The sequence below is a fragment of the Cololabis saira genome, chromosome 14, assembly GCF_033807715.1.
Source record: "Cololabis saira isolate AMF1-May2022 chromosome 14, fColSai1.1, whole genome shotgun sequence".
NCBI classification, from domain to species: domain Eukaryota; kingdom Metazoa; phylum Chordata; class Actinopteri; order Beloniformes; family Belonidae; genus Cololabis; species Cololabis saira.
The window spans coordinates 36,235,944-36,308,032 of record NC_084600.1 but is presented as its reverse complement, the minus strand read 5'-3'; the positions used below and the strand labels follow the sequence as shown (position 1 = coordinate 36,308,032).

At 40.0% G+C, this 72,089-nt stretch overlaps 1 protein-coding gene across 1 annotated transcript; it reads left to right on the top strand.

The window, feature by feature from the left end:
• Positions 1-19,030: 19,030 nt before the first annotated feature.
• Positions 19,031-41,820, top strand: fgfr4 (fibroblast growth factor receptor 4). Its single transcript, XM_061740565.1, has 21 exons — positions 19,031-19,718; positions 21,788-21,987; positions 25,736-25,923; positions 26,011-26,161; positions 26,951-27,001; positions 27,685-27,954; positions 28,832-28,921; positions 29,035-29,201; positions 29,298-29,421; positions 31,515-31,705; positions 31,827-31,965; positions 33,052-33,245; positions 33,358-33,503; positions 33,806-33,927; positions 34,024-34,134; positions 35,335-35,525; positions 37,038-37,160; positions 37,647-37,717; positions 37,839-37,976; positions 39,666-39,771; positions 40,739-41,820. Exons 2-21 carry the CDS (start codon positions 21,924-21,926, stop codon positions 40,913-40,915), a joined length of 2,814 nt encoding a protein of 937 aa, XP_061596549.1. The 5' UTR covers positions 19,031-19,718; positions 21,788-21,923; the 3' UTR covers positions 40,916-41,820.
• Positions 41,821-72,089: the final 30,269 nt, after the last annotated feature.

The window sequence follows — 72,089 nt, the reverse complement described above, 5'->3', positions numbered from 1 at the left end:
TGCTGATGCACCGGTGTTGCACATTCAAAATTACACGTAGCGACGCTGAACACTAACCTTTTCACTTATTTTCTCGTTCGTTGTTCTTCTTATTCCTCGCTCTTCTTATTTCTTCCTTTTCACTTACATCCTCTTCGTCTTCTTCTTCTCCAATCACATAAAAACACCGGTGCATCAGCAAAAATAGTCCCCTGTAATTCACTTCCGGCGTTTCTTTATATTTGCTGCGTGTCTTTTATTTGCAGCGGCGTTTGTTTTTATTTGCAGCGTTTCTTTTATTTGCAAAGCGTTTCTTTTATTTGCAGCTGCGTTTCTTTTTATTTTCTTCAGTTTTCTTTTTATTTGCAGCGTTTCTTTCTGTTATAACTTTGCAGCGGGTCTCGGCCACCGTACACCAGGAATAAAACAGTCCATGCACTTCAACACTATCACTATCCAGTTCTTTTAACACAACAATCCCTCTGTTATGCCACTGATCAATATTTAAACTCAATATTTTAAACCACCAGAAGTCTGGGGTACTTGACAACTTACATAAAGCCCCCACGTGTGGAGACTTCATGCACATATTCCAATCTGTGCATGACAGCTATATATATATATATATATATATATATATATATATATATATATATATATATATATATATATATATATATATATATATAAATGAATTGATGGGTATAAGGGATGTTTATTACCGTATAGAGTTAACAGCAGCTGAGAAAAAAAAGCTAGGGGAAGATGTATGAGTCTCAGTTAAGCGAGTCTGAGAGGAAGAGCTAGAGCACAGATCCGGTTCCACCGTCTCTCCTTCTGTTTATTGAACTGTAATCATGAATAATACGCCCCACATGTAACACGTTTCCGGATTTCCTCCAGAATTCAGCAGCTGGGAGTCTGCGTTCACTCAGGCCTCGGTGCCGAAGTTAACCAAACACGTGCCTGCACGAACATCCTGCATATATCTCACAGTGTGTTTGGATGACACTAATCCCTCTGTTGCCTGGCAAATCCTTGGAGCAATACACACAAGCATTAATTACATGATAATTTGACACTTAATAGCAAGTAAGTGTTTACAAGTGAACGCTCTGACGATGTAGTTCACCCATGACGCAATCCTGCAGACTCGTCTGCCAATACTGAGGAGAATGAGGAGAAGGGAAGTTAAGTTGTGCAATTGGTAATTATTTTTCAAGTTTAATTTTTGGGTTCTGAACAAAAAACTAAGTATTGTTTTTTGTCTATTTTTTGCTGCTGTTCCCCTGTATTATGTTGCATTTTCTTCCTGTTTTAGTTTGAAAGTATTATTGTGTATTTAGATCATATTTGGCCACCTTTTCTTCTCATCTCTCTTGTTCACACCCGCGTCTCGGCAACAACGCAACTAAACATAAACATATTCTATTCCTTGTCATGTTTTTGTGCTCTGTTTCCCTGAAGTAGATGCTTTTTGTTTCTTTCTTGGATAACCCAGCCTTTTTACGGACTTTCATTTGCTCTTCCTGCCTCTACGTTTCCTACATCTGCAGCACCTCCGCCATAAAAACACCTATTAATCTGCTTTAGGAAAATATTAATAAAACAGGAGAGAATTCCCACACTCTGATTGTGTCCACATCTATAATCGTGTTTGTAATCCCAGTCCGAGAATGATACCATACGGCAAAGATTTGGGCTTTTACACAAGACAAAAAGCCTAAAGAGCCTAGAACACTCATGAAGGCCGTGATTCTCTATTCTAGTCCTTGCGGTCTCTGCTCGGCTTGTTTTAGACATTTCTCTGCTACGGCACACCTGATTTGAATGAATTGGCCTCAGTAAAGGTTGAAGTCTAGCTGATGGGTTTATTTAAACCAGATGTGTTGGAGCGGGGAAACACCTTAAACCTTCAAGACAGAGTATCCCCGGAAAAGTAAAGAATCGTTGCTTCATATGCAAGATCTTTCTGTTCAGTTCCACTGCAAATATGAAAGAAGAGATTGGTGCGGCTTTAAACTGTAACGAGAGAAGCCTGGAGACCAAATTCGAATCAATCGTCCTTTTCACACAACATCCCCATTATATTAGCCTGATAAAGATGCTCTATTTCAGGCAGTGTTGCTGAGCTCTGCTCGTGGTCAGGCTGACCCAACCAAGGCCACTCAGTGCCGAGTCAGCGCGGTTATCACACAGAAACCATGGATCCGTCCATTTGGCTCATTGACAACATCCGCCGCCAACTTTGAAGAAGATCAACTTTGATCCCACATTCTGCCTCCATGACAATCCATGTACACCAAAGACCATACACTGTAAAACCTAACAGTGCATCTTAATAACAGAAGTAAGTTGAAATAACTTAAACTTTGGAAAAAGTTGTGGTCACTCATTGCCATCAGTTAAGATAACTCAAAATTGAATTAAATAAATGTTTGAAGCTGGTATAAGATGTCTGTGTTTGTATTGTGGTAAAGCAACTTAAAGTTGAGTTATTTAAAGGAGCTTGAGGCAGGATTGAGGCAGGATTTATGAAAAAGATTTGTATACATTTTAAGTTTTCTAGTAATAATGTCAGATGAAGCGTTCCAAACCCAAAAGAATGAGCCCTCTAGTGTATCTCTCCTTTGCCTTGAACAGGCTGTGTGCTGCAAAATGTGCTGCAATTCGGTCCCGAATTTCCCGCGCTGTCCTGCGGATGTGACGTCACATGACGCTGCATGCACGTTCTCCCCGTTCTCCCGTGCCGGCTTCACTGTTGGCTGCAGTACCCCCAACGGCCGTCGTGGTGAAGGGTGGCGCTAGAGAGTCTCATTTCTTAAAAGGAGCCTCATGCTCCTTTAAGTTATGGCAACTAAAATGGTTTAAGGCAATCGGTTTGAATGAATGAATGAATTGAGGAGCTAGAAGTTGTGACCACTAGAATGTGATCATTTAATTTAGAGGAATAAAACTGAGTAACTTGAACTTAAGTGCTAACATTTATGTAAAGAAGATTCAATTAAGTTAGTCTGGCTTGATGCAAATTAATACAATCAAAACTTTTTAAATAAGTCTGAAGGAAATACTACATATGAGTGTATAATACGTATTAGTTTTAAGTTCAGTTTACTGAATGAAATGGTACTATCAAATTTATTGAACCAAGTTACCTTAACAATAAATATTTAAGTTACTTGAACCTCAATGGAATATTTTTTACACTTGAATTGTTTGAGTTAATAAACTTAAAGGAGCATGAGGCAGGATTGAGGCAGAATTTATGAAAAAAATTTGTAAACATTTTAATTTTTCTAGTAATAATGTCAGATGAAGCGTTCCAAACCCAAAAGAATGAGCCCTCTAGTGTATCTCTCCTTTGCCTTGAACAGGCTGTGTGCTGCAAAATGTGCTGCAATTCGGGCCCAAATTTCCCGCGCTGGGCTGCGGATGTGACGTCACATGACGCTGCATGCGCGTTCTCCCCGTTCTCCCGTGCCGGCTTCACTGTTGGCTGCAGTACCCCCGACGGCCGTCGTGGTGAAGGATGGCGCTAGAGAGTCTCATTTCTTAAAGGAGCCTCAAGCGTATACTTAAAATGTATACGGATTTTTTTCATAAATCTTGCCACAATCTGGCCTCAAGCTCCTTTAAGTGCTAACATTTATGTAAAGAAGATTCAATTAAGTTAGTCTGGCTTGATGCAAATTAATACAATCAACACTTTAAATAAGTCTGAAGGAAATACTACATATGAGTATATAATACGTATTAGTTTTAAGTTCAGTTTACTGAATGAAATGGTACTATCAAATTTATTGAACCAAGTTACCTTAACAATAAATATTTAAGTTACTTGAACCTCAATGGAATATTTTTGTTTGAGTTAATAAACTTAAATGGTTTTAGGCAATCAGTTTGCTCAAACAGTTTGAGTTCAACTAACTTATCAGGTTTTACTGTGTAAAAATTAGGAAAGCATTTTCAAAGCAAATAACTAAGACAGTTATCTCAAGAGAAAGTGACTAAATTAAGTGGGATTATTATTATTATTATTATTATTATTATTATTATTATTATTATTATTATTATTATTATTATTATTATTATTATTATTATTATTATTTTGGATAGGCCACACATTGGAGCTAAACTCAAATTTCACTGAAGTCTCTTTTGGAAACTGTTCCTGACAGAGTGCAAAGGAGATAAGGGATAATGTCTAATGGGGGTGTGTAGTACTTAGACGTGTCTGAGTGTGGTCAGTGGTGTCCTGGTGATGCTCTCTGCTGCTCTCACCACCCTCTTCAGGTCCTTCCTGTCCTCCATCCACAGCTAAAGAAGCACACCGGGCAGCAGAAGGTCAAGAAACTCCCCATCCTTGACCACTAGAAGCTGGTACTGAGGGCGGAGCCGTGGTCTCTGTTGGGCTTTCCACACTGAATGTGAGACATGTGTAATACAGGTGAGGTCAGCCTAACCTCTCAACATCCTCCTGGTTTACGGAGACAGCTGAGTGCGCTTTGATTTCCTCAAGTCCACTATAATTTCCTTGGTTTTTGGTGATGTTTGAGTCCAGGCTATCGTGAAAACATTCTTTTGCTGAGTCTCCTAGCCATCAGATCTCAGCCCTACAACCAGTACTCGAGTTGTAAAAAGAAATCAGGGGGGATGGTGGATTTTATCATATGGGGACAGATAATTTGTGCTGATTACAAATAATATAATATATTACAAATAATAGCAGTGACCAAAACAGCTGCAGAAATACTGCAGGAATGACATAGCATCAGTTAAATGCAGCCTTCTGTAAGCTTTAAATATCCACTGGGCTTACATCAAATACATCAAAACACAAAAATAAAAAACAGTTTTCTGAACTTATCAATATGACTCTGTCCTTCACAGGATAAGTAAAATGGATCACTGCAAAAACTCAAAATCTTAACAAGAATATTTGTCTTATTTCTAGTTAAAATGTCTCATTTTAGTAAAAAAAATCTCATTACACTTAAAACAAGACTCATCACTGGAAAAAACAACAATTTTCACCTGTTTCAAGTAGATTTTCACTTGAAATAAGTAAAACAAATCTGCCAGTGGAAAAACATTTTTTTGCTTGTAGATAAATCTTGTCCCACTGGCAGATTTTCCTACTTATTTCAAGTGAAAATGTACTTGAAACAGGTGTAAATTGTCAAATAAGTTATTTTTCTGGTGTTATTTTTCTGGTGATGACTCTAAATGTTGAAATAGCAGTAAAACCACATTCATTGATGAAATGACATAAGGAATGGAAAGGTGGGATGGCAGTTTTACAGGGGGGGATGATTTTGACCGTTTTTATTTCAGGGGGTGTGCCATCCCCTTTCATCCCCCCTCAACTCCAGTACTGCCTACAACAATGTTATCCTCAAATGTGACAGTGGTGTAAGTGGAGTGTGTTGGATATGGAGTTGAGGAAGGGGCTGAGCACACACCCCAGGGGTGTGCCTGTGTTTAGGACCAGTTTAAATGATGTACTGGGTGCCTCCCCATCTGGATGTTCTGTGGTCCCTTACTGAGGAAGTCCAGCTTCCACATACACGGTGATCTCATCAGTTTATGGGGATGATCATGTTAAAAGCTGAGCTGAAGTCAACAAACATCCTGACTGAGATGTTCACTTTATCCAGATGTGTAAAGGCCCTGACACACCAAGCCGACTGTCGGCCGTCGGGCCGTCGATGAGCGTCGGTGCGTCTGTCGGCCTAGTTTTCCCGGTGTGTCCCGCACGTCGCCACAGGTCGGGTGCCCGTCGGCAGCTTTTCAGCCGATTCGACATGTCGAATCGGTGTCGGCGGTCGATCAAACAGCTCACTCTGTGATTGGCTGTTCCCAGAATTTCCCTGAATCAAAAAAAAAAACATGGCAGACATTTCTTATTTTTTAGTGAATAAAATCAATATTTTGAGTTAGTTTCTGCATAAAAATGCGTTTCGATTACATTTCTAGCGAGAAATATATATTTTACTTTCCTAATATTCACTCAGTGAATGTATATAATCACTCGCTTTCCCGTTGTTGCGAAGTCTTTTTCAAACCTTGCCAGAATAAAGGCTGATTTATGGTTCTGCGTTACACCAACGCAGAGCCTACGGCGTAGGTTACGCGGTGGCGCGCGCCGTACGCCGTACCCTACGCCGTACCCTACGCCGTAGGCTCTGCGTCGATTTAACGCAGAGCCATAAATCAGCTCCCAAGTCGGCGGGCAGGCAGAAATTCCAAAATTTTCGGAGCAAATTTCTTAACAGGCGTAGCTACAACTGTTAGATTTCATCTATTAAACCAAATTTATCTTCCTAAATGATTTATTTCAGCCAGCGGTAATTCTCCACAGAGCTGCAGGTTTCTCAACAACGGCAGGTTGACCTGGCAATCTGAGCTGCTGCTGCACCCCCAGACCGGCGGCTCTTCTCCGAAAACATCGCAGCAAATTCAAACGCAGACTGCGCAGAACGTACGTGCTAGTCGGCCGTTGGGTGTCGTCTTTGCGGTGTGTCAAAGTGCTTCTTTTTGAGCCCGACCCAGCCCGACACAGGCGACGCGAGGCGACACAGCAGTCGGCCGACAGCGGGCGACGTCGGGTTGGTGTGTCCTCGGTTTAAGGGCTGTGTGGAGGGCAGTTATTATGGCATCCTCTGTCACTGTATTTGTTCAGCATGTAAAAAAGAGGTTTGTCGTGACCAGCAGGGATGGCAGATTTGATATGACTGAATGAGACCCGCAAAATATTTAGTTTAGGCAGATCACTTCGCTCTTCTTTGGAACAGTAGTGATTGTTGCTGACTTCAGACAGGTAAGAGGTGCAAACTGTAGCAAGAAGAAATTAAAAATGAAGGTAAATATGTCTGTACAGGCACAACCTGAGGTGCAGGCTACTTTTGCATGTGTTTGTGATTGTTGCTCTTCAGCCTTGCGCTGCTGTGGGAAACTCTGAAGTCTTTTTCATGCAACCTATTCAGGGGAGAATTAGTATACATGTTGTACATCTACCTTGTGTTTAAGTTCAGAAGTTGAATATTGTGAAGTAGCGTTGAACTGGCATGTGTAAATAATGAAGTATCCCACTCAAAAAGAAGGGAGAAGCCACTAATAAGGTGGTTCAGGTAGTCTACCTGAATACATCAACAACATTAAAGTGGGGACGCTAACAACCAGGGAGCCCCATTAACATAATAGAAATAGAAATAGAAAGCCTTTATTATCATTATACTGATACAATGAGATTAGGCAGGACACATGCAAAGACTATGTAAAAAAAGACTGTAAACAATAAAATGAGAAACAAGAAACATAAATATATATATACACTATAAAAAAATGAGTGAATGAGAGAATAATAATGCACATGAATGAGTGGAAGAATATTGCACTTTATGGATAGAGAATATTGCACAGTATGAGGTAGTTTACTGGTTTAGAAAGTTAAAAATGTACAACATGATACACTTGAGTCAATTTTTCAAGCATGTTGAGTTTGAAACAAAGTTTTGATGGTGAGTAAATGATGGCATACCTTTTTTTTTTATATATCACCTTTATTTAACCAGATAAAAAACCCATTGAGGTCAAGACCTCTTTTCCAAGGGTGACCTGGCCAAGGAAGGCAGCAGCACACGTCCACACACAAATAACAGCAATCACGTAATAAACATTAAAAATGAGAGTGCAAACTGTTAGCGAATAAAGTGCAATAGTGGTGACTTCAATAATATGTAAAAAACAACAACTTCTCGTTGTCGGTTTTTAAGAAGTGAGCGAAAGGCTTCAAAAGAAACAAGTTCAGGCATTTTCAGTTCATGGTGGAGGGTATTCCACGCAGAGGGTGCAGAGAAACTAAAAGCTTTTTTCCCCGAGTTAGTCCGAACACGAGGAACAGCCAGGTGCAAAGTGTCATTCGACCTTAAAACATAACTAGTTCTCTGGAGAAATAAACATAAATAAACAGGAACCAAGCCAAGAAGAGCCTTATAAATCAGAGTCATCCAGTGTGTAAATCGTCTAACATTCAGAGAAGACAAGCCAGCTTTAGCGTACAATTCAATTACCTCAATACCTGTGTGGTGTAAGAGCACTATGGTCCATCACAAAACACATTCAGACAAATGGAAAATAAAAAAGAAATTATGGTAGGTAACAGGAATGATGGAAAATTAAAGGAACTGCTGGCAGTTTGAGCCCAGGATGAAACTTCTTCTGGTTGATCAGTGGTACTGTACTAGATGCAGTCATCATGTGCAATGAAACTGATGAAATGCTCCTTGAAAGAGGTTTCTGCAGAAGCAAAACCTAAGTGATTACTGGAATGAACACACCAAGAAAACCAGTTGTATGATGCCAATGATCATCAGTGGCAGAGGTTAGGAGAGCCGGGCATTGTTGGATGTGAGCAGAGCTACATCAGGTAACTCTTGTGCTCAGTTTAGATGAGGAATCTGGGATGCAGGAGACAAGAGACGTAAACGGTCAGCTTATCTGATTAAAAACATCTCCGCTTTGAAACGTAGCGACAAAGTAGAAACAAGATGTGCTTCAGGCCCCGTTTACACATAGCCGGGTATTTACAAAAACGGATATTTCCCCCTCTACATTTTGAAAAATTCCATCGTTTACACGAGATCGTTTTCAAAATCTCTTCGTTTACACGGATCCGCATAAATACGCTGTTAACGTCATGCCAGCCAATCAGAATCCTGGAAAAAACATCAACAAATGACACGTGTAATTTCCAGTTAAGGCTGATTTATGGTTCCGCGTTACACCAACGCAGAGCCTACGGCGTAGGGTACGCGGCGACGCACACCGTACGTACCTGCGTACCTTAATTCGACCTGGTACCATAATTCAGGCTTTAATTCCAAGACGGAACGAGAGTCTTTCGTTTGGAGTGACAGAGAAGTGGAGTTACTTTTAAGTGTGACTTTAGAATATAAAACAGGTAAAATACAAGAAAATATTGACGGTGGCCGAACTAATTGTAAACACAGGTCGCACACATGACGCTGGTGACGTTTCTGTTGCATAATGTGACGTTCTGAAGCCTAAATCTCCGTTTTCCTCTGTTTAGACGCAAACGTGAAAATGGAGTTTTTGAAAATCTCCACTTTGGCCGGAGTTTTCAGAAATGATCGTTTTTGGTGACTTTGAGCTCCGTTTTCGTGTAAACGAACGGCCAAAATGCATGAAAACGCCTCCGTTTTTGCTCCGTGTAAACGAGGCCTCAGTGTTCACGGTGTCATCTTGTGCAAATTAATCTTAACATCTTTCTCCAGCCACCTGATTAAATTGCAGCATGCCAAAGTGTACACCAAGATCCATGTTTGCAAATCTTGTTTTTAATGTTCAGACAAATTTTAGAAGTTGTTGGACGAGTGGCCCCAATCAGAGTAAAATCCAACACCCACTCTCCCACAAACACTCGGACCATTCATCCCCATGCTCCCTGTCGGTGCCCGGCCTCTCTCTCCTGTTTGCTGTGTGCGAGGGATCGCAGCAGCATCTTGTAAGGGTCGCATCAGTTCTCCACAAACTTCAGTTTTCTCTCATAACAAACCGCATGTTGTGAGATATCTCTTAAGATAAATATACGAAAAATAAAAAAAAATAAAAAAACCCAGAGGGAATCCTCTGCATCTGCTGGAGGTTATCAGTGCCGGGTCGGTTATTTCAGCCGTGGCATACATCCCACGTACTTCAAAGACGGATGTGTTCAAGCGCACAAACAGGCAGCCAGCCAGCAAAACAAATAATTAACAAAGTCAGTGAGATTAATTAAAGCGGCAGGGTTCAGACAGGGTTCAGCCTTCTGTGTGTGTGAGAGGGGGATGAGCAGGAGAGGAGGCCTCTCCTGGATGTGATTAAGAAACCCAAGAAGAAAGGGAGAGGAGCCGAGCAACAACACTGGCTGTTATTGATATCCATCTTCATGTAAACAGGTGTGTGTGTGTGTGTGTGTGTGTGTGTGTGTGTGTGTGTGTGTGTGTGTGTGTGTGTGTGTGTGTGTGTGTGTGTGTGTGTGTGTGTGTGTGTGTGTGTGTGTGTGTGTGTGTGTGTGTGTGTGTGGTTGCGGGGCAGGAGGAGAAAAGCCTCAGTTAATTAAGTTTCTCCTGAGCTCTAAAATAAGAGTAAACGGTAACAGCTACGCTGCTGGATTTTTGGAGGAAAAAGTAATTTATTATATGATTTTATTCCTGAATCCCGTCGTATTGTTTATTTAGATTCCTGCCATGACAAAACATTGCATCAAGCAGTTTGAAAACCAGTTAAAATTAACTAAACATCACGTGTCCAGAATGTGAAGATTTATTAACTGGCAAATTAAAGCACAACACAAGTGTCTTCTTTGTGTTATTATACGGCGATGTTGGTGAGAAAACAGCCTCCCGGCCTGTGTGGGATTCTCTCCTCATATCCACTCCTGCCACTGAGGCATTTTGTTTTTTTGTGAACAAGTTTCAACTTTTTTGAAGCATCTTGTAATATAAATGGGCATAGGCAAAGCAGCAGCTAGGACAACCGAATAGTTTCAGTGTTTGTTTTGCTGTCTTTGAGGTGTTCTGAGTTTATACTTACGCTTGTATTCTTAAATAGATTTAGTGCTTAAAGCTTCTGCTTATGTTTCCTGCTGAGCCGAAGCTTGACTGCTGCTCCTCGGTGAGTCACATCAGACAGAAGAGCGTCCCCTGGATCAGTAAACGGAACAAAAAGGAGTAAATTCTTTGCAGATAAAGGTATTCTCTGTATATCAGAGGTGTCTTCAGTATTCACATTCATTACTCAGGTAGAAGTATAGATACTACAGTTTAAAAATACTCCTGTAGAAGTTGAAGTATCAACTCAAGATTTTTACTCAAGTAAAAGTATAAAAGTACTGGTTTCAAAACTACTTAAAGTATAAAAGTAAAAGTAATGTAAGGGGGAAAAAAGCCATTAAGGACAAAAGCCATTGAAAATGAATGCATCTTAGTATAATGGAAATATATTAAAGAAGCATATATGTGTACTATTGAGCATTAACATGTGTTTCAGAGAGCAGCAGATATGATGACTAGTTGCCTATAAGTATTGTAATGATGCAAAAAGTCAAACTTCAGAGGCATGTTATCATTTATCCTAACCTTTATTGGAATGTACATCCAAGTTTAGTTGCAGGAATCTGAGGGAACGGATGTAAGAACAAAACTGGACAAGAACATCTGAAACAACCACAACCAAATTCACTCTATCCGGATGGAGCAATTTAACTGGATAGTTTTTTTTTAAGGCCGAAATGAAATAGAGTAACGAGGCTGTTTTTAAAATGTAAGGAGTAAAAAGTACAGATAATTGCGTGAAAATGTAAGGAGTAAAAGTAAAAAGTCGTCTGAAAAATAATTACTCCAGTGAAGTATACTGTAGATAACCAAAATTTCTACTTAAGTAATGTAACAAAGTATTTGTACTTCGTTACTTGACACCTCTGCTGTATACTATATGTACATGTTATACAAAATCCCAACTTTCTTTCCCGGTTTAGACGCTTTTGGATCTCCTTCACGATTCCTTCACCATGTTCTGTGGGTTTGAAGGGAGTTCGGCTGCTCAGCATGTGCTTGAACTGTCAGGACTACTATTTCAGATAGCATGTTTGAAAAGCAGCTCCCTTGCTGTGGGACGCTCCTCCCTGCTCTCTCTGCCCCCCCACCCACCCCCCCATCTCTGCTCTCTTTTTCAGCTCGTGTTTTGGCAGCAGAGCCCCCCTGCATCACAAAGCCTGTACTCTCAGCGTGCCCCATTGTGTTGCGAACATCGCAGGTAATGATTAACGTGAACACACAACAATGGAAGCTCCAGCGCCCAACCGGCGTGGGAGTGGACGGCCTTAAAGTTGGGATGCAAAGACACTGACTTGAACCAAGCCAGGCATTCTTTTTGATTCAAGTTTTACTTTTAAAGTCTTGTGGATTGGAAAGAAATGAAAAAAATAGGCAAAGCCAAACCAGAAGCCAACGTAACAGATCCGCTTATTGATTATGTGACTGATGACTGATTTCGTGGCCTTTTGGATGGAGCAGTCCCTTAATAACAGCCCCAAATAATCATAAATAAGATAATATAACACACATTTAAAATAATAAGTGCTTTTTCTTCTTCTTCTTCATAAAAACCCTTAATTTGCTGCTTATGGTCATTTGCAAATGTTTTCTGAACCGCCCTGTTACCGTCCACATCCGTCGGCTCAGCCTCCAGTTAGTAGGTATAAACAGCTGATTATTGGAGCTAGTCGCTATCATGTCTGGCTTTATGAAGTCAAGGTGGATGAAAACAAACAGAAATGTTGTTGTATAGTACACTGTAAGAAAAGCCCGTAGAAATTACCGTAAAAAACTGTGAAATAGCAACGGTGAAGGACCGTAAATGTTACAGATGAAAATCTTTGTTGACATTGTGTCAGAGTTTGTCTGTCTAACTGGTAATAACTAATTTAATTAAAACATTACTCAAATAATTCTATGATAGTATGTAGATATTTATTTCACAACAAAACGCCGCTATTAATACTACAAAATATATTACACAACACACAATCTTTCAATAAAATAAGCAGAAAAATTCAGTCAAATTACTGTCTTATAATGAGGCTTTTACTGGATGTTTTCCAGTGAAATTTAATGGGATTAGATGTAAAATAAGCAATGGCTGCACGTAAAATGTACAGGAGAAAATAGCTTTAATGAAGGCATAGTCATGCTAATTTGGCTGAAAATGGATGTTGAATTTACCAGTTTTGTACGTAAATTGTATAATGTTATTTTGTAAAGGATTACAGTTTAAACTTGTAAAATTTACAGGTTGTTCTGTAATGTGTTTTACAATCCGGTGTATCTTTTACAGTATTATTCTGGCAACCACAGCTGCCAGTTTTTTTCCGTAAAAACAGCGTTTTTTTTCTTACAGTGTATATTTCCAGATTGTTTCTCATCATTAAACAGAGCAAACTCAGAGCCGAATGATGGAGAATATCATCATTTAAGCCCTTTTAGTCACCTTATATCATTGCACCGTTCTCCTGTTCCTGCGGATGTGGGACATCTGCCATGGGAAATCTTTCTAAAGAAAGCCTGAAAATAATCCTTTTGCTGGATTAATATTCAATAAATGATTGTTATTCTCTGCTGGGTTTTGGTTAATTTTTGAACAGTGGCTTAAAAATTGGTGATACTGTTTAACTGAAGTGCTTAATCCGGACAGTAATAGATGTAAAATTTGGTGCACACTTGTTATCAGGACCGTGTTGGAGAGGAGCCTCATCTAAAGAGCCACAAATCTAAATATAAATGGGACCTGATGTTCCTGTGATGTGTCCCTGCTGTGAATCGGACTAATGAGCGACTGACCACACCTCACACACTCCTGCTGACCTTTGTTCCACCTCACTTTCCCTCCACACACTCACACACACACGCATGTGAGTGCACACACACACACACACACACACACACACACACACACACACACACACACACACACACACACACACACACTCAGCCTCTAACCTCAGGTGATTGTCATTCAGCCCCTCCAGACCCCTCCTCCTCCTCCTACTCTGTTATCATCTGTCAGGCACCAAGCAGCCTGACAGCCCCATTAATATCAGCATTTGCAGCAGGACATCAGTGCTATCTGGACCTGGAGGCACCGGGAGGGATCTGCTCTATCACTGATGCCATCAGATAAAAAAAGTGACAAGAGACTACTAAAAAAGCCATGAGGGCCTGAAGTTGAAATATTTAATTGTTTCAAATTATGAATTTGTCACAAGACAAAAAAGATTATTTTCCTGAATTATATACTTCTCTCATCTAAACAAAGTTTTACTCAAAGCATAAAATCTGGAAGGGCTATAATGTGAGTGTGCAGACTTGGAAGAAAATAGTTCCTCATTTCAGAAACAACTTTCCAGACTGGAACAATGGCGCTTAAGTTTCAATGTGAGAAAATAAAGCTTAAAGATCGGTGATGAATATGACAGTTTTTCCTACTGTCTCGTCCATGTGTGAAAAGGCAGCTGTGGACAATATCAGGACTTGATTGTCTGGAAATGATCTCCTGGTTGTTGCGTCAGTAAGTCTGTTAGGGCTCCAGTGCTAGTTCAGTGCTAAAGCCAGATTTAGCACCAGCTATGGAAGGAGAGCACTGACTCGGTGCCAAGAAAACTGGTGCTACGATGGCCCCGAAACCTTGCCGGGCCAGATGCAAGAATCATACGTCACGGTGTGGGCTGTGATGATTGTAACCAACCAAAACCATGCAACCACCATATTTAAACAACATCTGTCTGTTTAAAACATATATAATACTGGGAACTTCTGCATACATTCTTACTGATTTAACTACACAATGACAAATATTTGTACAGTACAGCGAACATGCGACTCTGAAAAGATTTAGGCCACGTTTATACATAGCCGGGTATTTACAAAAATTGATATTTCCCCCTCTACGTTTTGAAAAATATCCTCGTTTACACGAACCCGGATAAATACGGTGTTAAGGTGCTATGAGCATTCAAACCTGCAGGGGGCAGTGTAACGAGAAGCGTAAAGTCATGCTAGCCAATCAGAATTCTGGAAAAAAACGTCAACAAATGACACGTGTGAAGCCTGAATAATATGGTTCCGCGTTAAATCGACGGCGTAGCCTACGTACGGTGCGGGTCGCCGCGTAACCTACGCCGTAGGGTCTGCGTTGGTGTAACGCGGAACCATAAATCAGCCTCGACTGCCAGTTACTTCCAAAACGGAACGAGAGTCTTTCGTTTGGAGTGACAGAGAAGTGGAGTTACTTTTAAGTTTGACTTTAGAATATAAAACAGGTCAAATACAAGAAAATATTGTAAAATTGTATAACACAGGTCGCACAAATGATGCTGGTGACGTTTCTGTTGCATAATGTGACGTTCTGAAGCCCAAATCTCCGTTTTCCTCTGTTTACAAGCAAACGTGAAAACGGAGTTTTCGAAAATCTCCACTTTTGCCGGAGTTTTCAGAAATGATCGTTTTTGGTGACTTTGAGCTCCGTTTTCGTGTAAACGAACGGCCAAAACGCATGAAAACGCCTCAGTTTTTGCCCCCGGGGCCTTACTTTCATCTTAAACCATAAACGCCACTGATGTTGATGGCGGAAACTTGCATGAAGTCAATTCCAGACTCCAAACAAGATTTTAGTGCCAGGATCATCCTCTCCACATACCAACATTTTCCAAATTCCATTGCTGTCATTCTGAGGGAATTCCTGCTCCTGCTTGTTCTTTGGTGACGTAATAAATGACGTAGGGTCCTGGCTCTCTGGTTCTCTCCAGCCAGTGGAAAAGCAACCTGGTTATTTGTAGAACCTCTTTGGATCTGTCTCTAGCATCAGCACTGACTTCGAGTTGGTGGAAAAACTCCATGTTAGTGGTTTATGGACCAAAAGTGAAGGGACAGTTGGTCTCCTATGGCTCATGCCTTCAATGAGAAATGATACAATATAATACAATATAACCATATAGCAAGACATTTTAGGCTCCGTTTACACGGAGCAAAAACGGTGGCGTTTTCATGCGTTTTGGCCGTTCGTTTACACGAAAACGGAGCTCAAAGTCACCAAAAACGATCATTTCTGAAAACTCCGGCCAAAGTGGAGATTTTCAAAAACTCCGTTTTCACGTTTGCGTCTAAACAGAGGAAAACGGAGATTTAGGCTTCAGAACGTCACATTATGCAACAGAAACGTCACCAGCGTCATGTGTGCGACCTGTGTTTATAATTAGTTTGGCCACCGTCAATATTTTCTTGTATTTTACCTGTTTTATATTCTAAAGTCACACTTAAAAGTAACTCCACTTCTCTGTCACTCCAAACGCAAGACTCTCGTTCCGTCTTGGAAGCCTGAATTATGGTCCCGCGTTAAATCGACGCAGAGCCTACGGCTTAGGGTACGCTGCGATGCGCGCCGTACGGTGTGCGTCGCGGTGTACCCTACGCCGTAAGCTCTGCGTTGGTGTAACGCGGAACCATAAATCAGCCTTAACTGGAAGTTACACGTGTCATTTGTTGATGTTTTTTCCAGGATTCTGATTGGCTGGCATGACGTTAACAGCCTATTTATGCGGATTCATGTAAACGAAGAGATTTTGAAAACGATCTCGTGTAAACGATGGAATTTTTCAAAACGTAGAGGGGGAAATATCCGTTTTTGTAAATACCTGGCTATGTGTAAACGGGGCTTTAGTATCAGTATTTGGCAAATGTTTGGACACTAAATAAATAATCCCCCCAGAAAAACAGCCCAGAGTGTGTCAAGGGGCTTAATTGCAGGAATGTAGTATGCATGTGAAGTACTTGAGGTGCCAACAATTCCACCTCTATCTCATTAACATGACAACAAGGTGCAATAACATCAACACTGTCGTCCCCGCCCCAAAACACAGGTATCTAATAATCTAGCTCTTCAAACACACACAATTGTTGATTGTTTACTAATCCCAATCCAACTTGGAATTAATAATTTGTGGAATCTGATCTCCTTTGCCTTGTGGTTACAGACAAACACCGCTGTGACGCAAACGAGAGCCGGCCCAGCGGTCGACTCCAGCGCCGGCTGGCATTAGCACAGCTCTTATCTGCTTTATGACTTCCACTTGGACTCGTTTATTTGTGTACTTTGACTTTCGCTGTAAAGCTCTGTCTGACCTGGAGTGGCACTGGGAGGTGTCAAAGGTCAAATCTGGAATTCATTTCAGCACATAAACTTCAGCTCACCACACTCATACTTGGGGCCGCTCGAGGAGTTTGACCTGCAAATAAAAGCAAACGGAGTGTGCACCTTCTTCGCCCCGTCTTGTGATCTATCTGGAGCTTTTGCTTTGAATCTGACAGAGTGTTCACATGGGCACGGCTTATAGTTCCGCGTTTCCGTGAGGTAGCTGGCAGCTGACTTGGCTAACGCAGGTATCATCACTGTGGTTGAATGTGGGGTGGGACATTTGCAGATAGTTATTGCCCCCTCGCTCCCTTGGATTTCCAGTATTGCCTCACAATAAAAAATGTCCAGAGGATGGTAAAACAATAATCCAAAACAATTTCTCAGAGGAGGAAATTACTTTAGTGGTGGGGTTTGACTCTGGTGAGAATTTATTTGACCACAGTTCAGATAGTTGCCAACCAGAAGTTGCGACAAATATAAAAAATGAAGTGCTCTTTTGGCGATACTTGGTTCTTCTTAACATTTTGAAATAATGCATGATCAAAAGTACATCACCACCTGAGAGCCACGATCATCTGTGATTGAAGTGAGCACGGCGGTCCACTGAAAAACAAAAGAGATCGATATGCTGCCACAGAATCCTCAATTACTCTGATTTCAGGTTTCCACCAAATTCCAGCCTCCGGCTCACACTCAGAATCTCAAATCATCCCAAAGGAAAAGTGCTGGATAGGTTTGAGCAGATCAATGGATTGTCATCTCGTCACAAAACCTTCACAGACGTCGGTCCTGTATGCACATGTCTCCAAAGCGTTGCCATCAAGTTAAAACCATATTGCCAAAAACATACAAAAAAGTAAAACAGCTTATGACATTATGTGATGTTGCTATTCCATGTATGACATACATGCAGAGTTTACATGAAAAGATCAAATGGCAGGTAATCTTGCTCCTAGTAAAGCTTTGGACTTCTATCCTTTTATCGCCTCAACAATCAAATATGTTCCTACTTACAGTAGTGAAAGCTCCACCAGTGGCCAAATGAGCTAAATCAATAAACTTGGCCAAATCTAGCTGAACAAACTACAAAATGCCAGAGTTGGAAGCTTTAACTTTTTAGTTTAGCCATTTGTTGCAAAAGTGAGATAAGGACAGAGATATATTGTTGTTTCCAATTTAGTAAACTTGCCTGCCCCAACTTCAAAATCCAAAGTTTTCTGCATAAGCAAAGTAAACGATCAGCTAATTTTACTGTTTATAACAATTCCCTATTATTTTATTCATCCATTTTGTCAAACATATAGCTCTGTTTGCTTTGTATCTGTTTGCATGTGCTAAAAGAAGTAAGTGAGCTATAAGCCTTGCAGTAGCAGTACCCATCCTTGGAAAGGTCCATGTTCCAACTTCCAATTTAGCTTGGACGTGAAGTCTTTCCAAGTTCCAAGTTCCGACTTCCGACTTAGATAGAATAAACCACCCCATATGAAAAGAGACTGGGACGTATGTGAGAGAAAGGAAAAGTTAATGAGTGAGCAAGTGTGTCTCTGATGTTATGTTCTCCTTTTATTAGGCTACTATCAGGTGTTTTCTTCCTGCTCCTTTGTGTCCGGATGCAAACACAGATGATTTTTTCTGCCAAATTAAAATATAGCCTATTGGTCATTCACAACTATCTCATGGCATTCTTTTTTTTATTTTTTTTTTAATATAGTTTAATTTCAGGGAGAACTTCAAGCAACCTTTCGACAAGAGCAGAGACTTTGAGGCTCGGTGTTAGACTGATAAAAAACAGGATTTATCTTGGTTCTCTGCTGCAGCTAATGGGATTACCCAGTCTTGTTCTTTCACTGATGCAATTAAAACATGGAGGCGATTCGCGCGCAGGCAATTCACTCACAAAAGCTACTTAATTGAATACGTCCTCCGAGCAATTAACGCGCAATAAATTATCTGACTTCGTCGTAAAGTATGTGGACTCGGTTTATGCTGTTAATTCTCTGGGACATTAACAAATAAACTGAGAGTGTTGTTTTTAAGTTGACACTCTGATTGCAAGAAGTTTTCTCGGGCAGCTGCGGATTTCTTGTGCGCGCCGCGGTGAGGAGGGAGAAGCATGAGGGGCTTGTGTGGCAGCTATAGAGGGGTGTGTGTGTGTGTGTGTGTGTGTGTGTGTGTGTGTGTGTGTGTGTGGATTGGGACAGAGAGAGGGGGGTGTGGGTGTACCCCTCCCCTCTTTGCCCCCCTGAGCTCTCCTCCTCCCGCTCCCCCGGCAGATCTCAGACCATTGTTGTTGTGACTGCCATCCGGAGAGCAACGCCGCGCTTGTATTGGCTCTGGAGCACTAGGGACGCAGTCGCTCGCCCCTCTCACTCTCTTTACAGGCTGAGAGGAAACACACACTGAGAAGGCTGAGCTGAAGCAGCACAGCTCAAATCTAACCGGGAAAAACTCACTCAGCAGTAGTGGAGCGCGAGTAAAAGCGCTGCGTAAAAGACGCACGCATCCAGTTACTCGAGACCGGCGTGACTGAAGAGAGGGACTCTGAACCCGGGACGTGTTTTTCTCACCACAACTGATCTTTTTTCTTTTAACACTTCATGAGCAAAAGAGAACATATTTATACAACTTTTTCTACGATTCAACGAATTCAGTCCCCTCTTCGGCTTGTTTTTTTTCCTCTCCATGGATTTTGCGTTCTGAGCGCTCGGCCGCGCCGGACTTTGCCCCCGGGGATCTCGGCTCCTTCCCCCGGTCACCAGGAGCGCCCGGCAGCTGTCGTTCAGGGTTCTGGGGCTGCGTTTGATGGATTTATAACCTCGATGTCGATTTCAGTCGGATAAAAAAAAAGCTGAAACCTTCTCAAAGACAGTTTTTTTGGAGGGGAAGGACAGAACAGATTCCAAATGAGGATTTCAATATTCCCTCGTTTGGAGCGGGAGAAGGAGTGATTTGCTGCCGGTCATCTTCTTAAAGACAGACTGGGAGGAAAGGTGGGTGAAAATAGACTGGAGCAGCTGGTCAGTCATGGAGAAGCATATTTTGTAAACTATGCATGCCGAAGTGATGGTTAGATTACCAAAATATTGCAGTATAAGAAAAAAAAAATCTAATTTTCTATATATTTTCTATATTTTCGTTTATTTGAAATGCTCTCTACAAAAAATAACAAACAAAAAATGCCGTGTCCCTTAAAACATTGCATCAGAAATGCTCTCTTTCCAATGAATGACTGTACTCATGTGCATTGTCAACCATTTCATTTAAATCACATTTTGTCGTTCCGGTGAGCAGATTTTGAGACATAAACGTGTGTTTATTGTGCAGTCAGAGACAAACAAGTCACTTTTCAGACATTGAACCTTCTACATGAACCATTTGTCAAGAGAAAAAGAAAAAAAAGATCGTGTCATTCAAAGCGGAGTTTGAACTTTGTCAGCTATTTTCAGAATTTTCTTAAAAGGCGCATTAAGAACAAGAGGGACCGATAAAGAGTGTTATGTGGTGCAGTCTGGTGAAAGATTGGGATTTAAAAGTCGTATTGCTTTGTGCTTTAAGTAGATCTCTGATGTTTGATATCCCATTGAACAGATCGAGTGCATTGACTGACGGCAGCGCCGCACACGTGCGAACACTGTACATTATTGTGACATAAATAGAAAGCGCGTTCCCTCGTTTTTTTGGCAGCTCTCTGCTTCACCGCAACGTCCCAGGCCAGGGCAGCCCGAGACTAAAATAAAACGTTTATTAAGGGTGAACTGCGTGACAAAAAAGTCCCAGTGACGCCTTTTCCCCTTGGTTTTTCGAGCTAAGAGGTAGAATAGAGTGGAAGTGTTTTGGCTCCGGCTGGACGCAGCGGAGCGCAGCAGCCACGCAGCGTGCCAGCGGAATTAACAGCAGCAGGAGAAAAAAAAAAAAAAAAAAAAAAGTTTTCCAGTCCTTAATTGAGAGAGAATACGTTTCATTCAAGCTTGTTCTTTAAGAGGTATGCTCTGTGTGTGTGTGTTTGGGGGGGTTACACCGCGCAAGGGTCTGGCGCCTGTGCTCAGTTGGCGCAGCGTGGAACAGAAACATCACTATATTCCTTTAGCTCTCTTACACTGTCACCGTTTACAGTCTGCCTGCAGAATGAGTCTCAGGCCACATTTGTGCACGCAGACCTCAACCCCCTTGCGCATGCCTTTCAACTGAAAATGAGTTCAAACACGCTGGTATTAAAGCTGAAACATTTGTAATTAAATAATCAGCACAGCTAACGCAGCCTGTAATTTGAACAAACAAGTCGTTCTGCTGCCAAAAAGCCATAAACAGATCCTTAATCTCTGCTCCGGGCTCTGGGTTGTGTAAAACTGAACATTATCAGTGAATTAATTTGCTTTTGTCCTTTTTTTCCCCAAGAGTCCACCGCAGTTATTATAGGCGGCCGTTCAATATACTTATTAAAAATCAGCAATTCGACTAAATAATAATTATAATTATAGTTTGCATCAAAGTTTAATTTTTTTCCAAAATTTGTATGAAGTGATTTTTGATTTCAATTCAAATCCGACCAGGGAGAGGATGCTTTATTCGGCTCACAGTGCGTTCTCAGTTTCCGCCAGTCTCTTATTTCGCTGTTTTTGTTTCTGTGTTTATCTGAAAACCCCATCAAGCCGCCGGTCGAACCTGACTCTGCTCCTTCAGATCCTGTAGCTTCCTGGCAGGTTTCAAGTGTTTTCCTAGTAAGGACCCATTATCCCGGGACAGTCTGAGCGCCATCCATTGACAAACAACAGGCAGTAACAGCCCTGCTCCTTATTCATGACGCAGGAGAGCCTGCACAATGTAAGGCAGATGAGGGGGACAGTTAGCAGGACATCTGTTTAAGAATACAGCTGCACAGTCAAGACAGGCTCTGTGTGTCGCTATTTGGCTGAGCAATTGTTTGTGTTTTTTCACGTCTGGTTTAAAACTGAACAGAAAAGTTTGGATCTTTAGTTATACCCCTGCCAGATCCCCTTCAAGAATCAGGTTTCCGATCCTCTGATAACCGCCTGCCTTGTGTTTGTTTGCCTTTTTGCAGGATCCAGATTTGGGAGAGTTTCTGGGTTCCTGAATTTGCCAATGCCAGGGACGGGAGTCTGAGGTCCCACTCCAGGCTCCCAACCTCTAAATTTGCTGTTCAATCATAAAACACACACACAAGACGTATCTAGAAGATGGCCAGGATCTGTGTATTCTGTGTTTTCCTGATCTGTTTGGTGGACCGGGTGAGAACTAGAGGTAAGACTTGTTTTGTGCTGTAAAAGTTCTGAATCATTGAAACTACTGTCACATCTGTGGCTCACACTTCACAAGCTTTCCTCCTGACTTTATATCTTATCTGCTTTTTGCATGAAAGTTTGATCAGAGTGTTTGGTTGGAGGTTTGGTTTGAATATGCTCAGCCTGTGGGATTCTTCCTCTGTCATTGTCAGTATGTTGTGGTTTCGAAAGCGTTTCAAAAATTCTGTACTTGAAAATGTTTTTCTTTTTTTTCTCGACCAGTGAACTTTCCATTCTTGGAAAGGTGAACTGGCCACGGGCTATGAGGGGAACGAAGGCAAAAAAAACAAAATATGATGATAGGCAACGGTGAAGGTTTGGACGCGGTAGTGCAGTCGGAAGCTCCCTGTGAGTCCGCTACCGTGAAGGGCGCTACCTGATCCGTCCGAGGCCCCGGGGCTCGGAAGTGTAAATCTGCCTGGCTGCGTGCCAGCTCTAGAGGGCGGGGAGGGGGAGGCGGGGGCTTCATAAACCAGCACTCCAGTTATAAGCCATTCACTGTACGTGTACAATTCCATCACAGTGTTTCCATTGAGCTGAGTTGTAATCCGTCCGACACAAACAGCATCTTTCAAAAACAAACCCCGTGTGTTGACACTCGCATGTCTTCCACACGGAAAAGCTTTTAGGTCAGATTGAAAAGACTTTAGGATAACAATTTTTGTTGGGATGTGGGTAGATTGAGGTGAAACCAAACAGATGTTTGAGATCACAGGAAGTGGTCTCTTTTACAGAGGGGTCATTGAAACGAACCAGGGCTTGTCGTTCGGACGACAGCATGAAACATAGATGAGACACTGTTCTGGGATTGAGCTGATATCTGCTTACTGCACACACAATTGATCTCTATCAGAGCTTGAACCCGTTCAGGTAAAGGCAGTCGTGGTGTTGGTTTGGGTTTTGAGCTGCAGTTTAATGATCCACGCTCTTATTTGGCTTAGAATCAGGCAGCTTATTGTAACCTTCACACTGCCAAATAAACTGAATCTCAACAACTTTCAACTTATTTGAATACATAAACTTTATCTCTGAATGCTAAGAAAGCTCAAAAAATGTAATGTACTTCTAAATCTTTTGCATTATGTTAGTCGCTGATTTTTATAACAGTATTTGCAGTTATGTTGCCCAGCAACTCCCGCTTGGCCTTCAGCTCATCAAACACAAGCGTTATCACAGAGGAAAGGGAAATAAGCTTTTAGCAGGTCAAGTTCATTGCTACAATACAGCGCTACCGTGCACATATCTACAAACCTCCACAGTCGGCTTGCTGCGCAGCTGCAGACTGAGGCCACGTTTACAGATAGCCGGGTATTTACAAAAACGGATATTTCCCCCTCTACGTTTTGAAAAATTCCACCGTTTACACAAGATCGTTTTCAAAATCTTTTCATTTACACAAACCCGCATAAATGAGCAGCCAAACCTACAGGGGGCAGTGTAACGAGAAGCATAAAGTCATGCTAGCCAATCAGAATCCTGGAAAAAAACGTCAACAAATGACACGTGTGAAGCCTGATTTATGGTTCCGCGTTAAATCGACATAAATCAGCCTTGACTGCCAGTTACTTCCAAGACGGAACGAGAGTCTTTCATTTGGAGTGACGGAGAAGTGGAGTATTTTAAGTGTGACTTTAGAACATAAAACCGGTAAAATACAAGAAAATATTGACGGTGGCCAAATAAATTGTAAACACAGGTGGCACTCATGACGCTGGTGACGTTTCTGTCTCATAATGTGACGTTCTGAAGCCTAAATCTCCGTTTCCCTCCGTTTACAAGCAAACGTGAAAACGGAGTTTTTGAAAATCTCCACTTTGGCCGGAGTTTTCAGAAATGATCATTTTTGGTGACTTTGAGCTCCGTTTTCGTGTAAACGAACGGCCAAAACGCATGAAAACGCCACAGTTTTTGCTCCGTGTAAACGGGGCCTGACTTCATACAAAGTGATTCATTTCATTCATTTCTCATAAGCGTTCATTAACAGGACTGGGTGATTCTAAATCGGCGGAACAACTGAGCAGATAGAGCAGACGGTGCATATCAGTGGGCCATTCTGCTGTAGGTTCCCGTGTCGGGGCATGAAAGCGGCTTCATTGTCCCGTCCGATGGCTCCGCTGCCAGCAAACCGGTCGGTTGGCTGACTGGCCGGGTTGCACCAGCTGAGCGGTTTGTTTGTGTTGTGTTTTGTGTTGTGTTTGCCCCCTCGCCTCTGGGTGACAATTCACACTCCGTCGCAAGTTCAACTCCGGGGCACCGTCTCCATCCCTGCAAGTTCATTAGCAGGTTTGGAGAGTGTGTGCGGTTTGTCTCTGTGATTTACAGCACTTTTCTAGGTTGGCTCCTTTAGGTAAAAAAGGGACGTGTTGTCAGGATTTCTAGCTATTTATATTTTGGACTCAGACTAGTAAACAGGCAATATGTGTCCCTCTTAAAAGTAGCCACCAACATGTTCCTTTTAATTTGTTTTCTTTCATTTGACCAATTGCCACGTCTGATTTTCCACTAACAGGGGTTGTAAGCGTGTATTTGTTCCTGAAAGCATTACCTGCTTGCACTCTGGGTGATTAGAGAAAAAGGCACCACTCCAGTCGGACTGGGGAACAGATTGCCTTTTCACTAAGTGCTCGCAGGAAGCAATCAGACAGAAAATTGCCCTGGAAAATTGCTCGTTCAGTTAGCGGTGAGCAAGGTCCGAGCCAGGTTGCACATATGCTCTGACAAGTTGGTGCACAAACACATAAACGGGTGAGTGACCCACTGAATGGATGGCACTGTGGATGATGGTGACACCATAGTAGCCGGGTTATCAGGGCACTCTATCACCAGATCCTGGTGGCATTAGATGTCAGTGATTGTTTTGGAACATGGTGTGCTTCTGTTGCCAGATCTTTCATTGGTAAACTGAAACCACCAGCACTCGTATGGACAATTTTTGCCTTGTTCACTTTGGTTTATTTGAGACTCTGGTGGTTTGTAACCGTTAATTCACACTATAGACTAGGGCTGGGCGATTTTGGACAAAAATAAAATCCCGATTTTTTTCTCTGAAAACCCGATTTTCGATTTCGATTTCTATTTTTTTGGTAAAACTACAAAAGACAATGGAATAAATTGTTTCAAATATTTTATCTTTATTTTTAAAGAAAAATAGCAAACAAATTTCCCCATTGGGAATGAAGTGCAATTGAAAGATACTGTAAATCCTCCTTGAGTTTAGTAAAGTGACAACATTTACAATTTTCTTGACCAAACAAAGATGACTAGACGAGCTCTGTCTGTAATGCAGCCAGCTGCAAAAAAGGAAAATCGATTTTCCGATTTTCCTTTTTTTAACATCGTCTTGATTAATAAATCCGATTTAGATTTAAAATCGATTAATCGCACAGCCCCTGTGATAGACTGGTGACCTGTCCAGGGTGTAACCCCTGCCTCTCACCTGAAAATGAGCTGGGATAGGCTCCAGCAGACCCCCGTGACCCTGCAAAGGATAAAGCGGGTATAGATAATGGATGGATGGATGGATAATCGCACAGCCCTACTATAGACTAAATTATTATGTTAAAAATCTGCACCACGAAACCTAAAAATCAAACAAACAAAGATGCAAACAGCGCTTTATTGAGCACGCGCTTATTTCATAGCAGGAGGATGAATCTCAAAATAAGTGAAATACTTCATCACAATCAAATTTTTTCTTTTCTCTCCAGATCTTCGAGCGTCCAGGCCTCTGACCGTGCCAGGTTACCCAGAAAACACCACGGGGGTGGTAGGTGGTCAGGTGCAGCTGACGTGTAAAGTCCACAGGCCAGCATTTACCAAGGTGCAGTGGCTGAAGAGAGACATCAGTGTCCCGGGATGGAGCCAGGGTGGAACGCCTCGCATCAAGGCCCTGACGGTGAGAACTGATGTGCAAAACCTCAGAAACACTGCCAAGTAATTGATAGTATTCCGTGTTGTTAAAGTAATCTCTTTTTTTATGCAGCCACTGGAGAGCAGTGGGTCCAAAGTGAAAGTTCTCCATTTGTCCAACGTTACTATGGAGGATGCAGGAGAATACATCTGCATGGCTGAGAGCATCCACGCAGGACAGACGGTTCAGACCATGCAGTCAGCGTGGCTGGACGTCCTCCCTGGTACGGCACATTTATGGGCAGAAATATGTGCCACTAGAAACTGAATTTGAATCATTTATATTTGAATTTGAATTGCTCAACTTTAATAATTGCATTAAAAAACGGAATCTGAATCACATAATTTGAATTTGTATTGTTTAATTTGAATCATTGCATTGAAAAACTGAATCTACATTCAGTTCTCACAATTCAAATTCAGTTCTTGCAATTCAATTTCAATTTTACTGTGCGAGACATCCGGGTCTTCCGGAGGAAGAGCAATCGAGTGCAGATACAAAGTGCAGACATTTTTCTACAAAACGGCAAGATATAAATCTACACTTTTTACACAGAATGGAGAAAACACAATAGGTTTCGAAATATGTAGCTCCCATTGGTTGTTTATATCGTTGAAAGAAAATAGAGGTTATAGTAGGGTACGTGAAAATGAGTTCTTTGTATCTGCACTCGATTGCTCTTCCTCCGGAAGACCCAGATGTCTGGCACAGTAAAATTGAAATTTTATTGCAAGAACTGAATTTTAATTGTGAGAACTGAATGTAGATTCAGTTTTTCAATGCAATGATTCAAATTAAACAATACAAATTCAAATTATGTGATTCAGATTCAGTTTTCTAATGCAATTATTCAAGTTGAGCAATTCAAATTCAAATATAAATTATTCTAATTCAGTTTCTAGTGGCACATATTTCCGCCCATACACATTGATCATAATGTCACTGAGCAATAGTTTACTAGCTCTGAGCCCTGTGTTGCACTCTTCTAAATCACAACCTTTTCTTTCCACAGGTACCATTATTTCCAAAACGGTGGAGTTAACTGCTGCCGAAATCCCCCCAGGTGACTTTATATTTTAGTTAATGTTCAGAATATCAAGATCAACCACAAAAAAAGATTGAGATTGAGCGTGTTTGTCTAAGTCTCATCCATCTGGGTGTCAGTGATGTAAAACACTAGCTCGGGCTAGCTAGTGTTGGTGTGATGTGGATCTGTGTGGCCTGATAAACAGCTGCCTGTTCACTCACTTAGGTCTCCAGTGAACCTTCACCACCCCTCAGATTTACTCTCCTTCCACTGTCACATTGCAACATGTTCATTAGCTTCAGACGGTCTTCTTCCGTGTTTCTTTTCTCCCCCTGGTTGCTGGAAGAAGCCAGAAAAAGGGAGGGAGTTTGCGGTGTTAGCTATATCGCTCTCAGACTCACAATAATCCACGGAGGAACAATAAGATGAAGGGGAGGGCTTGAGTGGAGGAGGGCCGGGTCATTAAGGCCTTTTGGTCTCCATGGTAATTTCATTGTGCTTGCACTTATGTGGGGATGGGAGATAAAGGGGTTCGTGAGGTGAAGGTCATAGTTGAGGGAATAACTATTAGATTTGAGAGGCCTGTCGGTGATTTGTGATTTGTGGTGGTGTTTGTAAAACAACAAAAGAAACACAAAAGAAAACCTCAAAGTGAAAAAATATTCACAGAAAAGTGAGGCCACATTTCATGGCGCTAACTCCGTGTTTGGTTTCAGCAGAGGTTTTTGAGGACCTGAGTGAAGACACCACGGAGCACCTCCTGTTGGAGCCCGGGAACGTCCTGAAGCTGCGGTGCGACATGAACACGCGGCTCAGCGTGGCGGTGAACTGGTACAAGGACGGCGTCAGACTTCTGCCCACACCCCGCATCCAAACGCGCAGCGTCTTTATGGAGATCACGGGCGTGACGTACGAAGATTCAGGCGTTTATGTTTGCGTGGTCCGAGGGAGCAAAGATCCTGTGAGGAACTTCACCATCACTGTGGCAGGTAAGAGATAACGATAAGTCCTCGTGCTGTAAGAGCTGCGTTTTAACTTTAATGGTCGTCAGGGCTAGGGATGGGCGGTATGGAGTAAAAAATTTATCACGATAATTTCTGGCATTTATCCCGATAACGATTAAAAAATACCAATTCAACTCCACCTTTGTAACTATAAATCTATCACCACATTCAGTCTTTGGAGCCCCCAAAACACTGCTCTAAAAGAATACTAAATACTACTAAACTACACCAATTAAATTTAAATAATAAAAACCAATTAAATGAGTTACACCTGTACTGCAAAACTGGAATGAATCAGATCCGCCATGTTTGTTACACAAACACGTATCAACGGGAATTTATCTCTTTCTTTCTTTCTTTCTTTCTTTCTTTCTTTCTTTCTTTCTTTCTTTCTTTCTTTCTTTCTTTCTTTCTTTCTTTCTTTCTTTCTTTCTTTCTTTCTTTCTTTCTTTCTTTCTTTCTTTCAGGCTCATTTCTTTCTTTCTGGCTCATTTCCTTCCTTCCTTCCTTCCTTCCTTCCTTCCTTCCTTCCTTCCTTCCTTCCTTCCTTCCTTCCTTCCTTCCTTCCTTCCTTCCTTCCTTCCTTCCTTCCTTCCTTCCTTCCTTCCTTCCTTCCTTCCTTCCTTCCTTCACGTACGTTGTGCGTGGATTTAACGCAGAACCATAAATCAGCTTTACACAAAAACGTCATTAACGGGAATTTATCGTTTTTACCGCGAGATGACAAATTCTTACTGTGGGGAATTTTTTTGACGGTTTATCGTGAACGGTAAAATATCACCCATTCCTAGTCAGGGCTCACTTTGTTAACATATTACGGACTGAGGGAGCTTAATGTTGTTTTTATGTCTCCTTTTACCAGATACATTAGGGTCTGGGGATGATGACGAAGACAATGGCTTGGAGGACTCGTCAGCTGAGATTGAAAATGATCACGTTTACTTCTCCAGAGGTGTGTACTTTCTTTGTTTTTTGTAGCAGAGAAATTGATGCCACTTACTGTAAACCATGTTTTTCAAGAGCTCTGGCAAAAAGGATTCACCAGTTATTCTTTTGTCTCCGCAGGTCCTTACTGGACGCACACGCAGCGGATGGAGAAGAAGCTTTATGCCGTCCCTGCAGGCAACACGGTGAAGTTCCGCTGCCCCGCGACGGGCAGCCCGATGCCGAGCATCCGCTGGCTCAAAAACGGACGCGAATTTCGAGGGGAGCACCGTATTGGTGGAATCAAGGTCAGGATGGTTGACCTTTGTGATCGCCCGAACTCTTCAGGAGTTGTTTTTCTTTTTCTTCTGTATTTATGTTTTGCTTTTTTGCTTTTTTTCCAGCTAAGACACCAGCACTGGAGTCTGGTGATGGAGAGTGTCGTGCCCTCAGACAGAGGAAACTACACCTGTGTGGTGGAGAATAAATACGGCTCTATCACTCACAGCTACGTTCTCGACGTACTGGGTAAGAAATACATTGGTCTTCTTTATATTTGTTGATTTTGATGCCGCAAAATCAAACAAATTAGCAAACAACAGCTAGACACTAGGGCTGGGGATCGATTCAAATGTCAAGAATCGATTCGATTCCGATTCTTGAGATTCAGAATCGATTATCATGATTTGATTCGATTCCGATATTGATTTGGGTTAGTGTTAGCAGCTAATGATGCTGTAAGGACCAATCAGCTCCCAGAATGCTGATAGAACTGCTCTCAGAAACATAATGGGGCAGAATTACCAAACAGATCCAGGGAGGAAACAGAGACGGATGAAATCAGTTTTAATTTTTCCACATTCCTTTTTAATTTGTTCAATTTTCGGTCTATTTTGGTTTTTAATTTTTGAGAATTAGTTTTTTTTTTAGCATTTTTTGCAAATGTAACTCCAAGACAGTGTATAAAGTAATGAAATATAGACAATTTATGCAATTATAACCTAACACTTTAATGTTTTCATACCTTTAAACATATTTAAAAGGCAAAAACATGGCACCAGTTAATCTCGTGTCCAACAAAACATTCCTTTTTTGGGGATAAACAAAAAAGTAAGTAAAAGTTGTAATGTAATGATGAAAAAAAACAACACATAAATAAATAAAAGAAAAAAAAAAGAAAAAAAAAATCAATCTTTAGACATATGAATCGATTTTTAGGAATTAATATGAGAATCGATTTAGAATTGAGAAATCGATTTTTTCAACACAGGCCTACTAAACACCTCTTTAGCAATTAGTTGTTTAATTAACATCAATAGTGACATGACTTTCTCTGTGCTGTTCTCTGTAAAGTATCTGTCCAGTACTTCTGGCAGCAACAGTCAGCGCTCATAACATTCTTTGTAAAAAAGCATCATGACTTGAAAGAGAAGCGTCCGGTCCCGGCTGGATAACTGGGGTGGGGTGAACAGAAAGTTAAGGGGTTATCTGGCATTGGCCGTGACGGGCAGGACTTGGACGCTCACGCGTCCAAACCATTTTTCTACCTGATTTGTGACAAGATATTGAGCAGGGCTGCGGTTTGTTTGTTCGTTTGTTTGTTTCCATCCCCGCTGATTGGGGGAGAAGACTAACGAGACAACTAACGAGATCAGAGGGCGAGGGCGAGCGCAGATCAAAGAGACCCGTGGAGGAGAGGCATGCTAATGGAACCAATTTTCATCCCAAAACGACATTTTTTGTTCTTGTGCCAGAACGGAAACACGTTAAAGCACACAATGACAGTCGCTGGCTATTTTAAGATCTTTTATTCTGCAAATATCTTTATTGACTGACTTGTAAATCGTTCAATATCTGGATATTTTTCGCTGCTGTTCGCTCTAATTCATGGACTTGTGCACAACCCTTTACAACCAGGTAGGGCTGGGCGGTATGGACCAAGTCATATCTCGATATTTTCTAGCTGAATGGCGATACTCGATATATATCGATATTTTTTTTGTGACATAATTGGGGTTTCCCCCAAAGCATTATAGCATAGCATCTCTGTTAGCTTCATTTTTTTCTGAGGCAAACCCTTAAAAAAACAGTCAGTTTTAATACAAAGCCTCGTGCCAAATGTCACACAGGTACATTTATTAACAGAGGTGTGCACAATATCAAAATGTATAAAACAAATGAAATATAATGTATATGCCTGCATATATAGAATAAAAATGCTTTTTGAATAAAACAAAACAAATATCCCTTTCCTGCATAACAATTACATTAAAATACACTGTGCAATTAATACAATGTAGACAGTAACAGGCAGACTTTTCCACTGAGGTTGACAGTTGTGCAAATAACAAAACATTTGTGCAAATCTCAAATAAAACATTCAAGTCAATTTGTCACAAAATAAGCTATATCAAAATCATAAAAAAATAAAAAAAGCTATATCGATATAAACGATATTGTCTCGTACCATATCTCGTTTGAAAATATATCGGTATATATTAAAATCTCGATATATCGCCCAGCCCTACAACCAGGCTCTGAAAATCAGTTTAGTCTTCATGCCCTCAGTTTTCTGAGCTTTAATGTTCTGTTTTTCTTGCTCTTTTCCCCTGCCGATACAGAGCGCTCCCCCCACAGACCCATCCTGCAGGCCGGTCTGCCGGCCAACACCACCGCAGTGGTGGGAAGCGACGTCCAGTTCCAGTGCAAGGTCTACAGCGACGCCCAGCCTCACGTCCAGTGGCTCAAGCACATCGAGAACAACGGCAGCCGCTACGGTCCCAACGGGTTTCCGTACGTCAAGGTCCTCAAGGTGGGTTAAAACCTGAGCAGGCGTAGGATAAGGACGTGTGATATTAGCTCTCTATGTAAGGCAATCACACCATTTTTTTGTCAATTTACATCTTCCTTTTTGCCTTTTTGGTGTGATGCAGACCGGGAGCCTGAACATGTCGGACGTGGAGGTTCTCTACCTGTCCAACGTCACCATGGAGGATGCAGGAGAGTACACTTGTCTGGCGGGAAATTCCATCGGCTTTGCCCATCAGTCTGCCTGGCTCACTGTGCTTTCAGGTAACAAACACCACCACGCTGCTTCATGACAACATGAGAAAGCCAATTCCCTAGGAGACCATGTATTTGCTCGTTTATAATTTTCTGTTGGGTTTCTACGACAGCAGGAGCAATATGCTTGTTATTATTACCGTCTACGTCTCCTGCTGTTAGCTCCTTTAAAGCCTCCCAAAAGGCCCCCATCAAATCATTGGTCAAAAAAGACAGCGAGCCAACATCTCTTCTTTCTCTTCTACGGCCTGTGTAACCAGTACTCGAGTTGTAAAAAAAAAATCAGGGGGGATGGTGGATTTTATCATATGGGGACAGATAATTTGTGCTGATTACAAATAATATAATATATTACAAATAATAGCACTGACCAAAACACCTGCAGAAATACTGCAGGAATGACATAGCAGCAGTTAAATGCAGCCTTCTGTAAGCTTTAAATATCCACTGGGCTTACATCAAATACATCAAAACACAACAATAAAAAACAGTTTTCTGAACTTATCAATATGATTCTGTCCTTCACAGGATAAGTAAAATGGATCACTGCAAAAACTCAAAATCTTAACAAGAATATTTGTCTTATTTCTAGTTAAAATGTCTCATTTTAGTAGAAAAATCTCATTACACTTAAAACAAGACTAATCACTGGAAAAAACAACCATTTTCACCTGTTTCAAGTATTTTCACTTAAAATAAGTAGAACAATATGCTTGTAATAAGAAGATAAATCCCACTGGCAGTGAAAATTTACTTGAAACAGGTGAAAATTGTCAAATAAGTTATTTTTCTGGTGATATTTTTCTGGTGATGACTCTAAATGTTAAAATAGCAGTAAAACCACATTCATTGATGAAAAGACATAAGGGATGGAAAGGAGGATGGCAGTTTTACAGGGGGGATGATTTGGACCGTTTTTATTTCAGGGGGGATGCCATCCCCCCTCACCCCCCCTCAACTCCAGTACTGTGTGTAACATACAAAATGTGTATATTATATACTTTAGAAAACACTATCTTATATTAGGACACTGTTTTTTCATTTTTTTCACCACCTTTGGATTTAATGTACCTATAAATTCCTATATTCCTGCAGAGGAAGAAGCAGCTGAAGTTGTGGACGCCATGGAAACCAAGTACACCGACATCATCATTTATGCCTGTGGATTCCTGGCGTTGGTCATGGCCATCATCATCGTGGTGCTGTGCCGCATGCAGGTCCACCCCAGGAGAGAGCCGTTCGACGCACTCCCGGTTCAGAAGCTTTCTAAATTCCCTCTCCGCAGACAGGTATAAACCTTTAGCGGTCGGCAGAGGCATGAACTTGCGCTACACGTGTCACAGAAACTTTCCGTGCGTTCCTAAAGGTTTCTGATTAAAATGTTCTCATGTCTTCCTTCAGTACTCCGTGGAGTCCAACTCCTCAGGGAAGTCCAGCGCCTCTCTGATGAGGGTGGCTCGCCTCTCGTCCAGCTGCTCTCCCATGCTGGCCGGAGTAGTGGAGTTTGAGTTACCTTACGACCCAGACTGGGAGTTCCCAAGAGAGAAGTAAGTCCTCCGCAATGTCGGACTTACTTCTGTATTTGAAATGCTGATAAAAGACACTTCACGATGTTTAAGCCCATGCACTTCACATTTTGAGAGCGTCTCAGTTTGGTGCAGCTGTTGGCATCCAGACTCATTAAAGATTGTAGCTCCTGAATTATGTGGAGACCTAAAAATAAAAAGCCTGCAGCCCATTTTTAGGCTCTATCCACCCTATAGTTTAAGAAACCAGAGGTTCAAATTATGGATTTGTACAGTTTTCATTTGGAAATACTTATTTTGGTTTGCTGTTTTTCTCTCTCTAGTCTAACACTGGGCAAACCTTTAGGAGAAGGCTGCTTCGGTCAGGTGGTTAGAGCGGACGCCTACGGCATCAACAAGGACTCTTCAGAGCAGGCCACCACTGTCGCTGTAAAAATGCTCAAAGGTAAGGGACGCGCAGATGGAGGAAAACACTTTCACGTTAGTTTCTCTCCGACGATCAAGACGGCATGTTTTTTAACTCTTTATGTTTTTCTCTCAGATGATGCTACGGACAAAGATCTGGCAGACCTCATCTCTGAGATGGAGCTAATGAAGGTGATGGACAAACACAAAAACATCATCAACTTGCTGGGAGTCTGCACGCAGGACGGTGAGCATCAGCTAACGCAATTTAGCCACCATTTATTTTTTTTTGTCACTTTGTCTTTATTGGATTTTCAGGTTATTACAACTGCACATTTTTACCATATTACAAAAAATATCTGTATATTCACCGTGCAACGAACAAATAAAAATAAAAAGTAGAAAAACATGAACATAAACTTGTGGGTTAGCACATTAATAATATATCCAAAAAAAGAAAAGAGAAAGAAAAAAAAGAGGTCCGCATCCTTATGCTTTCTCTAGATAAAATGTCCACTTTTGCACATCTCTTCTCAAATAGCCCTTCCCTCAAACCCAGGATATGGGTCAGTCTTTCCATCGTCCATATTTCTTTCGTAATATCCAGCCACTGTTTTAGAGTATTCAGGTTTATACAGACTTCTAGTGATGGTTTTCCTAGTAGCTGTAAGGAGTGTCTTAACCAACCAGCGATCCTCTGCCTGCACCACCGTTGCAATGTGACACAAGTAGGGCTGTGCGATTAATCGATTTTAAATCTAAATCGGATTTATTAATCAAGACGATGTTAAAAAAAGGAAAATCGGAAAATCGATTTTCCTTTTTTGCAGCTGGCTGCATTACAGACAGAGCTCGTCTAGTCATCTTTGTTTGGTCAAGAAAATTGTAAATGTTGTCACTTTACTAAACTCAAGGAGGATTTACAGTATCTTTCAATTGCACTTCATTCCCAATAGGGAAATTTGTTTGCTATTTTTCTTTAAAAATAAAGATAAAATATCTGAAACAATTTATTCCATTGTCTTTTGTAGTTTTACCCAAAAAATCGAAATCGAAATCGAAAATCGGGTTTTCAGAGAAAAAAAATCGGGATTTTATTTTTGTCCAAAATCGCCCAGCCCTAGACACAAGTATAAGACAGTACATGTACATGGAATCTCATACCCAAGCATTTTTGTCAAAACTAAATGTACATCTTTCCAGAAAAATGTCACTTTTTCCGCAAAAAAATATGTGCATGGTGTGCATTTAAAGTACCACATTGTCTCCAACAAGGAGAAGATGTTGACGATTTTTTACTTATAAAATACCGAATTAAATTTTTCCAATTAAACTAATTGAAATGGTGACTAAAAAAAAATTTAGTCACCATTTCAATGAGAGTCGTGAAAGATGTTGAGGCCGTGGTAACAGTCGTCCTTCATCCAGGCTGTGTTTCTCCCCACAGGTCCTCTCTACGTGCTGGTGGAGTACGCTTCCAAGGGCAGTCTGAGGGAGTACCTGCGGGCCAGGAGACCTCCGGGCATGGATTACACCTTTGATGTGACCAAGGTGCCTGAGGAGCAGCTCACCTTCAAAGACCTCCTGTCCTGTGCCTACCAGGTGGCCCGAGGGATGGAATACCTGGCCTCTAAAAGGGTGCGTTCACTTGAAAGAGACTAAATAACATCTCTTCAGATCTGAGTTGCTGTAAATCTCTCCGCGAGCAGTTCATGGTTGCGAAACGGGGAAAAATCGGAAATCGGAAAGGGAGTTTTGTTTGATCTCATCTTTGTGACTTCATCATGCATTTTGGGAAACTCGTCAAGGAGTTTAACTTCTTTTAGGGCTAAAATCTCAGAGGTTATTTGACTTACACTAAAAGACCCGACCACAAAATGCGTTCAGTGTTTCCCGGTTCCTTGATTTAGATGGTCTGGTGTTTTGAAAATATCACTTTGGATCCACAAGGATGTTTACACATCACATGTCACTGGAGCATATCTGTATCCTCACGCAGGAAATACATGACATGAAAGGCCGAGAGTAGAAACATTTGCGGACATCTGAGCTGCATAAACCTTAAAGAGGCCGTAATGGCTGAACGGGAGGGCTGGAGCTCCTTCCTATAATCACATTTGGGCACTTCAGATTGATTTATCTCTTCCAGCATCTCGGTGGCAGCACCAGCTGTTCTTGACCTTTTTCCCTTCCCTTTCTTCCACTTGCTTTCCTCATTCTTTTCTCCGACCCCCAACCCGGGGTTTCAATTCCTTTCATTTTCCCAGCATGCAATCTGTTTGTGTGTGTCTTATAAACACATCCCTTTGTCTGCCAGCCGCCGTCTCGGAGAAGAGCATTCCAGAGCAGCGAGTTGCTGCAGCGTCAACCCTGTTTACTCTCTTCCATCCATCTGTCCGTCCCTTCCCTCGCAGGGCTTTGTCCTTTTTAGCGCTCCCATAAATCTGTTAGCAAACAAGCAGCAAGAGCCATCGTCTAGCATCGGGTTTCTGGCTCTACTGCCTCCTAAGAATGCCGGAGCCTTAAACTAACCCTCCATTATGGGGAGACCCGCAAACCAAGAATGGTTCATTTTGCACGTTCCCTCAAATCCCACATCTATTTCGAATGAAAACCAAAATAAACTTAATGACATGCATTCAATGTGGGCAAACAGTGCTTTCTTTTTTCCTCCCAATGGGTTAGTATTTTCTTAAAACTCCAGGATTCCTATATAAAGCCATTTTTTATTTTTGTGGAATTCACTTAAATGACGCGCTGTTGATTTTAGACTTCTGAGTCTTTTCATTTTTTTTTATTTTTTACCTCTACACTGCTTTTTCCCCTCTCTTTCTTTTTTTGTCTTGGTTTATTCAAATCGCAGTCAGAAAACACGTAAAAAAACAGGAAAATGTATAGAAGTAAAAGAACCTTTCATCAACATGTAGAAATTAAGTTTAGTTGTTTTTTTTGTTAAGCTTGGACTTTACAGCAATGAAATAAATACTTCTCTCAAAGAAAAATAACAACCCAAATATAAAAGAAGCGAGAGCGAGAAGGAAAGCTTTTAATCAGTTATCATGGACTTGGAGCGTTTAAGCTTCATGTTAATCCTCTAATCTGCAGACTCTGAAACTCATGTTTGCTTTTTGCTTTTTTCTCTTTCTTCAGTGCATCCACAGGGATCTGGCAGCCAGGAACGTTCTGGTGACGGAGGACAATGTGATGAAGATTGCAGACTTTGGCCTGGCCAGAGGTGTCCACCAGATTGACTACTACAAGAAAACCACCAACGTGAGTGACAATTTTTCTAGCCGCACATTTTCAGGAATTCGCTGAAGGAGCTTTCCAGTTTTCATCCACGATCAAACACGTACATGTCGTAGTATGTTTGATATAATTGCATATTTCTGAAATGATTGTTTGCTCTACACTAGTTAATGTTATTCAGATGCTCAATAGTATCCCCGTGTTACTCCTTAAGGATTAAAGGGGTTTAAGGAACAGAAGTGATTGCTTTAAAAAAAGATAAGTGTTGCTTCAAAACCACATCTGCCCCTCGGCCGCTGTGCTCCTTTATTACTCCTCAAGACAGATGTCTGATGTTTGTCTTTGATTGGCAGCAGGCTTAATGGGACTTAATTAAATTGGGAAGGAGAAGTGGGGGGTGATCATGAGGGAGAAATGAGAGGGCAATAAGAGAGAGTGGGAATTTTGTTAATACTAAGGAGAAATAGACAGAAACTACATGACGCTCCAATATGTCATGTTGCCCTGCAGGGACGGCTGCCGGTGAAGTGGATGGCACCAGAAGCTTTGTTTGACAGAGTCTACACACACCAGAGCGACGTGTAAGTTCAACGTCTAATGAACTCCCTAAAAAAGCATTTTTACACTCAGAGGTTAAGCAAATGAAAACCCCTTCAAATATGAGCTATTAACATCTTTCCTCTCCTTCCGTCTCATCTTCAGGTGGTCGTTTGGTGTCTTGATGTGGGAGATTTTCACGTTGGGGGGTTCGCCGTACCCTGGTATCCCCGTTGAAGAGCTCTTCAAGCTGCTGAAGGAGGGACACCGCATGGATAAACCCTCCAACTGCACACATGAACTGTAAGGAGAAGCGTAGTCCCGGGTCTTCTTTGTTGTGTTTCACATGCCGCCATGTTCTCAAATCAGGGGTGTCAAATGTGCGGCCCGTGGGTCAAATGCGGCTCGAGAGAGATTTTCATGCGATCCCCGAGAAGTTTCCAATGCAAAAATCCAAAATGTTAATTTACTAAAAAGGAAGGCATAAATAATTGCCATGAATCGCGTCATACCCGATAATATATTTCTTCTACAAATCCATCGTTATTCCACAAAGAGAGCAGTTTTCTACATTTTTTTAGTTTTCTAGAATGCATTTGCCGATTTTATTTCTTTGTAGACGGTCGTTTATTTTTATTAACTGACTACTATTATATATTTTCGCAGGAAAAATATCACTGCTAAAAAAGATGATAGAAGATATTTATTCAGAGAATTTCAGTTTTGAATACGAGGATAGTGACAAAGTAAAACAGTTAAAAAAGAAGTGCTGACTTTTTCGGCACACTGGCGTAAATATCCGCGCCAATTTTTAAAAATAAATACACTTAATTGTACTGGAAAAATCTCTAAATCACAAAGAAACACTCTCGGACGTAATAAGAAAGATTTTGCTTTTAATTAAATTTCCTATAAAAAAGCGAAATGTAAAAAAAACATACTTGTTTCTGTTTATCTTTGTAAAATGATAGTAAAAGTATCTTACATGATTTGAAAAAAAATTCGAAATTTCAAGAAAAGATCCTAAAGAAATATATTTTACATAATTAGAGTGTAATCAAAGTGCATATTTCCTTTAAAATTTACTAAACTGATATTGGATTAGATAACAATAGTAAAGAAAAAGAATTAGAAAAAAATAATTTCGCACCGTTTTTGTTGTTTTGAGCGTGCGGCCCGCGAGAAAAAAATTGGTCAAATCCGGCCCGCCAAGCAAAATGAGTTTGACACCCCTGTCTCAAATGGTTAAATGTCTGGACTGCAGGCAGGTCGGTTGAAAATCCGGCCTCTTCTAAGATAAAACTATGCTTTTGTAATGACTGCCATGTGTGGCTTAGCATGGTCTTGCTGAATTATGCAAAGCTTTCCTTTAAGAAGAAGTATTTGTTGATATATATCAGAAATAAGTTTATTGCCAAGTCGTTTAACACACAAGGAATTTGTTGTGGTGATTGGTGAAATACAAAAGAACAAATAATATTATTAAAAGAGAAAATGTACAACATAAAACCTGCATATACAGTTCAGCGTTGATGTTTCCTTTCCACATGTGCAGGCTGTTCATCCGTTAGACACTAACCAACGCCCACAACCACCATCAGGGGAACAGGCTTTTCACATTAATAGCGATAACAAGCCAGATGAGCCCTCCCCTCTTTAATCCAGGTGGTTGTGGTTTAAAAAAAAACAAAATCACATTTGTATTTGTCTGACCACAGGACAGCTTTCTACTTTCCCTCAGTGGATTTAAATGACCTATTTGCATTACAGCCTTTTCGTTGTATGATATGTCAACATGCAGTTTTTCGGAGCTCATGCAGGGATTTTTTGTTACAGTATTGCAGCAATGCCTTGTCCCATTCGCACAGAGACTTCTTCATATTCTGATATTAGTTTTACTCTGAACTCTCAGTTTGTTTTTGTACGTAATTTCCGAAGCTGCTTGTTACGAATGGTTAAGAAATGATTTGTTTGTTTTGTTTTTCGCTGCAGTTACATGATGATGCGTGAATGCTGGCACGCAATCCCCACCCAGAGACCAACGTTCAAGCAGCTGGTGGAGGAGCTGGACAGGACGCTTCTGTCCATTTCTGATGAGGTGGGCTTCAGACAAAGACATAGGCATGCATACACACACACGCATACACACACACACTAGAACATGCATGATTTGAATGAGTAGAAAACTGTTTCCTAAGCTTGTTAAAGCAGCAGAAACAAAAGCAAGCGGCTGAGAATATGTGCCACAGACAACAGCAGCTCATCTTAAAGAGTTTTGTTTTACACTTAAACACAAACATTCGTTGGCTTAAACGCAGACCTAACAATAGCCAACTATGCAAACATCCGAAGCTGCTCACACATCTGTCTGTAATGACTCGGCAGCCAGAAAATCACGGAAGTAATTTAATTTGGATCTGCATCTCCGCCGGCGCAGACGTCATTAAAATGTTTGTCAATGAGAACCTGTTCTCAAACTTTTACTCAGTAAAATAAACATTTAAAGTCAATTTCAGTTGCAGGGGTTAAGTTGTGGAATAGCTTGCCAGATAATCTTAAACAAAGTAAAAACATCATACAGTTTAAAAATAGTTTAAAACCGACCATGATTGGTAAATACCAACAAGATTGAAGGATAAGATGCAAGAGAGAGAATTATGGAATTATGCAGGTAATATTTACTGATCTTTTTGTCCTTGTTTTAATCGGGACTATTTATTATTTATTTTTCCTTTTTTTCTTTTCTTACTGGTTCTTTGTTGTTACATATAATTTTTTTTTGTGTTTTGTGTTTGCTTCTTTTTTGGGTGGAAATGCTAGAAAGCATTTGTTATAGAAAGTGTAAATAATAATAATGTGAAGGTTAAAGGGTAGGCATTTATGAATGAGTGTACCATATTGAGCACATGATCGAAATAAATGAATAAATAAATAAAATAAAATAAATGAATAGATTAAAGAGCAGCAAGTTCAACTGGAAATTTCAAAGCATTTGAGAACAGTTTTCACTGCACATATGCAAATGTAATCTCACCAACATTACTCTGATTTCCTCTTTCCTTCAGTACTTGGACTTATCGACGCCTTTTGAGCAGTACTCCCCTTCATGTGAAGACACGTCCAGCTCTTGCACTTCTGACGACGACTCCGTTTTTACCCACGATGCCTTGTCCACTGACCCCTGCCTCCTGGGCTACCAGGACGTGCACTCTCGGATAGACATGAAGACGGTTCTCCGATAGAAACCCTACACGTGCACACACACACACAACACTGAGGCAGTTAAAACGCTGCGCTGGACTTATTGAGTACGACGCCTCCTTCGCTGGGCGTCAATTTGAAGATTTTACTCTCAATGAATCTCCACTGCAGCACCAGTCAAAGCCCTTAGATATAAGTAGGCATTTATACACATGCATACATGACAGATATGCACATGGAGCACTGAGGCCAGTGGGCTTCATTACAGATGTTTCAAGAGAAACATTTCAGCATTGGTCAGATTGGGCAAAGGAAAAGAGGACAAACCCCTCTGGACTATCACCTACGGCACCGTGCCTACGGACAGTTGTAACGTTGAAGGAAAAGCGGCACTAAACCCAACAGAAGAGACCCTGGTACTCGAAATGCTCGGAAGAGTTTTCTCTGATCAGCTCTTTTTCAGTAAATGCTGACGGACAAGGATCTCCTACCACAAACTTGGCCCAAACCAGGGCTCGAAACCTTGGTCCTAAAGACATTTTACACAAGATAAACAAAAGATTTATTTTGCTATGTTAAAAGGTAAGAAATTGATTGTTGGATATAAATCTCTCTATATAAGATTATTTTAGTTTTTGTTGCTTATTTAAAAAGAAAACAGTCTTAAATCTCAGGATTTCTCATGCTAAGAAGTTGCTGCGTCGGCAGCAAAGTGCCTGAACTGATGATTTCCTGTGAATATATTAGATTATTAAAGTATTGTATGTACATATCAACAACATAAAGAAGATGGTCTTTTATAAATTATTCTGAATGACACTAAAATGAAGGTATTGGATGCAAAAAGGAGAGGGGATGTTCATTTTAATCTCGATGTGCCAAACCAGCTGTGGTGGTCAAACTGTCTGCGTGTTCAGGTTTTTCTTTCCAAAATACAATTGGTTCATTGGTACAAAACAACAGCAGATGATGTTCCCAATTGGCTTGCATAGACATAGACATAGACTGGGCCTGTAAATGTGGCTTAAACTTGCAAAATCTTGGAATAAAACCATGTATTTGTAATTTTTTTACAAATACAGGGAAAGACATATAATCAAATACCACAAATAGCCCAGTTATTGTTTCCATTGTGGACAAAAACCACAAATGTTTTGGGATTTCTACATCATGTCTTAAGTAATGAAGTGAAAGGATTCGGAGGTGGACTCATTCACTCATTCACACGTGTAAGCAAATACATAAACGTTATGCGGCCATTCCTCTAACAACTGCTCCAACCCTTCGGTCTTTGCCCTCGTGAGAGCTTTGTCAGGGACAGGCTGTCTGCGGAGGGGACTCCTGCAGAAAGGGGGACAGACAGTCTAGCAGGAGGACTCTGTGGGGAGTTGGCCCAAGCCCACTGTCACTGCTGCAAGAGAGTAAAGGCAGGGGGGGGGTCTGCATGTGAAAGCCTGTGTGATTGATTTCAAATAGAGGAGGAGGGGGAGGGACCCCTCATTGTCTGGCTGTAACCCTTCACCCAGCTCAATCTGTTGGCGAGAGGTCCTCAGGTCCGCAGCCTGGCCGGACAATGAAGGCTTTGCAGGCTTAATGGGTGTGACTACAGACCAGAGGCAGTTTTTTCTTGGGAGGGAGGGGTGTGATGGTGTTGTGGGGTTAGCTCAGGCTTGTGTGCAAATGAAGAGACTCTTATTATGGTAATGTCTCCTCTTCTCTCCCAAACATCCCCTATCTTTATCCTCAAAGCCACCATGTTTTAAATTACAAATCTTAATTGAGATTGGTCGTCCTGCCACCGCCACCGGGACCAGCTGTACGCAGTTCCCCCGAGGGTTAAAAAAAAAGAGAAAAAAGCCAACTGAGCGTCAGTCTGCCTCCTGAATCTGACCGCGGCCAAGACAGTTCAAGTAAAAAACTCGGCTGAACGACCGCTGAACCTCTGCCAGTTGAGTGAATGAGGATCTTCATCTAAGAAACTGGTTTTTCTGACAGTTTCATTCCAAAATTCACCAAACGAGCCACCCCATAATGTGTGTAAGGATTAAACTATTCTTCCTAATGAAGTATTCATGTATTTACTCTCCTCATTTGTTTGCATTTTATGTTTTCAGTCATCCTGTTGTGGTCTGTGTTTGGAATGACGCTCTTATATTTAAATCCACCAAGTGTCTAAATGAATTTGCTTTTTTTTTTTTTTTTTCTTACATTCCAGTTATCCGCCTTTCTCCCAAATACCTGCAAATCTGTTCCCCCGTTAACTGTAAACAAACATTTCCTTGAGAGAATTATTTTAGAAATATCTAATTTATTTGTTTATTGTTTTGTTTTTATATGAAATAAAGTATAATTTAAAATAAAGATGCTCTGTCTCTGTAACCTTATTTCTCTTTCAGCCTGGCTCACAATAGGATAGATAGATAGATAGATAGATAGATAGATAGATAGATAGATAGATAGATAGATAGATAGATAGATAGATAGATAGATAGATAGATAGATAGATAGATAGATAGATAGATAGATAGATAGATAGATAGAGGACTGTCTCAGGAAATAAGAATATTGTGATAAAGTTCTTTATTTTCTGTAATGCAATTAAAAAAACAAAAAGTCATACATTCTGGATTCATTACAAATCAACTGAAATATTGCAAGCCTTTTATTATTTTAATATTGCTGATTATGGCTTACAGTTTATATATATATATATATATATATATATATATATATATATATATATATATATATATATATATATATATATATATATATATATATATATATATATATATAAAGTAAGTATTCATGGCTTCAATTGTTTTTTCTTCTGAAAGAAATCCAGCTTAAAATACAGGACTGTCTCAGAAAATTTGAATATTGTGATAGTTTTTTTATTTTTATTATTTTTTTATTTTTTATTTTCTGTAATGCAATTAAAAAAACAAAAATTTCATACATTCTGGATTCATTACAAATCAACTGAAATATTGCAAGCCTTTTATTATTTTAATATTGCTGATTATGGTTTACAGTTTAAGATTAAGATTCCCAGAATATTCAAATTTTTTGAGATAGGATATTTGAGTTCACTTAAGCTGTAAGCCATAATCAGCAATATTAAAATAATAAAAGACTTGCAATATTTCAGTTGATTTGTAATGAATCCAGAATGTATGACATTTTTGTTTTTTTAATTGCATTACAGAAAATCACAATATTCTAATTTTCTGAGACAGTCCTGTAGATGGATGGATGGATGGATGGATGGATGGATGGATGGATGGATGGATGGATGGATGGATGGATGGATGGATGGATGAATAGATAATTTCATTTAAAACTAGCCTGACCAGTCATCATTTAGTGTTTTCTTTCAGCAGGTGGATGAAATGTCGTGGGAGTTGGTGTTTTTTTTATTGTTGCGATGGAATCAGTACTTGTTCTACACTTCTTGATTTTACCAGAGCTGCTAAATGATCATCTAGGGTAGGACGTTATTATTACCATGAAATTACACACAAAATCATGGGAATAAGATTTCTCCCCTCCAAATCTAAGGGCGGGCACGTGAACATTAAAGGAAGGCTGCCTCTACGGTTGTGTCATTTCCGTAATACTGACAATATGTTTTTGTGTGTATCAATGGGGATGAAAAGCAAAAATAAAAAACTATGAGAAGAAGATGACAGAAAGATGAAAGAGACAGCAAAACAGAAGAATGAGGGGATGAGGTTAAAAGTCAAGAGGCGGGTGGAGAGGGCAGCAGTGATCCCAGCCAGCCCTGCTTTTTGAAGTGTGTGTGTGTGTGTGTGTGTTACCCCAAAATGTGTGTGTGTGTGTGAACAAGATTATATGTCAAAGTGTGTGTTATCTCCTGTGTACACGGTGTGTGGTCTGTGCATGTATGCAAGCGTGTTTATGTGTCTTATCTCCCACGCACAATAAATCTTCAACACCCTCTCTGCTGCACTCCTGCTCCATCAGATAAAGCCTCCGCCTGGAATCCGTCTTCATGAATGAATCAAAAAGATTTTTAACCTCCCCCAAGCTCAGTTTTAAAAGTGCAGTCAATAAAAAAACTGCAAATAGTCAGACGTCCCCCATGGTCAGGTATAATTTACTGCCAGGGCTCAGTTTCATTTCCAGACCCACAAACTGCAGAGCGATTTGCCTCTTTAAGAGAAAAATTCAAACTATCTGCAAGTTAGACGCTATGCTTGATGCAGGATTCCATTCAAAACCCTTCCTGACACTCAAGCCTTTTTCTGAGGTCTGTAACATTAAGACTAACTTATTTCTAGATTTGTATGTTTTGTTTTTTGTTATTTCTGGGGGAGCTGGGAACTGGACTGTCCTACAATGAACGGCACAAGGCCGTATTCACTGTCTGAGCTTCTTCAGTTAGCAGCAGAAAGCAACTCATCGAGTTTAAAGCTGTACATCATCTTCATTACTGCCAATAGATTACACAAAATGTAACCCTACGTTTCATCAAATTGTGACAGATATAACATCTGGCTGGATTTCAGTCCAAAATTTGTCTTTGACTGGTATTTGAAGGCCTCCTGTCCGTAGTCTGGGTATCTTTGGTTGTTCACAAGCCTCAAAATGTTCACCCCTAACACATCTGCTGTGTTAGGCACGACTGTAACAACAAGACTAGTTTTTAAAGGATTGGAAACCATTTTGGTTTTAGAGATGGAAAGCTGATGAGAATGTACACATTTACAAGCCCCACTCAGACTGCCGGTTCGCTCCATCTCTGTTGCCCTTTTGTTTTTGTCCTGCTGTGCTGTGTGAACGGTGCAGAAGGGGGAGTGGCGCAATGTATCCTAGCAGGACTGTACCGCCTTTGGAGTTCAATTCAATTCAATTCAATTTTATTTATATAGCATCTAATACAACAAAAGTTGTCTCTAGACGCTTTCCAGAGACCCAGAACATGACCCCCGAGCAGTTATAACATAAACAGTGGCAAGGAAAAACTCCCCTTTAGGAGGGAAGAAACCTTGAGCAGGACCAGGCTCATAAGGGGGGACCCTCCTGCCGAGGGCCAGACTGGGGGTCGGGGACGTCAACAGCACAGCAGGCAGGTGGAAGCAGCAACGGGATGACCAGGGGTGGGGACTGCAGGCCAGCACGCAGCTCCCGAAGCTCCGGCCCAATCAGCGAGTCCCAGGTTGGGGTGCAGGGTCTGGGAAAGGTTGAGAAGGGGCAGGGCCAGGGAGAGGAGTCTTGACGGACAAACCTCTCCCCCGCCTGCCCGGGCCGTTACCCTGCCCCTCTCACTCCCACACTGCAGGATCCGGTGTTTTGCATTCAGAGATGCTCTTCACCACCGGCAGAGGATGCTGCACCATGAACAAAAGAGAAAAAAGAGAAGAAAAGGGGGGGCCAACTACAGCGACTCTAACACACTAGAGTTTACACTACCTAGAGATTTACCAACACCAGCTAGAGGTTTACTAAACACTAACTATAGGCTTTACTAAACAGAAAGGTTTTACGTTTAGTTTTAAAGGTGGAGGTGGTGTCAGCCTCCTTAACCCAGATTGAAAGTTGGTTCCATAGTAATGGTGCCTGATAGCAGAACGTACGCCCTCCAAATCTACATTTGGATACTCTAGGAACTACGAGTAAACCTGCACTCTGAGAACGGAGAGCTCTGCCAGGAACATAAGGCACTATCAGGTCTTGCAAATAATGCGGAGCTAAGTCGTTTTGGGCTTTATGCGCAAGTAATAACATTTTAAATTGGATTCTGAATTTTACGGGTAACCAATGGAGCGACGCTAACACTGGAGAGACGTGGTCTCTCTTGCTGATTCCTGACAGCATCGGGCTGTTGCATTCTGGATCAGCTGGAGCCTATTCAGCAAATTACTTGGACATCCTGCTAATAATACATTACAGTAATCTAGTCTAGAAGATACATACGCATTAACTAGTTTTTCTGCATCACTCTGCGAGAGGATTTTCCTATTCTTTGCAATATTACGGAGATGGGAAAATGCTATTTTACAAACCTGATTAACATATGGTTTAAACGACAAATCCTGATCGAAAACAACACCAAGGTTTCTCACAGTTGCACTGGAAGCCCTTGTAGACATTAGAGTAATGTCAGAACGGTAGTGAGGCACCTGCCTCCAACTACGGTGACGTCACAAACTCTTCCAGCGACGGGGAACCTGGGCCCAGCACAGTTGTGTGTGTGTCCCACAAGAATCACCAGGTAGGAACTGTATTTATTGATTTTGGTGTTTTTCTCGCTTTTCTTTGAGTAAAATGTTTTATTTACTGAGTAAACCGGAGTGACTCAGTGACCAGAGACCTGAGGGTCTTAACAAAGGAAGGGGGCCATCTTCAGATCTGAGGAGGGCATATTTCGCCTTCCTTGGATCACTGTGAATCCACAGCTGGAGAGTGGAGCCACAAGGAAGAAACCATCACACATAATGTTTTTATAGCACAATTACTGTGTGAAAGTGGCTTCAGTTGAAGCAATTTAAGCCTGACACTCTCAAGAGGAATCACTTCCCACTTCAGTGTATTTTGTTTTCGTCTCATTTTTTCTTCTTCACTTATGAGGGTCTGAATTTCACAGTTGGAACTAATTCAATAATTTTATAGTTCACAAGTGATGGACAAAGAGAGAAATAAAAAAAAATCCCCACCAGATTCTGCTGGCCTGTCTTGACTGGTTACCGTGACAACCACTGTGCCGGGTTATATGCTGGCTTTGACCTGTTGCCAGACAACCCTCAGAGACTCTTCAGATGTCACTGTCTTCTCAGCTTTGATCAAATCGTTCAAAACAGAAAAGAGAAACATACTGAGCCGTGTCAACTTTCCAATTATTGTTTTTTCTTTCACAGTTTAAAAGATTATTCAGCAGCGACAACATCACTGCCTCGTCTCATAGGAGACCCTTGAACCTTGCCCCTGGTGGACGGCCCTGCAATGGACTCCTGACCTGTCTAGGGTTTATTGTTGTCCATCATTCAGTTAACGTTTCCACTGGGCCTTCACTCCGAGTTACTTGTAATTCATTATAACTCTAAATGTTCGGCTCAGAGGTGCCAGTGTGTGTTTGACCCCAGCATGCGACCCAGTGGGCAACACATCTGCTGACCTGTTTCCTCCCTCATTTGCCTGATCAGTCAGCAAGGGTCCGGCTTGTATTGTGTGGCTCCGACCGCTAATCCAGCCCGTATTATTAGTCAAACGAAATTACAGCTGCAGCTAATGGGAAACCCCCATGCTCCATTTTTACTAACCTTCATTATGTATTAAGGTGCTGCTGAGCAAAGCTCATTGGGTTTTGGCTCTTCCTCCACACTCATGCCAGGGCCTTTTCCCATCCCATAGTTTGCATCTTTGGCCCTGTCCCAATCCCCCCACTATCCCTAGTTTTCATCCCTACCCCTAAATTTTGCGCGTTCCTGTGAGGGTAGTGGTGTCCCAATTCCTCTTTTCACCTAGGGGTAGTGAAGAAAACGAGTGTAGTGGCTATGAATCTATTCCTATGGATCGAGGGTTTTCCGATGCTGACTAGCTGACCTAGGGCCAGAAACATTTCCCAGAATGCTTTTCGTCGTCATTTGCAGATTGAATAAAAAAAAAAAAAACATGGCGGACATTTCTTATTTTTTACTGAATAAAATCAATATTTTGAGTTAGTTTCTGCATAAAAATGCATTTTGATTACATTTCTAGCGAGAAATATATATTTTACTTTCATAATATTCACTCAGTGAATGTACATAATCACTCGTTTGCCCGTTGTTGCGAAGATCACCAGAATAAAGGCTGATTTATGGTTCTGCGTTACACCAACGCAGAGCCTACGGCGTAGGTTACGTAACCTACGCCGTAGGCTACACCGTAGGCTCTGCGTCGATGTCACGCGGCGACAGGCGCCGTACCCTACGCCGTAGGCTCTGCGTCGATTTAACGCGGACCCATAAGCTCCGGAGCCGGCAGGGAGAAATCTCAAAATTTTCTGAGCAAATTTCTTAACAGGCAACTGTTAGATTTCATCTATTAAACCAACATTTATCTTCCTAAATGATTTATTTCAGCCAGCGGTAATTCTCCACAGAGCTGCAGGTTTCTCCCCCGGGGACGACGGCGCAGGTTGACCTGGTGATCACGTCTGTACTCCGGCTGCTGCTGCTCCCCGGACCGGCGGCTCTTATCATCTCCGAAAACATCGGGTCAAATTTCTTAACAGGCGTTATTTGGATAAACTGAGCCCAGGTTGGGGATCTTAACGGTTACTTTTACGCCTGAAAAAATATTAAGACTTAATAAAGTGGCATATTAACAGCGCTACAGCTGAAATTAAAACAGCTTTTGGCTCTCAGCTTCAAGATTTTAGGGGTGGTGCTGAAAGTAGGAGTAGGGGGAGTAGGGGGACAGTCCCCTGGGAAGATTTCAAGTGCCCTAAAATCTGTGCCTTCTTTTTTAGGGGTGGTGGTAGTGAGGGAGGGCTAGTGAAAGAAAGTAGGAGGTGTATTGGGATTGGCCCTTTATCTGCATGGCATGATTTAGGGCGCAAGATGCTCAACATGTGGATATTTGGAAGGCTGAGGAGGACGAAGAAGTGCATATCAGACTCGTTTAAGAAAAGTCACCCACTTTGAGCAGCTTGAACCTAAATATCTGGTATTGTGGTCTCAGTGTTTGTTAAGTGTTTCCCAAAACCTGTCTTAAGATAATCTGCTGTCCTGTAAACTAAAACTTTGCAAGGCCATCACAACACATTTTAATGATGATATACAGCGCAAAGCTACATAAGACAACTGTATGAGGTGTTGCAATATCTGATGCATAGAAGTTATAACATTATTTTGTTTTGAAGAGGCCTGCTGCTGCACTATTAGTAATATATTATCAGTTTATCTTTTCTACTGGTAAATTAGAAACTTTAAGTTCAGAATTTTTTGTGTAAAAGTGTGATGTAAGAAATAATTTAAGCAGTTTCTATTTCAATAGTTTTTCTTTCTTTCTTGAAAATGTACAACTATTAAAATCTCTCTTAAAGGGAGCAGTGATGAGGGGAATTACATTTTTCTTATTTATTATATTTTTAGAGGGGTTTTCCTGTCTTACTGCACCATATTGTCCCATGTTGACACTCATAGACATGTTTATCATGCAGCTAACGTAGCACTGATGATCTACAGTTTCTCATCATATTATTTTCTAGTTAAAAATTGTAAATGGTAACTTCAAAACTGCTTACTCTTGAGGTGGAAATGTAAGGTGAGTTAGATGCAGGAGGCTGAACTCCTTCCATAGATGAGGAATGTGATTTGAGTCTTTCAAGCTCAACAGGATGTTATTTTCTGAGCTTGTCCTTCAAGGAATTCATAAAAAGACTGAAACGGAGGAGCCGAAGCACAATTTTCCCATATTTCTCTAAGTTTTACCTGAGGATGCACACCCCTAATAAATCAAGTCTTTTATTTCAGTGTTAGCAATGACTGTTTTTAAGGCAAACACTTAGATTGTGAAAAACCAAAAAAAATCAATCACACATGGACTCAAAATCCAGAGATTGAACAAACTTTGCGTCATGTAATTGAGGTTCACTGTATCCATTGTGACACAGAACGTTATCTAGTCCTGAGCTTTGAACGGTAAGCAAAACATGATTCAGATAAAGTTTCAGCAAATTCCGGCCTGTATTTGTTAAACAAACAGCAGCTATCAGCACTTGGCAAATTTCAATAATCAAAAGGATCATATTTGTTATGAAGGAACTAAGACTACACGCTTTGATCCTCAAGGAAAGAAAAATGTTTCTCAGCGGAAAAATAAACTACATCGCTGACAAAAATCAGTCTTGCCTTTCTCAACTCATTATCGTCATAACATCGCAGGAATTCAAACGGCAAAGGCTCATCTTGAACAGCCTAAATATTTAACATGTTCGAAGCCAAAACTGGTATAGTATCAACTTTTAAGAGCTTTCCAGTTTTTAAAGCGTGCTGTTTATCTGACCAGGCTCTCAAAATTACATACAGGACATAAATGGAGAAAAGTATTATAAGAGAATGAAAAAGTAACATGAAATGTCTCCAAAGAAGTTGAGTTGGTGTGGTTTGAAAAGTGCTGTCTTCTCTTTTGGACTTTTGTAAAACTAGAAATAAAAGACATCCCTTGAACATTTTTACCCTGCAAACTTCAGCTATGGTTTTGATGCAATGGCTATGGCCAGTACTCGAGTTGTAAAAAAAATCAGGGGGGATGGTGGATTTTATCATATGGGGACACATAATTTGTGCTGATTACAAATAATATAATATATTACAAATAATAGCACTGACCAAAACACCTGCAGAAATACTGCAGGAATGACATAGCAGCAGTTAAATGCAGCCTTCTGTAAGCTTTAAATATCCACTGGGCTTACATCAAATACATCAAAACACAACAATAAAAAACAGTTTTCTGAACTTATCAATATGATTCTGTCCTTCACAGGATAAGTAAAATGGATCACTGCAAAAACTCAAAATCTTAACAAGAATATTTGTCTTATTTCTAGTTAGAATGTCCAATTTTAGTAAAAAAATCTCATTACACTTAAAACAAGACTCACTGCAAAAAACAACAATTTTCACCTGTTTCAAGTAGATTTTCACTTGAAATAAGTAGAAAAATCTGCCAGTGGAACAAGATTTTTTTGCTTGTAATAAGAAGATAAATCTTGTCCCACTGGCAGATTTTTCTACTTATTTCAAGTGAAAATTTACTTGAAACAGGTGAAAATTGTCAAATAAGTTATTTTTTCTGGTGATGACTCTAAATGTTGAAATAGCAGTAAAACCACATTCATTGATGAAATGACATAAGGGATTTCCCCCCTCAACTCGAGTACTGGCTATGGCGTTGAAAGCTAAGTATATAGCGTTGCTTTCAAAGCCATAGATCCATAGAGCCATAGATGTTACTGGCTCACTTTTTAAGGCAAGGCAAAGGCAAGTTTATTTCTATAGCACAATTCAACAACAAGGGGGTTAAAAGTGCTTTATAAATACATTAAAACATAAAAAAAAGCATGATTTAAAATGTAAACAAATCCAAACAGAATTTACAGGACTCAGACCTGAGGACTGTAACCCAAACAGGATTTACAGGACTAACACTATTATTTCCGTTCTGTCTTCATTTAACTGAAGAAAATTCTGGCACATCCACTCATAATTAATCAAAATACATGTTTGAATTGGATTATAGTCTCCTGGCGAGATAATTGTATTGATTTGTGTGTCATCTGCGTAGTTATGGTAACACATTTAGTTTTTTTTCCTAATTTGAGCAAGTGGGAGCAAATAGATGTTAAACAACAGAGCTGAACCTTGACGAATTAAACATTATTTTTGTTAGCTCCGATTTGTAGTTATCTAAACACGCAAAATAGTCCCTGTCTTTTAGATAGGACTCCAAACAGGCAAGTACTGTGCCAGAAAGCCAAAGCCACAGTTCTTCAACCGCTCTATCAAGATGTTACGGTCGACCATGTCAAATGCAGCACTGAGATCCAGTAAGACCAAGACTGAAATGTTCCCATTATCCGTATTGGAGTGGATGTCATTCAGGACCTTTACTACCACTGTCTCAGTGCTGCGATGAGGCTGGAAACCTGACTGGAAAACATAAAAACAGTAATTTGGTCTAAGAAGGTCATACAGCTGTTGAAAAAATAGCTTTTTCTATGATTTTACTAAGGAAGGGGAGGTTTGATACGAGCTGTTCATGAGTGACCTGACTGTTCATATTAAAAAATAGCTTAACGATGGCTGTTTTAGGCACTGAGGAAAGATACCTATAAGCAGGGGCATATTTACAATGTCTAGACCAGGGCTCGGCAACCCACGGCTCCAGAGCCGCATGCAGCTCTTTAGCGCCGCCCTAGTGGCTCCTGGAGCTTTTTCAAAAATGTTTGACCTTTTTTTTCTTTTTTTCTTCTTTTTTCTTTTTTTTCCTTTTTTTTCTTCTTTTCTCTTTTTCTCTTTTTTCTTCTCTTTTTCCTTTTTTTCTTTTTTTTTCTTCCTTTTTCATTTCCTTTTTAATTTCGACATTTCAACCTTTTTCTCGAAATTTTGACTTTTTTCTCGACATTTTGACTTTTTTCTCGACATTTTGACCTTTTTCTCAAGATTGTACTTCAACATTAATCTTGACATTTCGACTTTTTTCTCAAAATATCAACTTTTTGCTCGACATTTCGACTTTTTTCTTGACGTTTCGACTTTTTTCTAAACATTTCCACTTTTTTCTCAACATTTTGCCTTTTTCTCGAGATTGTACTTCAACATTAATCTCGACATTTCGACTTTTTTCTCGACATTTCGACTTTTTTCATGAAATTTTGACTATTTCCTCGACATTTAGACTTTTTTCTCAACATTTTGACTTCGTTCTCAACATTTTGACTTTTTTCTCGAAGTGCATAATGAAAAAAAAAAAATCTTCCCCCAGTTATAACTAATATAGAAACATGCAGCATGTGTTGCCTTCATTCTAAGGCTGATACAAGACTCAGTCATTTTTTGGGGCTCCAGACATATTTGTTTTTTGTGTTTTTGGTCCAATATGGCTCTTTCAACATTTTGGGTTGCCGACCCCTGGTCTAGACGCTCTGAGGCTATACAATGTGCAACACTTTTTGTCAATGATTTAAATGGATAAAAGGTTGTTTAAAGTTTGAACATTAGATTTTAAAGTAAATATTCTCCCCCTTTTTGCTCCTTATTTGATGTATAATTTGCAAATATGAACAGAAATAGTGAAATTATCCATCAATAACAAATTTTAAGAGGAAATTTGTTTGTTTGCAAAGTCTCTCAGTTTGCTTTCATCATGGTCTAGAGCTTCTATTGGTTCTGTCATGCTGATTTTACTGATGCTCTGATTTTTCTTTTTAGCGTTTTCTTTTCGTTTCTGCTGAAGCCTCTTTTTTTGTTTGGTTTAACATTTTGCTTATTTCCTGTTTTACTGGGAAAGTTGGCAGTGTTGTGTGGGATTTAAAGTTTGACCCGCTGTGTTCTCCATTTTGATTGTTAACACCTGTGTCTCATCAGCATCTATGAATTGTCTTCTCTTCTGTTTCTTCTCTGCAAGTTTGTTGTCTCTCTGTTCATGATGAGCTCTTTGTTGAGTTATTCCTTGTGCTGGTTTGGGTTTTGGATAACCTGTGCAAGTTCTGAGTGTAACGTCACACCAGAGCATCAAAAAACATGCAAGATTATAGTAGTAAATGACATAAACTAAGCTAATAAACTCACTGTAGACTGATATGAGGTCAAATTGCATCTTAACTTCAATTTACATTTAATTCAAATCAAACATTAATCAAATGAAACCATGGAATTGTTCATGCACCGTGGACACATTAGCAATGATATTTGAAGTTAGAAAAGTTATTTGAACTTAATTTTCTAGTTCCCCCTTTCACTTAGCTCCTACTTTTACATATCATGAGAAGATCTTTGGAAAAATCTATGCTTATTTTTGTGATTTCATAATGACGGTAAAAGTAACAGTCTTTTTGTTGTAGTTGGAATAAATGCCACACTTCATGCATTTTTCAGAAAATATACAAATTTGCTCATACACTTCTATTAGAGAAAGGAATAACCCACAATGATTCCTGAAATAACTTAAAAATTACAGGGGTATTGATAAATAAATTAATAATAATGGACAAATGAAAAATCTGACACTGCTTTTAAATTGTGGTTCAGGATTTATATTCAAGCTTTTAGAAGACCACTTCAGAACAGTCCAATGTTTAAAGATTATATTCACACCAGAGCTGTATATTCTGCTTGCGTTTAAATGGACCAGACTTTGTTTGGAAAGTCCAGTTTGTTCGGGGAACTGCAGATCCAAGAAGCAAACTGTCATCTGCCTAAACATGTAGGTCTCTGTCCGCTTCAAGTGAACCAAATGCAGGTATGAGACTAAAACACGACGCATTGTCGGGAGTGAAGACAAGATAAAAGGTAGAAGTATGGTCAGATGAAAATATATCACATTTGCTGGTCGAGCACTTACAAAAACCAGTGACAGTTAAACATAGCAGGGAGGTTTCCCTGCACTAACCCTTAGATGAGCAAGGTTTCTTGTTCATTTTTTTGTCATGACTTCTGCTTCAGTAATTCATGGTTTGGCCACAGAACATAATGGAGCCTCTTTCATGTTTTACAGTAAGTACAGAGTTTTTTTGTGGTTGTTTTTTTGTTTGTTCGTTTGAACCTTTAATTTTTTGCATCTGGGAACATAGAGCTGATGTGACTGGGAGATAAAGCTACATTTCTGTGTCATTTCATGTCTGTCCTAAGTACATTCTTCCAGAAGCGTGGTGGCTTATCAACATGTATTTTGACTAGTTCCAGTCTTTTTGTATTATATATATATATATATATATATATATATATATATATATATATATATATATATATATATATATATATATATATATAGGTTGGTTACAATCCGGTGGACTCTAAACTTCTGACTGAAATTTACAGCTGCAGTCACAGGAACATAAAGCTGCTTGAAGATCTTCTAGTCTTTACATTTCACATGCTTGTCTAGAATTTTCTTTCTGATAACCTCAGACATCTTGTGATGGAAAATGTAGCCTTGGCCACTTGATTAAACCAAAACTGCTGGGAGCGGTAACATATAGCCTTGGCCAACTTAGTGTACAGACTGGTAGTCTGCACAAAAAAAGATTAACATTGACCTTAACAATGATTTTGTCTACTCGAATCGTAAGAATGAATCATCCTTAATGCCTTAAAATCAGTAGCTTCCTTTATTTATTTTAAGTCGTTCTGCATCGAGATGCCTGATGTATGTTTTGACCCTTTGGCATGCAATTGTATCATTAAATCTACTGATATGAATCATCGCTCAAGTTTTATTCTTTATTCAATACTTTAAACAGTCTGACTGAATATTGGGGACACAAATTTTTTTTTAGGGGCAGAGGTGTCAAGTAACGAAGTACAAATACTTTGTTACCTTACTTAAGTAGAAATTTTGGTTATCTATACTTCACTGGAGTAATTCTTTTTCAGCCGACTTTTTACTTTTACTCCTTACATTTTCACGCAATTATCTGTACTTTTTACTCCTTACATTTTAAAAACAGCCTCGTTACTCTATTTCATTTTGGCCTATAAAAAAAAATATCCAGTTAAATTGCTCCATCCGGATAGAGTGAATTTGGTTGTGGTTGTTTCAGATGTTCTTGTCCAGTTTTGTTCTTACATCCGTTCCCTCAGATTCCTGCAACTAAACTTGGATGTACATTCCAATAAAGGTTAGGATAAATGATAAAATGCCTCTGAAGTTTGACTTTTTGCACCATTACAATACTTATAGGCAACTAGTCATCATATCTCCTGCTCTCTGAAACACATGTTAATGCTCAATAGTACACATATATGGTTCTTTAATATATTTGCATTATACTAAGATGCATTAATTTTCATGGCTTTTGTCCTTAATGGCTTTTTCCCCCTTACATTACTTTTACTTTTATATTTTAAGTAGTTTTGAAACCAGTACTTTTATACTTGAGTAAAAAACTTGAGTTGATACTTCAACTTCTACAGGAGTATTTTTAAACTCTAGTATCTATACTTCTACCTGAGTAATGAATGTGAATACTTTTGACACCTCTGTCTAGGGGTACCCGCAGATTTTTCATTTGTTTTTGTTTTTTTTCTTATTATTCTTTTGAATAATTGAAAATGTCAGATTTTCATTAATCAATGTTAAGTAGATTCACATTATTTGCCAGTTTCAAGTTATTTCAGGGACTAGTGTGGGGAATAGCTTCACAAATTTGCCATGTGTGAAGCTATTCGACTGAATACAGCTGTTGTAGGCAGTTAAACCCAGGATGCAGTGGTGCTGCTCCCGCTGAAACAGTGTTGTTGGTGGAGACAGTAGATAAAAATGAAATAACTCTCCTGTTGCACACACGGAAACAAAAAAAAATAGAAACGAACAAATCAGGCCTGTTTTAATGCACTCTAAACCTTCATCCCTTGCTATTTTCAGCATTCAAGTTGTAGCTTTGAAGCTGCTGTTCTTGCTGCGAGAGAGATTTTGAAAACAGGAACTGTGATGGAACGACTGGCCATTTAGCAGGCTTATCCCAGCAGTCAGCTGCTTTATGTGCAACAGCTGGGCACAGACTCTCAATGTCGACAGAAGTGGTCATTTCCAAAGCTAGGTCCTATCTATTTCAAATGTTGTTTCAAAAACCTCTTCCAAATAAGGGAAACATATTTTTGATTATTAAAGAAAAACACATATCCATACATTCAAGTGATTCAAATTTTAGTTTAGATCTGGAAATCTTAGTCTCATGCTGTCATGTTCTTATCTACCATGAGAAACAGATCCAACTAATGCAGATTAGTGCTGGTATATTGTGGTGCAACTGGAGTTTGATCCACAATCGTAGCCAAGACTCAAACCTTGTACTGATTAATGAAACGGACAGATGTTGAAATTGCTTGGCAAAGTGCTTCTCTGTTTCAGCAGTTTAGGCAGCTGTGCTTCGACTATGACAGGTTTGTGTTTTCAATAGTCTGGAGTACTTGGCAGGATCAATGGAGCTATTTATGATCTGTCTTCCTGTCCTCCTCCCAGTGTCCTAATTTGCAACGGAATCAGTTTTATGAGGGACAAAAGTGGATTGTTATTGGATATTTTGCAATGGCAATCTGATCACCCAGTAAAGAGAGCGTACTGGCGGGGCTGCCTGGAGGCACCGAGCGACTGCAGAGCGACAGTTGCTTTATCATTGTTTAAACTTTAACTGCTTTGCAGCAGCACACTGGACCCTGGACTACACGCGTATCGAACCCTGTGTGAGCATGTGTACGTCTGGAATAGCTGTTGGTCTTCTTTATCTACTGACCTCCGGAAGTATTTGTGAATCCGTCTGCAAACACACGCTCTGTGTGATAAAGCCAGGAAGAGTGTGTGTGGACACAGGATGTTGGGTTAACGCTGGGACAACACGAGCGCAGCTTATCGCCCAGAAAGGCACCCGTAACACAACAAGCGGCCACGTGGATCCGTAACGGTGGCAGTGCTGCTGACACGGCCCGCTGGAAAGAGGAAACTGGCGGCAATAAAGACACTCGTCCTCTGCTAACTGTCTTAGGAACTACAAATATACTCCACACCCTGTAAATATGACTGTTTGATAGGTTTTTGTGTAGAATTCATCATAAAAACACAGAGGTGTCAAAAGTATTCACATTCATTACTCAGGTAGAAGTATAGATACTAGAGTTTAAAAATACTCCTGTAGAAGTTGAAGTATCATCTCAAGTTTTTTACTCAAGTAAAAGTATAAAAGTACTGGTTTCAAAACTACTTAAAGTATAAAAGTAAAAGTAATGTAAGGGGGAAAAAAGCCATTAAGGACAAAAGCCATTGAAAATGAATGCATCTTAGTATAATGTAAATATATTAAAGAAGCATATATGTGTACTATTGAGCAGTAACATGTGTTTCAGAGAGCAGGAGATATGATGACTAGTTGCCTATAAGTATTGTAATGGTGCAAAAAGTCAAACTTCAGAGGCATGTTATCATTTATCCTAACCTTTATTGGAATGTACATCCAAGTTTAGTTGCAGGAATCTGAGGGAACGGATGTAAGAACAAAACTGGACAAGAACATCTGAAACAACCACAACCAAATTCACTCTATCCGGATGGAGCAATTTAACTGGATAGTTTTTTTTAAAGGCCAAAATGAAATAGAAAACAAGGCAGTTTTTTAAAATGTAAGGAGTAAAACGTACAGATAATTGCGTGAAAATGTAAGGAGTAAAAGTAAAAAGTCGTCTGAAAAATAATTACCGGTACTCCAGCGAAGTATAGATAACCAAAATTTCTACTTAAGTAAGGTAACGAAGTATTTGTACTTTGTTACTTGACACCTCTGTAAAAACAGCTTTGTTTGATGTCGTCACGCTGACATTAATAATTATACACTCATGGGTGGGTTTACTCTAAAGGCTTCAGTTATGACTTTTTCTCTCTGAAAGCATTGGCCAAAGTTTCAGAGTCCCGTTGAAGCCGGCTGATTTTCACTAGACGGGCGGAGGATTCATATGACTACACATAAATACATAAACAAATGGGTTCGCAGAGATTTCAGTTTGGTCAGTGACTGCATTTACATGCACTCAATAACCCTTTTAAAACCCGAATATTAGCAATATCCCGGTTTTGCACGGCCATGTAAACACCAATAACCCCTTTGAATAATTTGCTCATATTCGGTTTTTAAAAACCAGAATATGACCCCTGGGTTACCTCTTTTAAAACCCGAATATTCGGTCATGTAAACGCCAAACGGAATATCCCCATCAAACGGAACAGGAATTTGTTTTCTGCGCATGCTCTGTTCACAAGGAATCCTGGTGTTTTGAGTCCAGGAAGTTCTTATAAACACAGAGAAACGCAAGACCACACCACACTTTTGGAGTGAGGAGGAGACTAATCACTTCATAAATGTAATGAAGGATATGAACATTTTGGCATTTGTAAACGGTAGAAAGTACCGGGATAGGGAGATTTACAAGAAGGTGAGCGAAAAGTTGCGCGAAGCAGCTTTTGTTTTGAATTTGGATACAGGAAGAAGAAGCAGAAATTACGGTAATTGCGTCATGATGTTCTCCACGCATCGCTGGTTTGATCCAGGTATCCCAAATAATTAATTACCATGTAAACGGAATATTCCGAATGTTTCAGTAACCGGAATATTAGCCATAACCCGAATTTTGACTGCATGTAAACGTAGTCAGTGCTTTTTCGGTCTCCGCGTGGACTGTTCTGATACAAGTCAATACATATTTTCTATAGAAGGGTGCTGGGAAGGTTTACAAATATGAAACCTCCATGAAGTAGGAATATAAAACAGAGAAAATAAATAATAGTATTTTTGCGGTTTTATTTGATTCATAAAGTGCTTCAATGTATGTGAAGGGTACGGGGTTTACACGTTCTCATTCCCTGTCTGTAGTTAGTTACATGACTTCCTGTCAAGACGCTATACTGAAGTTTCCTACATGAGCATTGAAAGACAGCTGTTTGACAGACATCACTGACTCTGCTCGTCTCTGGCCTTCCCGCCCCTCTGATCTTCTTTATTTTGGAACATATTTCCACTAATGTCTTCCGTGTTTTATCTTAACCCCCCCCCCACTGGGCCTGAGGCTGAACTGAAGTCATGTTTAGCTCGCTCTGGGCTCCAGAGGCCTCACAGTTCTGCACGGCTTACTCCACTGCTCTTAACAGTCACTACGATTGCAAATAGATGCATTGTATGTTCTTTGTGAGCGGCAGATTGTTTTCATAAAGGGTGAACTGCAGAGCAACTCACATTGGCCAGACTCTCAGCAACCTTTCAAGCACTTTTTAATTCACTCGCTTATGAAGGTTTGACAAAATACAAATAATCTTGATATACGCACTGTTTAGGAGTGGGAGTGGAGGTCCAAATGTGTTTTATGTTTTTTTTTTTCATTGTTGAGCAATACGTTTTGAGCAATAACTTTCAATAAGTTATTTCACAAGCCTGTCATTCTGTTTTCATAAACATTTGTCTTGTTCTGCTGCTGTAACTTTGGTCTTTTGTTTTTGTTACGGGACGCTGAGTGAGTGCTTTAATGACTTCAGTCACAAGATTATTTTATAGCGCTGAATCGGTTTAGATGTACTGTTATTTTACGCTCAGAATTCTGGACTCCTGGAACAACTCATCATCAAAAAAAACAAAAAATACATCTTGTATGTAAAACTGCTCTTGTATCTCCTGTTAAAGCAGCACTATGTAACTTTTCCACCTTAATATAATATTTCCAGAGTCATTGTGATGGTACATCAACTTCCAACAGGTTTAATGAACCTCTGTCATGGTCTGGGGGGGTCTGTATCGCCTTCACTGGTACTATGTAACTTTGAGGAGCATGGTAGGAACCCTGCCACACTAAAAAACTGCACATGTTTAGGGCTTTGACTGCTTTACGGCATACGTCACTTCCCCCTCCTTCCTGATTCGTAGTCGAGATGAAAGCTGGGCGGGGCGTGGAGCGCAGAGCTCAGCAGAAGCTGGTATCATGGTCGAAGCAGCGGAAAAAACCGAAGAAAATAAAAGTTTTAACGGAGAAGGCGAAAAAAAGAAAACGGGAGAGTAACAAGCTAAATGCCCGGACAAGAATAAACATTGGCCCGGCGTTCACTCGCTAACGTGAGCTGAAAGACGAGGGTTATATGTTCAATAAGAATCAAAATTAGAATGTTTTCACATACAGGGGATTCGTCTTGGGTTTTGGTAATTCTAAAATTACTGACAATATCAACAACAGACACATAGAATAATAGTGATCATAAAATTGTGTAATTCGCAATGAGGAAGCTTTATAAAATAATAATACAATTGAATAGAATTACAGCACTAGAGGAAAGAATGCAATGCAATGAAAATGTATAGAACATTTCTAGTATTTTTCCTGAGAGCTGTAAAATTGTGCAGGCTGATCTGAAAAATATAAGGAATGAGCATTCAGTTATTCACAGGTTATAAAGTATTTTTTTATTTTGTCAGTAAGTATGTTGGACTACTAATTTATGACGAAGTCCCTCTAAAAAACGTGACAGGGAAAAGGTGCAGTAGAACAAAACCACAGCGTATATTGTAATTTGGGGCGCATTATCTGGCTGAAACAGGACAGGGGGGCGGGGGTGACTTCACTAATAAAACCAAGTTGAACTTAGTGATTTTCAACATCTTCATATTATATTGTTTAGCCAAAAATAGATACATTACCTCTTCGCTATCCATCCTGCAAACGACCGCTGAAAACAGAAAAGTAGTTTTGAAAGTCCGTCCCGTCTTATCTCATTCGCTATAAAAACAAATGCATGCGACGGGGACAGGAGTTTTCCGGCAGTACGCGCTGGTGCTCATGGGAAATGTAGTGTTCTTTCTGGTAAAGCACTACCGCTTTTGTCCAAAGGAGCCGCCAAACTCAACAAAAGCTGAAAGTTACATTGTGCTGCTTTAAACTACATGTAAACTGCAGACCTCTCAGATATAGTTTAGATAAATTATGTACATTTTGAATTGATAATGCAATACTCGTAGCTTCAATTCACTGGTGACATGAAAAAGTAGAAACTGTTGCAAACCTTGCTGAGTAACCAGCTCATGGCTGATCTTGTAATGATTTATACCTAGATTGGATCAACCGCGGGAAAAAATGACAACGCTTCATGGCAGCTCGATGGTTCCCTTGTATATTTGCTGTGATGGTTCTGCACCACTTATGCTGGTTGTCAAGCACCAATAACAGAAAAGAAGACTTTAATGATGGGGGGGAGGCTTTCTGTCCGCTACGTTTGCTGGTGATGATAAAAGAAAACTCAAACTAGACATCAAGAGGAATGAACAAAACCATCAACACCACGCCAAACCCAGCGCTTTTTCAGGTGTTGGAGTAACTAACCCAAGGGAGGGAGGTGTGTCCGCCTTGTAAAAGTTCCCAAAGTTTTCCAGTAATGGAAATGGAGATGCACCAATAGCCAAGGCCTCTTAAATCACCCCAAAGCTGCTAACGATAACCCAGCTAACAAGTAGGGTAAGAATCTTCAAAACATGGAAGCATGACTAAAAGCAAAAACGGCTTAGCAAGTTTGCGTGCTCAAAAGTTGAAAATATTTAACCGTGATAAAACATACTTCAGCTACAACCCACAGAAGATCCAATTACTGGGAGGAAGAGTAGCTCGGTCTAACTCAGGGGTCGGCAACCCAAAATGTTGAAAGAGCCATATTGGACCAAAAACACAAAAAACAAATATGTCTGGAGCCGCAAAAAATGAAAAGTCTTGTATAAACCTTAGAATGAAGGCAATGCTGCATGTATCTATATTAGTTATAACTGGGGGAAATTTTTTTTTTCATTATGCACTTTGAGAAAAAAGTCGAAATGTTGAGAAAAAAGTCAACATTTTGAGAAAAAAGTCGAAATGTCGAGAAAAAAGTCGAAATGTTGAGGAAAAAAGTCGAAATGTCAAGATTAGTGTTGAAGTACAATCTCGAGAAAAAAGTCAACATTTTGAGAAAAACGTCGAAAATGTTGAGAAAAAAGTCGAAATGTTGATGAAAAAGTCAACATTTTGAGAAAAAAGTCGAAATGTCGAGAAAAAAGTCAAAATGTCGAGATTAAAAAGGAAAGGAAAAAGAAGAAGAAAAGAGGAAAAAAAGGGAAAAAAAAAGAAAAAAAGGAAAAAAAAGGTCAAACATTTTTGAAAAAGCTCCAGGAGCCACCAGGGCGGCGCTAAAGAGCCGCATGCGGCTCTAGAGCCGCGGGTTGCCGACCCCTGGTCTAACTCTATCATTGATTTTTAAGTGTTTTAAGTCGACTTCTATTCTATACGACATAGCTCAAATTCACAGATTTGACAAAGTAAAGTAAGTAAATTAAATTAAAAGTATAATTTACCATAGACCTCAATATTTGAATAAAAAGCAACCGGACTATTTTTCTTAGTCCTTGAAGATTTTTGATCTAGGAACCAAGAAACGAAGCGGCGTTTCCTCCCAAGAAAACATTTCAGATAACCAAGACATGGACGGCTGAGTTTCTCTGTTACAGTACAAAAAGTGTTTTTGTCGGCTTTTCCTCTTATCAGCTGCAATTTCCCTGGAAGATTTTAAAGCAGAGCGGCCCCTGAGCTGATCCACTTTTTAACTGTAAGCAGCTGAGCCAGAGGTTTGAAAGATTAGACACATCTGTAGCCATCTGGGTGAGATGAATAACGAGCTTCTCATTTCCCACCGCCAACCTCTCCGTTAGCAGCGCACAATTATCACGGGCCAAAATCAATGTGTCGCTGGCAAAAGTGTGATATACAACCGTGATTTTATCTGTTACACGTTGTTGAGATGTTGCAGTGCAGAAACTGCACATGCACGCCAAAGTACAGTTTTGTACTTTTTTAATCGACCCCTTTAATTACTCCAAACATCTTAAACATGTAATAGTCTCTTCAGAAAAAATGTGAAGTAGCTGTACAAATATGCAGAATAAACACAGGAAATATTGAATTTATTCATTATAAAAAAAAATATATTAAGGCAACGTCTTGTATTTATATATTTGACTACTTTTTAAATGTAAAAAAACAGATCAGTCATAACCTGGAACCATATGGTGTCATTGTTTTTGTTACGGGACGCTGAGTGAGTGCTTTAATGACTTCAGTCACAAGATTATTTTATTGCGCTGAATCGGTTTAGATGTACTGGTATTTTCCACTTAGAATTCTGGACTCCTGGAACAACTCATCATCAAAAAAAAAAAAAAAACATCTTGTATGTAAAAATGCTCTTGTATCTCCTGTTAAACTACATGTAAACTGCGGACCTCTCAGATATAGTTTAGATCACCGCCGCCCTAGTGGCTCCCTGGAGCTTTTTCAAAAATGTTTAACCTTTTTTTTCCCTTTTTTCTTTTTTTTTCTTTTTTCTTCCTCTTTTTTTCCCTTTTTTTCCTCTTTTTTTCTTTTTTCATTTTTTTCCGTCTTTTCTCCTTTCCTTTTTAATCTCAACATTTCTAATTTTTGACTTTTTTCTCAACATTTTGACTAGTAGCTGTACAAATATGCAGAATAAACACAGGAAATATTGAATTTATTCATTATAAAAAAAAAATATTAAGGCAACGTCTTGTATTTATATATTTGACTACTTTTTAAATGTAAAAAACAGATCAGTCATAACCTGGAACCATATGGTGTCAAGGCTACAAACTTTAACGGTACAAGAGAAATGATGACTTTTGGCATCTCTGTTAAAACTTTCACATGTGGGACGGGGAGACGGATGATTTTATTGGGACAGTCTGCTACAAGCTGGATCAGGTAACTTTAGACATCAGGCCCGGGTCAGGTCGACACCCCCCCATCTGGCGCCTACTGTTACCCACAATTCCAAGTGCTTGCAATTTATAGTTGTTTTTCCCTCTCCCTGCATACATGCAACGAGGGATGCACTTTGGAAGCCTGATTAAAATCAATTTTGATTTACTCTCATTTATTCATTCTGTAAATGTCAAAATAAAATCAGCAACGGTAAATCAACAACATAAAGTTTTGCCTCTTATTTCCTTTGCTAAACCACATAGTCCCAAAGGGCTTGGTTATCCTGTAAATATCATGCAGGGAAGCACATAAGAAGCTCGTCTTGTTATATTGTTAGAGGGTGGAGGGGCCCCGCATCCTGAGCTGCACAAGCAGACAGGAGGGACCCCATATAACTTTGGTTTCCCCCCCCCCCCCCGCCCGTCTCCGTTGCTGCCGACTGGCCCTCTTTATTTATTGCTCTGTAATTTCTACAGACTAATTGATTTGGCTCGGCTTTCAGGCTGCAGCGAGACAGGAAGCCGAGCGTCAAAACGGCTAAGAAGTGTGTGCGTGTGTGTACGCGGGAGTGTTGGTGAGAGGAAGGCAGGAAGAAAGTATCTTAGAAAGTAAAGTTTATTAATATAGCACCTTTTACAGACAAAAATGACAAAATGCTTTTTGCATCCGTTTCACGGATTAAATCAGTGTTTGAAAATCAAAGATACTTCACAATAAGATACAATCAGACAAATCAGACAAATAAAAACATGTTTTTTTGTTTTTTTTTAATGTATAAGGCCCAAAACGCTTCACTATTTAAAAGTTGTCTAAATAAAGAAGCCCTTGACTTTGGGCTTTGCAATAATAACATGGGAAGTGCAATCCACAAGCAAGGTGTGATGTCTTCCAATGAATGGTCCCCCTGAGTTTTCGGCCGGGTGTGGGGGACCACTAACAACCTCTGGCTAGATGACCCAAGGGTTCAACAAGATAAGTAGGGCTCTAATAGGTCTGAAACATTCTGAGGGGCTTCAGCAGGCAGGGCCATAAAACAACAGTAAACTGTAAAATGAACTGGAAACCAGTGAAGAGATGATAAAACTGGAGTCAACCTTCTGCACAGCTTGAAGACAACTGATGGTGTTTTTGTTGAGACCAACAAAAAGTGCTTTATATTGATCTAAACAAGAGGAAATAAAAGCTTGAACAACCGTCTCCAACTCTGTCTTTGATAGCAGGTTTCTTAAAACGGACATGTTCCTCAGGTAGAAAAAAGCAGTTTGCATGAGATGCTTGGGAAGGGTTTATCGCAATAAAACACCTACATTCTTCATGCTCAACTGCGTAGATGAACCCAAACCGCCTTCACATAGTACGATCACATAGTACAACCTAGTTTACAATTAAAGGAAGAAAAGAGCATTTACAATTGAAGACCTGACAGGCTTTATGGGATGAAACAAGCTCCAAAGTTTTCGTTTTTTGGGGAAACTCTGCAAATAGCTCACTATAGCCAGTTCAGTTGTACTTTGAATTGCCAGCGATAACATGATATTATCCTGTTGCTGCTTGCACAGGCTTGATTGAAAAGGTTCAGTCACCAGCTTTTGCGAAGAGGAATAGCCACTAAATACAATATCTAGAGCTAGAGCTTATGGATAAGTTCAATCGTCCATCCATCTATTCTCTGTTTGTTTATTTGGTTTTCCTACGTTCACTGGGCTGCATTCATCAAATCTGTGTAATTCTGTGAGTTAATTTGCAAATAAGTCACCGCCTTAGTAAAAACCTAAAACGCAGAGATGTGTGCTGCTGCTCACTGGTTAGCATAAATCACTGCCCAGGAACTACCATATAAGGAGGTGTAATGGTGCATCCTCATCCATTATAGAAACTGCAGAGGCAACAGTGTTTTCTGTGGAATTCAAATTCCAAAACAAAATGAATCCCTGAGGACATATTCATTAAGCTTGGACGAACCATCCGAGATGTAAAGTCAAAAATGTTTGATATAGAGTTGGGTGCAGAAAGAACATTTATCTCCATGTACCACACTCTCTGCTGCAGATAGTTGTATTGTCTCTATAACTGGGAATACGTGACGGAGACAGCAGGGGGCTCATGTACGAAAAGTGTGGCGCGCAAAAAACTTGCGTACGCCATTTTCCATGCTGACGGGTGGAAAATGTGTTACACACATATCAAGGTTGGCGTCAGAAAATGTCTACGGTTTTGTCCGTTGGTCAGGGCCGTCTATTGGGTATGGCAAGGTATGGCAGCCGCCACACCTTGGCTTCAGGGGAAAATGTAAATGTTTGATTTTTAAATACATTTATTACTCTGTGTCTATTTGCATTGATTATTCTATTATTTAATACATATAAAATAACTACAAATGCAAGTCAGAACAACATGATCGATTTCCCATATCATGAAATGTGATGTCCCAGCGTCCCTGACGACAGTGGTCGCTAGGTCAATCTCGTTTTTAGCGCGCTTTGCAGTGTTACTAACTTAAAAAAGGAAGCAGGAGACCCTGCAATTAAAAAAAAAAAAAAAGAAGAAGGCAAGTGATGGTTCAATGTTGCCCCGGCAGCAGAGGGAGAAGGAACAGGTAGGGAAAGAGTCAGGCTATTAACGAGGCTGTTAGCCACTCCATGTCCACGTGATATTGTTGCACTGACATAGTGAATGAAGTGAACAGAATTAGTTAAATTGCGTTTGTCAGCTATTTCTGCTCTCTAACTCTGCCGCTTGCTGTCCATGGTGCAGAAAAAGGATTGGCGTAAAAGGCACATTGACTGAATTGATCAACACGTTGTTAAAGTGTAGTGTTCATAGTTAGCAGGATGTGAGTGAGACTGCAATTGAAAAAGTTCCAATTTTCTTGACCACACAGATCAGCTACATAGCAGTCTTCTGTGATGAGTATTTGCTGGACGTGTTGGTTGATACTCTAGTTAAGTTCTGTGACTTGTAACCTTGCCATACCTTAGCTTTGACTGAACTGACGCCACTGCCGTTGGCGACACTCAGGCGATGCAGTGAAGTTCAAAACATGAGGAAACGTGACATCAACAATATGCATTACTAGCACGTGTGAAGGGCATAGCAGTTCCCACATCAGCAGAGCAGTTACACATGACTGGAATGGCGGCAATTTCACAATTAACCACCTGGTCCGAACGTATAAAGGCGTACGCAAAACAATGTAACCCGCAAATGACGACGGCAGCCATGGCTCTGTTAGAGGACATTGCAAGTGGCAGTCTCAGGAGGGAGCGAGTGTACAGGGACAACAGGGATTTATTTGACCACAATGACTGGCTGGTCAGTCGTTTCAGATTTCCAAGAGTGCTGTGCTGATTTGGGTCTGAAAGGGAAGGGGAGGAGCCATGCACTTCCTGTTCCTCTACAAGTGCTGACCACACTGGGTTTCATGGCAACCTGGTCCAAGATCACGTTTCCTTTCTGAAAAAGCAGATACTAAAGAATTGTTAATTCCTCATAGTTGATTTCTATCAGAAAAAGGTTGGACATTCTTGTAGAATAATTATTTATGTTGTATTTTATTAATTTCAACAGAAGAATATTTATGTTATCATTATTAACATTGTATATGGGTGATGCTAAACGAAAAAATTATTTTGATGTCCTTTTTTTCCAAATGAGAATCGATAAGGGGAGCGATAAAGAACTGAATGCTTAAGCAGAATTGAAAATGGAAATGGAATCTAAAAATTGTATCAATTTCCGTCCCGACTCATTATCATGTCAAACGACTGCTTGAGGGAGGAGACAGTTTAATGTGTTTAATTCCATGCTGGTTGTGGCGTTGAGAGAAAATGTGCGTATATCTTGGCCGCGTGCAGTTTTGAACATCCAAATTTTTTTTTTTTGCAGTCTGCAGACAAGGGGACTTTCAAAAGTCGGTTCGTTCACATTACAAGATTGTGTGTGAGATGCCTTCCATCTACCGCAAAACAAATCTACCTACGGGTATTAATAAAGTTAACTTGAACTTAACTTGAACTTGAACATCAGTTTGTTTTGTCTCCCTATAAACCGTAAGTGGTTCCTGTTTCCTCCGACATGTGCTCCTTCACCTGGTGCTCTTGAACCCAATGACATTCCCATCCTTAAACACACACGTGTTGTATTTCAAATTGAGTTTCATGTTTCATGTTTTTTTTATCTTTTGAAAGTTGTAAGTGTGATGGAAAATGTAACCTTGGCCACTTGGTTAAACCAAAACTGCTGAGACTTAGTGTACAGACTGGTACTCTGCCCCAAAAAGATTAACATTGACCTTAACAATGATTTTGTCTACTAGCTTCGTAAGAATGAATCATCCATTATGCCTTAAAATGATTATGCTTCCTTTGTTTCATGGTCATTCTGCAACAAAACGCCTGATGATCTGACCCTATTGCATGCAATAGCTTAATTAAATCTACTGAAATCTGGATCATCTCTCAAGTCCTCTTATTGGTAATTTATCCCCATCAGATTCAGCCTGAATATTCACCTTGTTGGAAAAAACATATTAAAGAGCATTTAATAACTTTTTCCACAACAGTAAGCACTTTTTTTCCCCTTCCTATGTGACAATGGTGTTGGCGTTTTGGCACTTATTGTGAAAAGCCCCATCCTTACATTGCAGTAGATTTGAAATGAGGTGAAAATACTCCCCTGATGGTTTAAGCACACCTGTTTTATAGTTGACTATAATAAAATACCTCTACTTTGGCTCCAATTTGACTCCGGTGAACACCCCGGTGTTAAAATGTCATTTTTCACTATTTGAGGCTGTAAAACTAATCAGTGAACTTTTTCCTTTTTTTGGAGTATTGAAATTTTGCAGAATGGAGAAACTCCACATTTAACTGCTTATTGCTGGACGATGCCAAGAGGGCTCTACTTTTTTCACATGACACAGTTCACACAGTGATTCACACTATTACAAAGTAGTGCTTACATTTTATATCTGCAAATACATGTTTTTCCCCTATCAAATGAAAACAAAATCCATCTGTGTTTGAAAAGAAAAAATAATAAAAAGAACCCAAAAGTACTCAATCTGGAACAGGATCGGCAGGAATGTAAATGAGGTATGAATTATATGTAATCAGCTGTAAATGGAGTAAAACATGCAACACACAAATATAGGTCTCTAAGCCAAGCAAAGCAGCATTTTAGTTGTGACATTAGTTCAACAGTGGGTTTCTACAATTTATAGCTCCTCCCTAAGTGGTTTCAGGTCAAAGGTTCAATTAAATTATCCCCTAGATAACTCTTAGTAAGGGCCAGTTAGACTCTGAGATCGGCCAGCTGAGTCTGAAAAAGCATCAATGAGCCGCTGTCCTGTCCAGAAGGAGAGTGCCCTTCTGTGAGGTGAAACTTGCAGAGTGATGCTTTCATGCCCTGCAGCCTCTGCTTTCCCCATGGGTTTAATTTTAGACTGCGACCCCATGGATGACAGATGGAAGAAGACCCGAAGAAGTGAGCCATCGCTGCAACCCTATCCCTTTTTTATGCAAAATGTCCCCTCATAGTAAGATAATACCGATCTACAGGACTGTCTCAGAAAATTAGAATATTGTGAAAAAGTCCTTTATTTTCTGTAATGCAATTAAAATTAAAAAAACAAAAATGTCATACATTCTGGATTCATTACAAATCAACTGAAATATAACAAGCCTTTTATTATTTGAATATTGCTGATTATGGCTTACAGTTTAAGATTCAGATTCCCAGAATATTCAAATTTTTTGAGATAGGATATTTTAGTTTTCTTAGACTGGAGCTTTTTCAAAAATGTTTGTCCTTTTTTTCCTTTTTTTCTTCTTTTTTTCCTTTTTTCTTCTTTTTTTCTTTTTTTCCTTTTTTTTCTTTTTTTCTCTTTATTTCTTTTTTCTTCTTTTTTTTCTTCTTTTCCTTTTTTTCTTTTTTCTTCTCTTTTTCATTTCCTTTTTAATCTCGACATTTCAACCTTTTTCTCGAAATTTTGACTTTTTTCTCGACATTTTGACTTTTTTCTCTCGATATTTTGACTTTTTTCTCAAGATTGTACTTCAACATTAATCTTGACATTTCAACTTTTTTCTCGACATTTCGACTTTTTTCTCAACATTTCAACTTTTTTCTCAACATTTTGACTTTTTTCTCGAGATTGTACTTCAACATTAATCTCCAGCCATCGCTGCAACCCTATCCCTTTTTTCTATGCAAAATGTCCCTTCATAGTAAGATAATACCGATCTACAGGACTGTCTCAGAAAATTAGAATATAGTGATAAAGTCCTTTATTTTCTGTAATGCAATTAAAAAAACAAAAATGTCATACATTCTGGATTCGTTACAAATCAACTGAAATATTGCAAGCCTTTTATTATTTTAATATTGCTGATTATGGTTTACAGTTTAAGATTAAGATTCCCAGAATATTCACATTTTTTGAGATAGGATATTTGAGTTTTCTTAAGCTGTAAGCCACGATCAGCAATATTAAAATAATAAAAGGCTTGCAATATTTCAGTTGATTTGTAATGAATCCAGAATGTATGACATTTTAGTTTTTGTAATTGCATTACAGAAAACCACAATATTCTAATTTTCTGAGACAGTCCTGTAGTTTAATAAATGTACAACTCTTTTTATTGGCCATAAGACAAAAGCCAGTGAAACGTTGCAAAGTTCCAGTTTTTTTTATTCACAATATCACCTAATGATATCTCACGCTTCAGCAGATGCAACATACTTAAGAGCAACTGCTGGGAAGGGCACTCCTAGAAATACAACCATGTTTATGAAGGCTTTAAAACTGACCTTTGTGGTTAAACATCCAAAATATGACTTTTTAGAAAAGCTGTGTGTTTCACAGTCCAAGACAAATACGTCTAAAACAAAAATAGAAACTTAACTAAGAGTCTTCCAAACATCATATAGCTGTTTCCATCTGAGAAAACGGAACACTTAGGACTGATCTTTCTTTTTAGACAAAAATGTGGTATATGTGGAAGCAGGAAATCTGTTTAGGGAATGAGGATGGTGGTGGGGGAGTTGGACCACATTATTTTAAACTGCAGATTATTAAATAACATAGTGCACTCTGAAAGCTCTGAAACCTAATTGCAAACGCAATGTAAAACCTTATGAAGTTTATAAATGGGGTGCTGGATCTCAAAACAGCCTCCCTCCAGTCATTATTTATACCTGTTTATTCCTATTAAGCATCACG

Excerpts from the sequence above, each read along its gene's own strand:
- fgfr4 (XM_061740565.1), top strand. The coding sequence starts at position 21,924 with ATGGCCAGGATCTGTGTATTCTGTGTTTTCCTGATCTGTTTGGTGGAC. Across the intron at positions 26,162-26,950 it reads GTGGCTGGACGTCCTCCCTG|GTACCATTATTTCCAAAACG; the intron begins GTACGGCACATT and ends TTCTTTCCACAG. Across the intron at positions 31,966-33,051 it reads CTGGCTCACTGTGCTTTCAG|AGGAAGAAGCAGCTGAAGTT; the intron begins GTAACAAACACC and ends ATATTCCTGCAG.